Source organism: Trachymyrmex cornetzi, unplaced genomic scaffold (assembly GCF_001594075.2).
Source record: "Trachymyrmex cornetzi isolate Tcor2-1 unplaced genomic scaffold, Tcor1.1 scaffold108, whole genome shotgun sequence".
In the NCBI taxonomy this organism is placed as follows: Eukaryota; Metazoa; Arthropoda; class Insecta; order Hymenoptera; family Formicidae; genus Trachymyrmex; species Trachymyrmex cornetzi.
Genome location: NW_017295631.1, coordinates 48,133 through 113,715, shown reverse-complemented (window position 1 = coordinate 113,715; position 65,583 = coordinate 48,133). Strand labels below are relative to the sequence as shown.

The window sequence follows — 65,583 nt, the reverse complement described above, 5'->3', positions numbered from 1 at the left end:
ATATATACATATATGACTTCTTTTAAAACATTTATTTTTAATTTATGTGATATGTTTTTTGAAAGTTTAGCAGTATTGAAAAGAATTTGAGCAAAATATCTCTACTTTAATGTTTCTTTTTTTAAGAAGCGCAAAAATTAATTTTGATCTATACTAAAATAAAAAGATGAATAAAAATCATATAAATTCTATCAACAATTAAAAATCTGTTACTCTCTAATACTCTCGCGTAATATACATTATACAAATTAAGAAATATTATAGTTAATCTTTTTATAAAAGCAAACTTTGCGAAATAAATATTTGTGAATTTGAGAAATATAAACTTACGATTGTTTTCTGGATCGAAATTTCGAACTTCTTGTTGGTGAAGCTTAGTATCAATCACGATCTTGCGTATTTTCGTAGGCACATATAAACCTTTCGTATTCATTCCAAGAATCATTATCTGTAGCATGTTGTCGAGGAACGTTACCCAATTACTCATCCAAGCAATGTGTCCCTTATTCCCTGATAGGGATGCGCTTTTTAAGGAACGGAAAATGCCTGAATATTGGTAACCTCGTAATCCTAGCTCTTTATAAATGTCCTTAGTAGTCAGTACTTCTTCCTCATCATCATCTTCTGGCAAAAGATTAGCAGGTACCTTTTCTTGCGTTGGGTTCTTCACGACTCGAATCAATCCAGTCACAATCGGAGTGCTACTTTCCGATATTTCGAATCTTCCAGTGCCTGCAAAAATAATTATTGTGATTAATTAAAATATTCGTCAATATTAAAATATTCGAGAGAATATATACATATATATATATATATATATATATATATATATTCTCAGGACTACAGTAACATCAAATAGAAAACAATTCAAATGTAGAAATCATAAAATCAATCAAATTGAAAAATTAATAATAAAAACAGAAAAGTTCAAAAGACAGTTAATTAAAATAATAAAAATTTAGCACAAAATACAAAGAAATCAACATAAATCAGAGTCAGAAATTAAAATAATTAAATTATATTTGAACACAATTTTACACAATTCGAGCAATTAAAAAATTCAATTTTAAAATTTGAAAATTTTAAGCATTATCTAAAAAAATTAATGTGCATCCTAAATAAATAATAATTGCGATTGTTGTCACAATTGATGATTTTGTATTGGAATTATAAATTGTTATAAATACAGTTGAATTATATCCAGGAAAAAATGTTATATATATGGACATATTTCATATATAATTATATATAATTGTATATAAAATATGTCAATTTTTTATATAATTATATATAAACATTTTTTCCTGAATATGTAATAAGTTAAAACATATCAATAGTGACAATAATTGTCAATCACAATAGCATACACATTTTGTATGAATAAAAACACAATGAAATTACCTTTTTGAACCATTACTGTTAACTCAATATTGCCTTCTTTTGGAATATGAGTAGCACGCATGAATATGACATCTTCGAAGACAACTGATAGCTCTGTATACATTTCCTCTTGCAACGTACCCATAGTTTCCCAAACCATAGCAAGGTATCCCATGGCAGGTATTAAATTCTTCCCATCAATAACATGACCGTTCATATACTCGAAGTTTTCGTCTGTTATATTCATGGTAAGAGTTCTCTCTCCGGAAGTGACCTTCTTTTGCAACTTGAATGCTGTTACGTACCAGTCGTCAGTGTGTTCCCATCTTAAAGGAGATTAAATCATTTATTATCCTAATTTCTTTTAATAAAGCACGATGGGAATTCTAAAATAATTTTCATGCAATTTTTCTTTATTTTCTTTATTAATTAGCATTTTATAAGAATAATGATCAAAAAAGAAAATTGATGATAGACAAACGGTTAAATTGATGACAAATGATTAAATTTTGATGCACACTGAGCAAAAAAAAGTTTTGGATTTGTTTTAGACAATTAAATATTTAAATTCCAACAAGCCTACCTGATAGAAGGTGCGATCATTGGGGTACCACGGCTAACTGGATACTCGACGGGCGGAAAGAGTTTTGCAATATCCGGTTGTACTCCTGCGTTGTAGAGCTTGCCGAGTCCTTGCAGAACAACTTCGACATTGTCTCTGTGACCACGTTGGGTAAGCCCGATATTTGTGACTCCCGAACCAAGAGATCGCCTCAAGATAGCTTGTAGAAGAGCATGGGGCGCGATCTCGATGGTCACTGCATCCTTCGGGATCATACGCGCTGTTTCTTCGAATAGTACAGGATTCAGAAGATTATTTGTATGGTATTCGGCAGATGACAACTTGGCGGCCGCGGTAGACCATTTGTTGCGTGGTACAGACGTGCTCAGCCATTTTCTGCTGCGCGGCTTCGATTGAGGAATTATCTCGTTCAAATAAGCCAGAAGTTTCGGTCCGGCGGACGCGATATAACGACTATGATAGGGTATGTTGCTGCATGGTACTTCTTTCGCAAAGATTTGCTTAGCCTGTTTAGATATACGTAGATTTAGTTAAAATAAATATTACAAGAAAAACAATTTAGACAATATTTATAATTTGGTAATATAATAAATAATTAATTTATGATAAGAATTGTAACAGAATAACAGAAATATATAGTATACAGGGTCCCAAAATAATCGCTAAATATTTCGTGGACAGGTAGAGCGGACTAAACTGAGTCAAAAAGTCCTTTACTATTTCGTAATTTTCGCAATAGTTATTAACAATAAGATATTAATTACTAAAAATTGTCGAAAATTAGTCTACAATAATTTTTTACTCAAATGCTATTAACTTTACAGAAAAACTGCAAGACAAAAATTGTTTATTTTTTTCTCGTAGAGCTCTAAGATTTTTTCAGAATTTTTTATCAACTTTTTAGTACTGCATTTTCTTATTTTTACCAACATGAGAAAATACAGTATTAAAAAATTCTGAAAAAATTCTTAATTGTATGAGAAGAAAATAAACAATCTTTGTCTCTTGCAGTTTTTCTGTAAAGTTGATAGTATTTGAGTAAAAAATTGTTGAAGACCAATTTTCAGCAATTTTTAGTAATTAATATCTTGTTAACTATCGCGAAAATTACAAAATGATAGAGGACTTTTCGACTGAGTTTAGTCCGCTTTACCTGCCCATGAAATATTTGGTGATTATTTTGGGACGCCCTGTACAAATGTCGCATATATTGCTATAACGGCTATAACTAACAAGCTGAAAGTTATTTTAACATCATTTTACTTGTTGAAATCTCACTTACACACGATTTAGAAAAATTTTTGACAAAAAATGATTCGTTAAACAAACCTGTAATTGGGCGACAAATTCTTTCATAGATTCAGCAGGTCCACTAATAGTGCTACTGTCAGAAGCGTTATGACAAGCCACTTCGATGTCAGGTGGACACATATCTTTGATGTCCTCGTAGCCAAGACCTACAGCCGCCATCGAACCATAAATTACTTTAGTTTCGATAGACGCCAAACCCCTCGAGTATGATGACAAGATCATTTGTTCGGCGGTGAAGCATCCGTCTGCGTAAGCGCAACCGAGCTCTCCGACAGAATGACCAATAATATTATCCGGCACAATACCTACCGATGTAAGGAGATCGACTAGACCAATCTATAAAATTCATATTATATCAGAATATAATGAAGAATAGTAAGCAATCTTTTAAATTTAATGATTCTACGTTTTTTTCTACTTTAAAACCTTAATTATTCATTTTTAATTTAAATACTGTAATATTTAATTCTAACTTAAATTAAATATATATAATTTTTAATTTAAGAGTATATTGATATATCTTATATAATTTATTAAATTAATTTAATTTTTATTTAATTAAAAAAGGTTTATTTCTACGCCAATCGTTTTTTTTTCATTTTGGAATATACTTACAATTAGTTAATGTTTTTTCGTAGAATATAATTTATATTATTAAAAAAATAATGTGAATGTCGTAATTATATGCAGCTCACCTGTACTGCCGCGATACCCACAAATGAGTGTAAAATATTGTCGAAAATAGTTTTATCTTTATTTGTTAGTATATTAATAATATCTACACCACGTGGTCGTAAGACGGCATCACATTTCTTAACAGCTTCGGCAAAGACAGGGAATCTCATCAGCTCGATACCTATTTGAAATCAACAAATATATCGAATAAATAAAAAAATATAATTATTTTCATTTTTAGAAATTAGAAAGAAATTAACACAATACATACCCATACCAGGCCATTGAGATCCCATACCGGAAAACACGAACCAAAGAGGTCTCGCAGTTCCCAAATAATTTTCTACTTCTCTTATGGAATGTTCCGCCTTGGAGCCAACTATTGTGTACCCTCTATACAGATGTCCTTGGATATCATCATTGTGAATGTCATGTAACAGACGAATATACTCAGTGTCTACTGGATGTCTCTCGATCTACGAAAACGAAAATTAAATTTCTCATGAATCTATAACGAATCCAATCGAAGGTGAATATCTCAAACATTTCGCATTGCGTTAGTTTTTTTCCGAAGAAATCTTATTGCATTGTATAGAAATATGCTTAGAGATAGCATAACTATTCCAATTTCATTATTAATCTCTATGACAAATATATTTTATTCATTTTCTGACATGTGTTTCAGTTAATTTTTATATTTTTTGTCTCATAATATGGTTTTTCATTGATTTTTACTTACATCATCTAAGAATACTTTAACAGAGTCCTCTGTACGTCCAGATACTGTTACGAGTCTCGGTAAATCATCAGATGGTGCTCCATTGTTAATTTTATTTTTCGGATGAGATTTTAATACGATATGGCAATTGGCACCTCCAAAACCAAAGGAACTTATACCCGAATAAGTGCCTTCCCAAGGTATTGATTCAGTGACGACTTTCATCCTGCCATCTTCAAGAGCTTTCAAGCCTTCTCGTGGCCGGTTGAAATGCAAATTGCATGGGATTATTCCGCTTTCCATTGCTACTATTACCTGTGATATATGTTGCAATTTAATAAATTACTAAATATAGCATAAATTTCGCGACTGCCTCATGGTTTTTTTTTTTTTTTTTTTTTCAATAAAACATTTAAATATTTGCAATATTAGCAACGATTTTAATTAACATTAAGTAAGTAAGAGATAAATACAATACAATTCTTATTTGGATAAATTCCACTTTTCATATTGTGTGTGCGCGCGCGCGCGCGCGTGTGTGTGTGTGAATGTGTGTCGGTAAACTATTATCCGAATTTACAAAAAACGATCAATAAGAAAGCAAATTCATAAGTTAAATTAATAATTAATCAATATATATATTTGAGATTCAGCAACATTAAAATTGCATACAAAAAGTATTAAAATACAAATCGTCATTTTTATTGTTAATTAAAGATGTGCATAAACGCCGTAAGTCTTGCCGTAGTTTCTGTGGCAGCATAAAGCAACTCAACACTATCATATATACCACAGAATTATATTAATTAAGTATTAATTTAACATCTTAATTTGTTCGTTTATTGGTCATTTTTTGATAAATTGTTTTGCTGTGTCAAACAATCAAACGGTTATACATATAATTCTTATTATCCGAATACTCGAATACTGGAGTCGAACACTTTGCAGTGAGAAATAAAATATTAATATCTTAAGATATTTATATTTTATTTTTAACTGCAACAGAAAACGCAAAAAAAAACTTGGCCAACGTTACACGGTGTTCCCAAGTGGTCACCCATCCAAGTACTAACCGTGCTCAACGCTACTTGACTTCAGTGATCGGACGAGAACTGGTATTATGTATGTGTATGTATTTTGTTTATTGAAAAGGTAAGTACATTTTTAAGTAATATATGTCTAATAAACAAAAAGGAAAACGACATTTTATATTAATAGTTGAGTCCGGCGGACGGTACTCTGACACTCGCCGCCAATATTATCTAGAGAACTAAAAGTAATCTTATATTCGAAATAAAGTGTCATATGTAAATATATGTATAAACCCAATATTAAGGTAAGTTTGGAATCATTAGTATTCCACCAGTACTTAAGTCTATTATTTTTTTTTTTTTTCAAATTTGATTGGTCAGGGATGGATACATCATATCGCCACGTAATGGACGTGTTATTGCTATCGGTATTTTCAGGGTATATTATTTTTTTTCTGCTATTACGTCTAGGGTAGTGATAAATTATGGGAATTCCATTTTTATCTTGTAGATATTTCTTTTGATCAAGATATATAAAAGCTTCCGGGGGAATATAACCCGTGGAAAGTGTTTTTTGATGGTACATGGGATTCGGATAAAACGCTCCGAAGATTAAACCATTTTGGAATAGTTTACTAGCTTATAAGAAGTGGTCATGCATTAATCCTAACATATAGTTATCAATACGCGGTATTTTAGCCTTATTATACATATAGCGTCAAATTGCTTATGTATTTGGCATAATTAGATTCGGCCGATCTATTTATGTCCAGGCAGGATCGCAAACATTTTCTTTCAAATTTCCTGACCTTCTCCATAAGGGATGCACTAATATTGTACCATATGGGACAACCATAAGTAATAATAGGTCTTATTAAGAGTTGGTAACATATCAGTTTAACATCAGTATGAAGATACTTAGAATAAAAGAGTCTTTTTAAGCCCATAAATGATTGCGTGGCTTTTTTAAGTTGAGTCACTAAATGGTCTTTATAGTGCAATCTCTCATCAAGAAGGATTCCTAAGTATCTAACTTGTTTTTTATGCGGAATTTTTTTCTCACCATTCGTTAGAGAACTTTCTAGTTGAAACAATTTGTAATTTTTTCTTATATTTCGATTTGCATCATTCAAAGGAGGTCTGAATAATATTGCTTCACATTTGCCAATATTAACTCAATGTTTCCATGTTTTAAAATAATATTCTAATTTGTGAAACACTTCCTGTAATTTTTTTTGTATTTCAGATGTCCAGCTATCTGCCAGGTATATAATCAGGTCGTCCGCGAAGGCGATCGCTTGCGGATTTTCGGTTCGGTTTAGATTAAAAATTTTTAACATACCAGAAGTATAAATACTAAAGAGTATGGGAGAATTAACCGTTCCTTGTTGTAATCCATTATGTATTTTATATGTGTTTCTGGCCAGCTCGTGTCCATACGCAGTGACGAGCGAGCGTTCTGAAATCATGCTCCATACTAATTTAATCAGATATACAGGGAATTTATTTTTAATTAGTTTAAATAACAAACCATCCAGCCAAACCGAAAGCCTTTTCAAGGTCAATTAGCAGCGCACTTGTTGTCATTGAGAGTTAATATCCGAGGTCAATCTATTCAGAGCGTGAATCGTAGAAAAGTTACGTCGAAATCCAAATTGACATTCTGGTATGATCTTATTCGCGTCGCAAAACTTACTGAGGTTGGTCGTTAATGATCATTTCAAAAACCTTACTAATATTAGGAAGCAAGCTAATAGGTCTATAACTAGCAGGTGACTCTTTATTTTTATTTTTTTTCAGAATTGCAACAACCTTAGCTGTTTTCCATTTCTCCGGGAACAAAGAATAATTTAGCAAATTGTTGAAAATAATAGTATAACTATGTATTAAATTTATGGGCATATGTTTTAGTACTATATTGGGGATTCCGTCAAGTCCGTAGGATTTTTTATTATTTAGTTTTTTGAATCTTACGTTTAATTCTTGAGTGTTAATGAAATACTGCTTATTTTCTAAGATCGGATTTGGATTATCGGCCGGATTGTCAGTATTGAATTCACATATCGTAATATTAAGCTCTCGGTCACACTTAATTTTATCCTTAAAAGCATTTGTTTCTTTGGAGATTACATTATTAAGTTGCGGTCTCTCTCTCGTTATCAAAATCTTTGTTGTTAATACTAGCGAAATGTGTGCCTATTACATTGAGTTTATCCTGCAGAGCATCAATAATTGCGAGTCCGTTATTATCAGTTATAATGTTATTTTCATTTAATCTTGCCTTCTCTAGAATGGACGAGTTTACGTCTACTTTTAAATTACTTATTTCCGCATTTCTTTTTTTCTAAAGATTTTATTAATTTTAGGAAACATTTTAGCCGAGTCTTTCTTTGAGATATTTATAATTTTCTTTTTCCAATATTCACTGATGGAAGAAGCGAATTGAATTTTAAGTTGTTCTTTTAAATTCATTAATTCTTTTTTCAGAGATTTCATTCTGTATGTATTTATCCTAGGCCACTTTCTATTGAGTCGGTGTATTTGAGTAAGTATTTTATTTTTTTTGTTTCTGTAGTTTAATTATCTTCGAGTTTAGATAGAATTTTAACGAATCTATTTCTTTAATTTTAGGTACAGATTTTTCTACAGCTTCTAATATTGCTTTGTTGCAATCCAGTAAGTAATTATCAATTTCAGGTAAAGATAGGTTTCTATTATTAGGTATTTCTGTAGTATATAATTCTTGTAGTGTTTTTTCAAATTTGTTCCAGGACGAGAACTGGTAGTTTAAGCGTGGTATGAACGTTGGCTGATTGCTTGCATTATTCGGAGCCATTTTACCTGGTTTTAATCCGAAAAGAAGATTTTAGAACATGAATATAAATATAAATGAGTCCAATTGACTGGACTCCAGTATTCGAGTATTGGGTTACAACAATTATATGTATAACCACTTGAGATTGTTTGACACAGCAAAACAATTTATCAAAAAACAATCAATAAACGAGCAAATTAATTTAACATCTTAATTTACTTGTTTATTGATCGTTTTATGATAAATTGTTTTATTGATGTAATCTACTACTGTTTTATTATTCAATACACGTTATTCTAATTTTTAGCACAAATGTTTAATTACAATGTGAAATTTGATAGCTTGCGACTGATTTAGTATTAATGTTTTGTTGTTTTATATAAAAAATTGTTTATTTATACAATTGGTTGCATATTGTGTTCTAGACAAGATTCATGGTTGATCATTGTCGGTTGAGATTGCAATTCTGAATCGCTGTGACTACGTTAAGGTCATTTAATAAGAGAGCAGTGTGCTGTAACGTATATGTAATGTTAAGATTTCATCAGCTATTTATTGTTAATTTTATACATATTAATCAAGGCTCCCGTTTTGCGAAATGATACACACACGACGATATAGTTTATTACTTTCACCGTTCTTAATCTTTATTATGTTTTGACATGTTGCTATCTAAATGAACTCTGTTGATTTTATTTTGTATTCTTTTTAAACATTGAAAATGACCTAATAGGGGTCGAAACGTTTGTGTAATAAACTTATTTTTTTAGCAATTTATAGAATCAAGATCCAGCTTGGCTTGTAGCCCTTGATTCATTGTTAATTTTATAAATTGTTTTGCTGTGTCAAACAATCAAATGGTTTTACATATAATTGTTATTATCCGAATGCTCGAATATTAGAGTCCAGTCAAGTAGAATCATTTATATTTATATTTCTATTCTAAAATCTTTTTTCGAATTGAAACCAGGTAAAATACCTCTGAATTATACAAGTAATCAGCCAACGTTCATACCACGCTTAAACTACCAGTTCTCGTCCGATCACTGAAGTCAAGCAGCGTTGGGCACGGTTAGTACTTGGATGGGTGACCGCTTGGGAACACCGTGTAACGTTGGCCAAGTTTTTTTTGGATTTTCCGTTTGCAGCTAAAAATAAAATATAAATATCTTAAGATATATAAATTAAGATATTTATATTTTATTTCTCACTGCAAAGTGTTCGATTCCAGTATTCGAGTATTCGGTAATAACAATTATATGTATATAACCGCTTGATTGTTTGACACAGCAAAACAATTTATCAAAAAACGACCAGTAAACGAGCAAATTAAGATGTTAAATTAATACTTAATTAATATATTTGAGATTTAGCAACAATAAAATCGCATACAAAAAATATTAAAATATAAATCGTCATTTTTATTGTTAATTGAAGATGTATTTACATAAACGCCCTAAGTCTTGCCGCGATTTCTGTGATACATGATACTGTTGAGCTGCTTGATGCTGCCACAGAAACTACGGCAAGACTTAGAGCGTTTATGCACATTTTTAACAATAAAAATGACGATTTATATTTTAATATTTTTTGTATGCGATTTTTTCATTGTTGCTAAATCTCAAATATATATTAATTTAATATCTTAATTTGCTCGTTTATTGATCGTTTAATGATAAATTGTTTTATTGATGTAATCTACTACTGTTTTATTATTTGATACACGTTATTCTAATTTTTTAGCACAAATGTTTAATTACAATGTGAAATTTGATAGCTTGCGACTGATTTAGTATTAATGTTTTGTTGTTTTATATAAAAAATTGTTTATTTATACAATTGGTTGCATATTGTGTTCTAGACAAGATTCATGGTTGATCATTGTCGGTTGAGATTGCAATTCTGAATCGCTGTGACTGCGTTAAGGTCATTTAATAAGAGAGCAGTGCGCTGTAACGTATATGTAATGTTAAGATTCCATCAGCTATTTATTGTTAATTTTATACATATTAATCAAGGCTCCCGTTTTGCGAAATGATACACACACGACGATATAGTTTATTACTTTCATCGTTCTTAATCTTTATTATGTTTTGACATGTTGCTATCTAAATGAGCTGTTGATTTTATTTTGTATTCTTTTTAAACATTTAAAATGACCCAATAGAGGTCGAAACATTTGTGTAATAAACTTATTTTTTAGCAATTTATAGTATTAAGATCCAGCTTGACTTGTAGCCCTCGATTCATTGTTAATTTTATAAATTGTTTTGCTGTGTCAAACAATCAAGCTATTATACATATAATTGTTATTATCCGAATGCTCGAATATTGGAGTCCATTTAATTAGAATAATTTGTATTTCTATTCTAAAATCTTTTTTCGGATTAAAATCAGGTAAAATGGCTCCGAATAATGCAAGCAATCAGCCAACGTTCACACGCTTAAACTACCAGTTCTCGTCCGATCACTGAAGTCAAGTAGCGTTGGGCACGATTAGTACTTGGATGGGTGACCGCTTGGGAACACCGTGTAACGTTGGCCAAATTTTTTTTTGCATTTTCCGTTGCGGTAAATAATCAAATATAAAAAAATAAAAAGCTTAGTAATAACTCTCAAATTTTAAAAAACATTAACATTATAATGTAAATGAGAGTAAGACGCTGTAAGTCTTGTAGGTGCGTTTTTTTAATTAAATAAAACAATTTGTGACAATTTCTTACATAGATGTACTTAAGAAATTATGTTAAAACTCCGAACGTTTCGGCCAACATTTGGGGCCATCCTCAGCGAAATACAAAAGGTTAGACACATAGAGATTTCTTTGCAAACTCACATAACAGATTGAGGTACTACTTAGATGTAAATTTAAATCCCTTCAATTTGGTTTCATGCCAACGATGAATTGTAAAAATACAAATGCTCAGAGGATTGAACGTTATTAATTAAACTAGTTATTCAAAAATAAAGTAAAACACTGCAGGCAAGAATGCAAGAAAGGTCCGATAAATATTAAAGTAATTGTACATATCCGACCATAAATGTATAATTAGATTAAAAAGATGTTATCGTTATGAAAGTCAGAATCGTTATGAAGTAACACAAACTGATGTACATGTCGCACATGATATAAATAAACCAGGGGGAAAGAGAGAGAGAAAATTAAAATCTGACTAATATGTGAAACTAAGCTACATATTGAAAACATGTCGTAAGGATAAATATATGAATAAGTCGCATTACAATTGATTAATAATTTTAGTATACGCATGATTTAGATTATCAGTATCAGATTGTAAATTTAAACTATTTCTTTGTAATTTTATGAAAATTATTTTCGAAGTCACACGTTTGCCCAAATATCTTTCTGTGTCTAAAATCTTCGCATTCAACCAATCAAATTCATGATTGTGATGCAATCTATGATCCGTCATAACTGATTGTGTGCTAATGTTTCTGTTAATATGATTTTTGTGTTCAGAAATCTTGGTTTGTAATTTTCTACCCGTTTGCCCAACATAGATTGCATCACAATCTTTGCAAGAAATCTGATATACCTCATCTCTTTTCGAGTTGTTCGTAAGCACATCTTTATGGATCTTAATATATTTGTCTAATTTGTTGAGAACTGTAGGAAGACAATCTAACGTTCAAGTCACTCATAATATTCCTAAATTTATCCGATAGTAACGGAATGTGAGGTAAAATATAATTCAAGGTTTATTTTCTTTCATTTTGTGTGTGTGTGTGTGTGTGTGTGTTATTAGAAATAGCATTATTCTGTTTATCAGTTTGGTTATAAAAAAGTGACTTTAAACGTAAATTGATTGTCTTAAAAATAAAATTTAATGGATAGTCATTTGCTTTAATAACGTCTCAATAATAAAAAGAATATTCTTCTGATGGAATCTTGAATGCGACAAGAGAAATGCTCGATCACCGTTCCAAATACTACACTTCTCTTCTGTGACAGTGGATGCGAAGACAAATAGTTGAGATATTTTCCTGAAACTGTTGGTTTATGAAACCAATCAAATTCCAGACAATCATTATTAATATTGATATTATCATCTAAAAAATTTAACGACTTGTTTTTTTAACTCTCCAATTTTAATGGTAACTGGAATCTCGGATGGAAAAAAATGAGTTAAAAATATTCAAAATCTCATCAGTCGCATCCGATGGAACAGCTGTAGCAATGTCATTAACATATCTGACATAAAATGGTAATGAGAATCTCAAAGTCCCCAATTCTCTAATCTCCAAATCCTGCAAAACCAAGTCAGTTAAAATTGGAGAGAGAGGGGGCCCCATGGGTAGACCAAAAGTTTGCTTATAAATCACACCATTAAATATGAAAAAGGTAGACTCAAAAATTAATTGGAGAGATATTATAAATTCATTCTTAGGGATGTTACAGCCTCTGAGATACAAGACTATCTATTGTTAATGCTCTCCAATACCAACTCAATTGGAACATTAGTAAAAAGTGAAATGATATCCAATGAGATAAAGACAGTAATTTGTGTCAGTATGTATGTTAGACATTCGATTAACCAACTCAAAACTATCTTTAACATGATAAGAAGCTTTCGGCGTACTACTGTGAATGATATTATGAAAGAACGCAGCAAGAGAGTACAATGGATTATCAATAGATGAAATTATGATTCTCAAAGGGTTACCCGGTTTATGAACTTTAACTAGTCCATACGCCCTCGACAAATTTCCATCAGAACAATATGTCCTTCTATAATCTTTGTCAGCGATCAACTCCGTATTTTTCCATCTTGTGAGGAGTATCCCTAACTTTGTAAGAAATTTGGTTGGATCATTCTTGATCATTATATAGGTATCAGAATCATTCAATATACAGTTCATTTTTTGTTTGTATTCAATATTATCAATGGCTATAGTTATATTACCCTTATCAGTTGTGGTAAAGATAATATCAGGATTTTTACTCATAAATTTTTTTGTCATTTGTAGGAGATGAGAAAGTTGAATATGAATGGATTGGAATTCTTGGAAAATGAGTTCAAACTGTTAATAATCGGAATCGAACGATTCGTGATCGTCAAACGTTTGTCAATATGTATTTTGCTAGTCATATATTCTGTGTTCTTTAAAAATTCAGTTGGCGTCAATTTGGAATTGGAAATGGGTAAATAGAAATTTTCTCCCAACTGTAACAAGCATTGGATATCTGGTAAAATGGATATAGATGATAAATTTATGAACCACTTATCTTTGATTGTTGTAATGGAGGAATGAGGAAGGATTTATAGAAACTTCAGGACAACTTCCTGAAAGGAAGAATGAGGAGGAAATGTGAAGGAGAAATTATTGTTTTGTGAAGATTTTGAATGTGTAATTGTGGATGAATTCGAAGTGCAAAAATAATGTATGGGAAAGATATTACTCTCGGTATCAATTTTTTGTTTAGATAGTAACCATTGAATTTTTTGTCAGGTGTTTCTTATTTGTTCTTGTTTAGATAAATGTCAAAAATAACCTCTTTGTCTATGGAAAAAAGAATTACAAATATATCCCTCTTAGGATTTGTATTTTTACAATTCATCATTGGCATGGAATCAAATTGAAGGGATTTAAATTTACATCATTCGATCTGTTATGTGAGTTTGCAAGGAAATCTCCATGTGTTTAACCTTTTGTATTTCGCTGAGGATGGCCCCAAATGTTGGCCAAAACGTTCAGATTTTTAACATAATTTCTTAAATACATCTATGTAAGAAATTGTCACAAATTGTTTTATAATTGAATCTGCGCACCACCGCGCCTTACTCTCATTTTCCTTGTATTGTTAATGTTTTTTATAAAATATAAATATCTTAACATAATATAAATATAGATATAAATTAAGATATTTATATTTTATTTTTCACTGCAAAAACGGAAAATGCAAAAAAAATTTGGCCAACGTTACACGGTGTTCCCAAGCGGTCACCCATCCAAGTACTAACCGTGCCCAACGCTGCTTGACTTCAGTGATCGGACGAGAACTGGTAGTTTAAGCGTAGTATGAACGTTGGCTGATTGCTTGTATTATTCGGAGACATTTTATCTGGTTTTAATCCGAAAAGAAGATTTTAGAACATGAATATAAATATAAATGAGTCCAATTGACTGGACTCCATTATTCGAGTATTCTGTTGTAACAATTATATGTATAACCGCTTGATTGTTTGACACAGCAAAACAATTTATCAAAAAACGACCAATAAACGAGCAAATTAAGATGTTAAATTAATACTCAATTAATATATATTTGAGATTCAGCAACAATAAAATCGCATACAAAAAATATTAAAATATAAATCGTTATTTTTAATTGAAGATGTGCATAAACGCTCTAAGTCTTGCCGCAGTTTCTGTGGCAGCATAAAGCAGTTTAACACTATCATACCACAGAAACTGCGGCAAGACTTAGAGCGTTTATGCACATCTTCAATTAACAATAAAAATAACGATTTATATTTTAATATTTTTTGTATGCAATTTTATTGTTGCTGAATCTCAAGTATATATTAATTAAGTTAATTTAATATCTTAATTTGCTCGTTTATTGGTCGTTTTTTAACAAATTGTTTTGCTGTGTCAATCAAGTGGGGATATATGTATATAATTGTTATTACCGAATACTCGAATACTGGAGCACAGTCAATTGGAATCATTTATATTTATATTTCTAAAATCCTTTTTTCGGATTAAAACCGGGGAAAATGTCTTTGAATAATGCAAATAATCAGCCAACGTTCATACCACGCTTAGGTCCGTTTCCACCAACGCAGATCATCTTTAATCTCGGTTCAACTTACTCTTTGTCTTTTTCTAGTTCTAAAGATTAGAAAAAGACGAAGAGTAAGTTGAACCGAGATTAAAGTTAATCTATATTGGTGGAAATGGGCATTAAACTACCAGTTCTCGTCCGATCACTGAAGTCAAGCAGCGTTGGGCACGGTTAGTACTTGGATGGGTGACCGCTTGGGAACACCGTGTAACGTTGGCCAGGTTTTTTTTTGCATTTTCCGTTTTTACAGTGAAAAATAAAATATAAATATCTTAATTTATACCTTAAGATATTTCTATTTTGTTTTTCACTGCATTCAAGTACTAACCGTGCCCAACGCTGCTTGACTTCAGTGATCGGACGAGAACTGATAGTTTAAGCGTGGTAGGAACGTTGGCTGATTGCTTGCATTATTCAGAGACACTTTATCTGGTTTTAATCTGAAAAAAGGATTTTAGACATATAAATGTAAATGATTCTAATTGACTGGACTCCAGTATTCGAGTATTCGGATAATAGTCTACCGAATTATCCTATTATTCGAGTATTGATATCCGAACTGATATTTGAATAATTAGAATCTTAATATTCAAAAAGTCAAATTTATCCAAATAAAATAAAAAAAACATCTCCATTATAAGAAATTAGAGATCACAGAACTAAATGCTTATTATTTAAATATGTAGACTGGAATAGTTTGTTACTTCAACTATAATCTAAATGTATAAATCTCTCTCATTAACATTTCTTTATCAAAATTGAAAATTTTTTTAAATTAACTTTATCTTTCTTGTTTCAAAAGGTTGTCAATAGGTCTTAATGATAAATACAATATTTCTTTAAAAAAAAAAGTCACCTTGGCAATTTGAGATAGGCCGCTAGCTGGCTCGGCATGACCCATATTTGATTTAACAGAACCGATTAGCAAAGGAGTAGGTCTATCTTTCTCAAAGAAGACTTTTTCGATTGCGTGAAGTTCTTCAGGATCGCCGACTTTGGTGCCAGTACCATGACATTCAATATAGTATACATCGTTCAGTGGTATATTGCAATCCTTGTAACAGTCTTCCAGCAACCTGGCTTGCATAGTGCTCGACGGAAACGTGATGCCTTGTTCCTTGTAACCATCACAATTTGTCTTACCGTAGACCACTGTAGCGTAGATTCGTTTTGCATTCTTCGCCTTCTGTAGATATATAACGGAAATTGCTTCGCTGCGAGCGTAGCCATTCGCGTCGGCGTCAAATGATTTACTGCGGCCGTCAGGCGACAAAACTCCTGTAATTGTAATTATTATAATAAAATATACAAAAATAATCGCCTATATCTTTAGATATTTGGTATTTTGTGTGTGCGTGTGCGCGCGCGCGTGTGTGTGTGTGTTACTTTATGTTTCTAACTTATTGTGTTTCATATATAATTGTAAATTATTAATTTCTTACAGAATCATATCCTACATGTATGATTAATAATATAAATACTAAAAATATATATGTAGTATATGCTGTAGTATGTATTTTTTATATCGACATATCATCTCTAATAGAAAACTATCAGGAATAAATCTTCTGAAAAGTTACATAACAATGTACAGTTACAATACAAATCCGTTGATATTGTTAATATATGTAACTAATTATGAAAACACATTGTAAAGTTTTAATGAAAATTTTAATCTTTCTCTTTTCTTAAACTTTCTTCATATATGAATATATTATCATATATTATCATATAATATCATATATTATCTTTGATATAGCATAGATAAAATGTTTCTTTGCAATAAATTTAACTTGATTATTGATCGGTATAATTACTTGATTAATAATAAGTATAACTTTGTTTTTATTAGGATTCTAATGAAGGAAACGTGACTTTTAATTTTTTTGTATCATGTTCAGAAATTCATGCAGAAAAAATATGATCGAAGACGAGAGATTATATACCAAGACGAGAAAATTGCAGCGATACATAGGGATGAAGACACAGGTTTGATCCGCCCACAAGAGCGGCGTCGCATTGATTGTCTTGCAAACATCGATAAGCATGTTCCAACGCAATTAAGCTCGAGCTACAAGCGGAATCTAAAGTGTAAGATGGTCCAGTCGCTCCTAGCCAGTAGGAAATTCTATTCGCTAACATGGCTCTGCTGCATCCGGTAATTCCAAAACCATTTACCTAATCGTAATCAAGAAAATTAAAAATAGAAAATCATTTTTTATCAACACACACACACACACACACACCACCACACGCGCGCGCGCCCATACACACACGATCGTTTACATTTACGTCAAATTCGTGTTAATATATTGCCTTCAATATTTAAGTTTACGTGTGATATTTCCTACACTTTATTATTTCATTTTTAGTAATAAACAAACGAGTAATAAAAAATTTCAAAAATATAGAAAATATCAATTCAGGAATTGTTTGTGCATCTACATTTAGGTTAACAAAATGAATCTTGAGTCTTTTGACCCGTTTAGCTGTCCTTTTTACTGTTACATATTAATAGTGAGAATCTACCTGTAATTTTTCGTAAAACCAAGTCTTTTCAGATTCAGAGAAACATGCACCCACGAAAACGCCAGTTCGTGATCCACGTAGCTGCTTTGGATTAACTCCCGCATCAATGATAGCTTCGTAAGCGTGTTCTAATAAGATTCTGCACATCGGATCCATTGTGTGGGCCTGTTTAAAATGGACGCCAAAGAACAACGCGTCGAATTTGTTAACATCGTTAATCTTTCCTGTACGCTGAGGGATGTCTGGATGATCTGTTTACATTAATAAAAACATAATAAATCATTATATTCAACTTGATGTTTTTAATTACGCAATTAGGGTAAAAATAAACATATAATTAGGGTAAAAATAAACATATATAGTACACATATAGGGTCCCATTTTTAATGACGACCTTAAATACTACCATATTTCTTGAACAACGCATTTTAAAGAAAAAATTTTCAATATAAAAAATATAGTGGTTGCATATTGTAAAATATATAATTATATATAATTGCTTAAAAAAAATTACATATTTTGCAATATGCAACTACTATATTTTTTATATAAAACTTTTTTCTTTAAAATCGTTTAAGAGATATTTGAGGTCATCATTTAAAATAGAATAATCTATACACGTACGTTTATATTATATATATATAAATAGCCGATAATAGAGTGAGGACCTGCAAAATTGACAGGTAAAGCTTCCCGTTTCCGGAGTTGTATAGAGTAAAACAATTGACACAATTTAATGGGATAAAAAGGGCGCGAAATTTCAAAATTTCCTTCAAAATACGTTTTTGCAGAACTCGATACGGTAATTTTTCGCCAAGTTATGATAATTAATATGAAAAAAAAAACAATTATTTAGTACGAAATAATGATAAATTGTGAATTGTATTGTAATGATGTCATTATCAGTTCGAACTACATATCAATTATATCGATTATAAAATGTTGATTATTTGAAATCACGCGCGCGCGCGCGTGTGTGTGTGTGTAAGCGTACGCATACATAATTTACACGTACATGCGTGCGCATGACTTGCATAAATCAAAATTTTCCGCACACACACACGCACGCACACGCACACACACATAGCAGCATTACATTTTATAATTCATCACTATTTCATATAAAAAATTTTTTTTTTAAATTGTCATAACTTGACGAAAAATTATCGTACGAGTTCCGCAAAAGTGCATTTTGAAGAGAAGATTTGGAAATTTCACGCCCTTTTTATCACATTATTAAGCTGCGTCAACTGCTTTATTTCGTGCAACTCCGGAAACAGAAGGCTGTACTTTTGCAGGTTGTCACTCTAACATCGGTCATTGGAAAATTATTGATACCACTCTATCGGCATTAGGAATTTCTCAAAGTACAAACTTCAAGCTTCATTTTTGTTTTTTGAACACCTCTGTATCATAGTTATTCACAAGCATTTGAAGTTAATTCGTAAATTTTTCAAACTTTTCTGCTGTATGTACATCGTATTATTTTTTTTTATGCACAAACTATATTTATTAATTACCTAATTTCCATCGGCGATCATCATCCGTAACCATATCTACTTTATTTAGTAAATTGTTTTTGAACTCCTCCACATTTTTTGATTCTGGAAATCTACCGGCAATACCAGAAATAACAATTTCTTCACCAGGTTCAGGTGTCTTGTAACCTTTCGTGAATAATTTCCTTGTAGTCATCGTATGTTCCCAAGGTCTTCAGATTTCGTCAATTTAAAGAAAAAAAAAACAATATTTCTAAAATAAATTATTAAAATATTATTTTGATTGAGAGATGTCTTAATTAATCCATCAATTATAAAACATATTTACAATTAATTTTCTTATCTTATATTTTTGCACCGTACAGTAATTTATGATTTTTTTTTATTATAGGCAACTTAATGAGCTTATCAACTGATTCTGTGAACGATGACTCGCAACTGAAAGACAAGACAGAGGAAAACAGCGAGTTTTATAACGAAGTACATCCCTACCTTCTATGAATTTCATTATTGTTACTTTGAACTTCCTTTAAATATTTACATTACTAGTGAGAAATAAGTCAAATTATGAAAACCTAACTTTCAAGTATTATATATTTATCATAAGAGACTTAAATTTCACAAATAATTATAGAATAACAATGGACTTTTGAGCATTATTTATGTACGTGCATAATGCAATGAAAATTATATACTATTTACGTTTTAATTAATACATGCATTCTTGTTAATTTTTTTTATCAAAAGAGAGTTCTTTATTATTATAAAAACACAGATTGAATTATGACAAATTTTATTGATACAATGAATCTAATAACATTACACAGAGAAGCTACAAATCCATAGTTAGTTTACTCATAATTGAAATTTTCGATTTAGGTAATAAATATTATTAAACTGTACCAAGTTTTACAAATATGTTTGTAAATTTAACGTTTATATATTTTTTAAATATAATTTTTAAGACAGAATAAAAACATTTTTATTTATAAAATAATAATTATTAAAATGTTCTGTTTCAGTTCTTTTCCCTTATGTAACTGATAATAATTAGTTACATACAAAATTGATTAAGCTGTTATGAAACGAAATGTATAACTAATCTCAATCTTCATTATTTGTGTGTGTATATATATATATATATATATATATATATATATATATATGCGTATATGTAACAGACTTGGCCAAATAAAAAAACATACCATTTGACATCATATTCGACTATATGTGTTACGAACAAAATTTCTTTTATAATGCTCTTTTCCTGCCGCTCGTATAATGAATATTCGGCATGGCAGGAACACAGGAGTCAAGGGTGGCCGGATATCACATCAGAATACATTATATATGCTATCATCCTCTATTAGTTACATTGACGTATACTGTAATGCACGAATGTGTTGCAATATCACGTGAGCTACAGGTCATTTACAATTTGTTTTTACAAAAAAATTGTGGCACTTTGTTCCAATAAAATCATTACAAAAAGGAAAGTATATAGAATTACTTTTAAGAGCTGATATTATGTACAACTATTTTTTAGAAAGTGACATAAGTAGCACAACACTATAATTAAGATATATTTTTATTGTCTTCACATTCGTTTTAAACTAAACTATAAAAATACAAAAGTTTTACTTTGATGTAAAAAAGAATATATTATATTATATATATATATATGCTACTAACACATATTAACATTAATTTACATAATATAATCATATAAGTACATTTATCTTCTTATTTATAAATAAAAATTAGCCTTATATATTTATTGTAATTGTATTTTTTTAAAATAAAGCTTATGTTACCTATGAACATTTTTTAAATTTAGAATTCTTATACGAATAAAAGTCATCACGTATCATTTAATCTTTAACCCTCTGGTCGTTTCCAATACATTAAATTTATTCAACACAAATTTCATTAGAACGTTATTTGATACGTTCTCTCTGTTACATGAAATTATTAATGAATTTATAAATAAATGAATTTAACGATATATTATATAATAAAATTTATTTATGTATTACAAATTTATTAATAAAACAGGATTAAATGTACAGAAAAAAACTTGCCGATCAGAGAGTTAATAACATGGCAAGTATTTGAGATCTTTATTAAATGTATGTATAGCATATGTGTTTTAATGAAGTTTTAATAAGTTTTGTTAAAAAAAAGTACAATAACTTATTATAAATAGATACTGTTCTGCTTTTAACTAATTTGTTTCAGACGTCATTTATGCCTTAACTGCTGTTATACATCAACATACAAAAACAGCTTCTAAGCCAAATAGCAATATCGAGATTAAATTAAATGTCATATGTATATAAAATCTATTTTAGTGTTTATGCACTCCAGCGAAGTGTACTTTTTTCCCTTGTCCATCTAAAGCCTCCATTAAGCTTGATGTAAAACTAAATTCTGAGCTACTTTCGTCTTCCTGACCTCTGAAAAAATAATATAATTAATAATCTGTTATATTAAAATGTTTCGGTTTTTTTATGTTGATAATTTTCTCTTGAAAAAAGAGAAGACATACAGTGTATCGAGACTTGTTAGACTGCCGTTCAATGTTGGCATACTAACAAAACCATCTATCTTCAATAATTCGAGGTAAGAATTAATAGTGGCCACATAAATTCCTTTTGAACCAGCTGTGCCTAAATAACGTGGACTAGATAATTCGATTAAGGTACGTTCAGGATTCCTTTCCGAAGAACTATATGCTTCTGCATCGAGTTTCACAATCTCGACAGACGAAAAATGAATAATAAATAAGTACGGTTTGCAGAATGCTAAAATAAAGTAATAAGTTATGTGATTAATATATAACATTAATATGTAAGTAAAATGATATCTACCAAAGGAAAATATTTACCAAAAGCAAATGGTAAATGATTCCACACTGGATCAATAGCGCGAGTCCTTCTACCATTTTCGTCTACAAATACACCAAACTCATTGTAGCACAGTAAAAGCTCCGCCGTGCCACATATATTTGAAATATTTAGAACACACACAGGAAATGTGCCAAGTTTTGCTGCACCCGATATTGTCGCTTTAATTGAGCTATTGTCTTCTTCTGGGAATTCTGTGAATAAATGTTTTTTTTTTCCAGAATTATATTTCTTATTCTCAGATAAAAATTATTATAAATTTCCTACTCGTATCATGAGAAATTACTTACTAGTTTAAGAATTGTGTGTAACATATAATTTTCTTTGTGTACTTACCATCTACAACGTAAGTTTGCAGATCAATCTGTAAAAATTTGTCACAACCTACAATAAGACGATTTGTAGTAAATATAGCACAACTGCAAGGTGTATCAAATTGTGTATCAAATTTATAAAGCCTGACGAATTCTCCGAAATCTTCTTCGATTTTCCATTTCAATAATCTGCATTAATATATAAAATATTACATCTAGAATTATATTTCAATATTGTATTATATTTATAAATGAATTGAAAGTTACATACATCACACGAGATGTGGTTGCGGCGCATAGTACATTGCCTTGTAATTGGTAAAGATGGCAACTATCAGAGATAGATAGTACAGTCTTTGTACCGATTGCTGGTCTAGAACAGTCGGCGGCCAATGCATTATTCTTCAATAGCCTCAAGTTGCAGTATACTAATTCCCTGTATTCACCGGCTATCATTAAAGCCAGATCCAAGTGAGAATGTAAAGAAAGCTGGTGTATTTGCTTGACACCGCGAATTGTAGTGAGCGTTTGAGATTTTGAAGCACAATATGAAAAGAGACCTTCTTTCGCACCTAGCAAAAGTACATTTTCCGCACCCAGATCCACAACACAGTTCAAATCCAACTAGAAATAAATGGATAATTTTAATATAAAATCGGAAAACGAGAAACTAATGCAAAATTTTATACAAAAAAGATATTATAAAAGAAACAACTATTACAATTAAATTTAATTTGTTAAATGAAAAACTGTTAATCTTGTCTTTTTGTTTAGATTTTATAAAACTGATATATGAGGATTTAGTTAAATCTTAACACGTCACTCACCTGATGTTTTTCTAATCTGAGTAGAGTTTGATACTTTTTACATTTTGATATAGGATACGAATTTTGAACAGTAACAATCTTTAAAGTTTCAAGCCATTTCCTCTTATCAGCTTGACTCAGTGCCATGACGTCCAATCTAGATGAAGGCCAACAAGTTGTCACAGAATTCGACTCTATTCTAAATATAAATGGGATGTCAGATTTTGCTGTATCCAATACATCAGGATGTTGCACTACTTCAGAAACATTAAAGCCATTATTCTCTATTAAATTTAAACGACTGATTGGTGCCACTCCCGTACATGGCTGACGTTCGTAGAGATACAGACACGGTTCTTCCAATTTCAAATATTTTCTTTCCCAGCAAGATTTTGATTTACTAGGAACTTTTACCCATCCTTCCATAAAAATTTCATTCTCTTTGCAAGGAGCTTTTTGTAGATCCTGCAAAAGATATATATGGATATATAAATTGTTATTAGTCACGAGATTACAAATAAATAATAGTAAATTTAATTTTTTACCGTATCTGGTTTATCCGGCTGATCTATCGCCAAAGTCTGAACGCTATCTCCGATCGATGATAAACTCTCATCGCTATCTCTATGAGATTTAGGATAGTATTTAGACAAACCACTCGGTAAACCACAATTGGCAGGTACAGACACCGCACATTTTAAATGCGTCATAATTTGACACTCGCTGCAAATCCGAGCATGTCTTCCAAACTGTATAGCCTCTGGACATGCTGCACATTTTCCGGCACGCATAGGCAATTCAACATTAAATCTATGTGGAATGTTGTGTCCTATCCTTTGCGGAGATAACTGCCTAAGTAACGAGGTACTAGTTTCTGTAATATTCTTCACCATTTTGCCTTCGCGTTCTGGCATCATCGGAGACGTAGGTGCAGATGCAGGCGCGGAAGCAGCCCTAGCTTTCTGGATTAACAGCTGATCTGTCAACGTCTTCACCTTTGCTTGTTCTTTAGCGAGCTGATTCTCCAATTCGCGATATCCCACAGGCATGCTGGTACCCATAGGTGGCACGTTCTCTTTCTGTTTCATACCAAGCATTTCGCATATCTTCGTCTTCTTTTTTTTACCACCTCCTTCCAATTGAAATTGCAAATAATCAATCAGTTTAGTTTGTTGCTGTATAACACTTTCATACTTTATCTCTCTTTTCTGATAAAACTGTCTCATCTCTTCTATGACGGTTTCCAACTCTGCTATTCTTGATCTCAATTCCTGACACTGATCTATGCTATTCTGCAAATTATCCCTAAGCACGAAATTTTCCTCTTTCAATTCATGCACTGTCGTCAAGTATTCGCTACTTTCTTCTTTCACGACTCTCGACTCTTCTTTAGCAGCTTCTAAAGCATGACCCATTTCCGAGAAATCGCATTCCAATTCACCACATTTCGTATTTAATTCTTCTACTTGCATAGTGAGTTCCTGAACAAGTTTCTTATACTGGTCCCTTTGAACGATAAGACCGTTTCTCTCGCTTTCTATATCACTTGTTTCAGATTCCAACTGTTCAATGTTACGTTCGGCAACTATTCTTCGTGTTTTCTCCTCGTTCTGCACAATATGTGCTTCACGAACTTTTGTTTCGGCAGCTTCTAAGTCTCTTTGTAGCTTCATTTTATCCTGAATCAGCATATTCTCGCGCGTTTCATGATCGCTTGTTAATCTTTCATAGTCCGTTAACTGCTCTTCTAACACTGTACAAGTTTCCTTTAACAACTCATTATTTATTTCGTACCCTTTGATATCCTGTTCTAGTTTTGCGATTTTAGACTCGAGATCTGTGACTATCTGTGTCAAACGCCTGTTCTCGGCATTCTGAGTATCGACACGCTCTTGATTCGATCGTATTTGCCTACGAGTCGCATCCAATTCTCTACGTAACGATGCACTAGAAGTTTGTGATTCTTCGATTTGATGATTAGCTTGAATTAAAGCCTAAAAAATATTTTTAGAGAAATGAATTAAAAATAACAAAAAATAAATTTGCTTATATTTTAATTTATATATCCATAAAAACTTAAAAAAATTTTAAATATTTATAAAAAATATATACTCTTTGTGCTGAATCTGCTTGCATTTTATGCCTAGATGCCTCTTTTGTAATATCATTCAATGATGTCTTCGCGATATTTAATTCTTCCAATAGTTTCTTTGAATTTTGCTCTTCCTCTTTTACTTTATCATTTAATTTTTTTAGTAACTTTTGATTTTCTTCCTGTAGAGTTTTTATTTTATCCTGTAGAGTTTTTATTTTATCCTCAGCTCGTTTAGCTTCTCTCACAGCTATACGTTTATCTAAGTTAGCATCTGATAATTCTTTTTCTTTCTTCCATAAATTCAACTGGGCTTGTTTTGCCGTTTGTTTTTCAACTGTTAGTTCTTCTCTTAACGTTTGAAGTTGTTGCTTCAGTTTTTCTGTTTCTTCTTGTCTGTGAAATACCTTTGTATCAGTGGCTTCAACAATTGTTGCGCGAGTTGCAAGTGGTACTTCATCTAGTTGTTTAAGAACAGCATTTTCTGCCTCTAACTTTGTAACACTAGTTTCTAAACGTTTTAATAATTCTTCTAAATTGCACACTTTGCGCAATTGTTCCTCTGCAATGAAATAACAATTAAATGACAGAATAGTATACAAGAATAATTCATAATATTTTATGTATAATTTTGTTTACTTTCTTTTTCCAAAGAGTCCTGTAATCTCTTTTGCAATGCAACCTTATCTTGTGCTGCTTGTTCTAAATTTACAGCAAGCGCTTCACTTTGCTCTAAATTCATCATGGTTTCATTTAGATCAGATTTAGTAACCTATAAAACAAAATTATTGGATTAAAATTTAAATATAAGAAACAAAACGGATTAAGAACCAAATATCATTAGCCAATTATTATTCACATATAAATAAATTACGCATATTTATACATGAAATTCAATATTATATATATTTAAAGTTTTTAGCGAATTTATTAAAGCTACCAATGATGGCACGAATGGTTCGATTCCACCTGCATCCCATATATACGATTTTTCGTATTCTGGAGAATACTGCTCCATCTTATATTTTTAAGGAACAATATTGCTCCAATGTGACTTTGACTAATGATATCTAGCTTGGCTCTAATAGTCCGCTTTCTGTCTTATATTTGAATTGTACATTCATTTGAATCTATTATATTATATTATATTATTACAATTATTAGATTTAACAATTCTTTATCACATTAATATTATGTTGTCATTGTTGATGTCATTGTTTATTAGACATAAAACAAAGATAGAATGACACAAATAGCTCTAACAGCGTCTCCCCAAACACATTTTAATTCTCAGTTTGCTTAGCTTCCCTCATACTAGTACATTTATCTAAGTTAGTATCTAATAACTCTTTTTCTTTCTTCCATAAATTCAACTAAGTTTATTTCACCGTTTGCTTTTACATTTGAAGTTGCTGCTTCAGGTTTTCTACTTAAAATATTTAGATTACTTACTTGCAATTGTTGCTTTAATTGTTCATTTTCAAGATTCATCCTTTCCAACTGTTCTTGCATAGTTGTAAGCAACTGCTCTGATGACTTTAGATCATCTATCTGTCTCGCTCTCTCTTGCAGCTGTTTACGCAAAGCTTCAATCTCGGTGTCTCTTGCCGGTAACGTGGCTTGTATAGTACGTAACTGTTCCTGGCAATCTCTTAATTCATTTTGAGCAAGTTCTAAAGCAACATTTAATCTTGACTCGCGGCAATGATTTGAATCCTGCTCGTTTCGCAACCTAGTCTCGAGATCTGTGTTCTTTGCCGCTTCAAAGTCCAATTTTGCTCGTAAATCGGCTAATTGATTATGAGAGCGCACAGCAATCTCCTCTAACTTAATTTCTACGCCTTGAACACTTTGTCTACTTAATTCACGCGTTTTCGCCAAGGATTCCTTATATTGTGCCTAAACATTTATTAATAAAGAATTAACAGTATTGATACCCTCAATTTATATTTACATTTTACCTTCATATAGTTTCTTTATGGAGTTAATAACATTACTTAATAGATAATTATATTATGTTGCATTCATTACATTATCAAATGTAAGTTACCCACTTGAAATACACGCAATTTATCCAATTCTGCATTTGCAGTTTGCAGTTCACCTTCTGTCCTTTGTAAACGCGAACTCATTTCATTATTACTTGTGCATAATTCTGTTAATTTTACAGTTTGTGCTTCAATATGCTTATTTAATTGTGTAATTTTGTCTTTCTCTGCATTCTCCCATTTTCGCTTAGCGTCTCTTATTAATCCAAGCGCTCGAGTTTCTAAATCTCTTCTCTCTTGTCGCTCCAATTCTATCCCAAGTGATACATTAAGTTTTTGTGCAGCAATAAAAACATATCTTATATTAAGTAGAACAATCGTGGGCTATAAAGTATATTTTTCTCCACGAATGCTTGTATCAATTTGACAATATGTGAATTTAACTATTATAATTGTTATTAAATTACGTACCTAACGTCCTTTTAATGCCTGCCAGTTCTGACCTTGTAGTTATCAATTCTTTTTCCAGTATATCCCTCTCCTTATTGGAAGCTTCTAATTTTCGTGTTTTCTCCTCTACCTGAGATTCCATCTGAGAAAACCTCCTGATCTGGTCCTGTAATTCAAATATTCTCTTTTGCTTCTCTTGAATTTCTTTATTTTTCACATCTAACTTCGTCTCTAACTCCATTTTTTCTTTAGAAAATTTATCCGGTTGTAGATGCTTAGGCAATTTATATTCTAAGTATGGAGAATATCCTGATCCCGACTGAGCTTCAGTTTCTGCAGCTTCAGCTACAAAGAATAAAATTGTATGACATAAAAAAGAGGAAAAACCATTAAAAAATATATATATAGTAGCTCTACATTAACCAAATAGATACAATTAAACAAGTACAAACCCAAACTTCTCCTAATGCCAGCTAATTCTGATCTTACAGCCACTAATTCCTGTGCTGACTTGTCTTTTTGTTTGACGCTTGCATCCAGTTTCTGTGACTTTTCGTCCGGGTCACAGAAATACTTAGGTTTATTGTAAGGCTTCTCATAGGCCTCCAATGCCTTGTATCGTTCGTATCGTGATCTCTCATTGTTTCCTAACTCCATGACTGATTATTTCCGAAAATCGCGTGGTTATACTCAAATACGTTTAATCATAGGTCTGTTTTCTGTGGATGAACTAGTATACACTTTTGGAACTTAAAGTAAAACAAGTATATGTATGATATTTGACAAAAATTCTAATACAATCTAGAACAGGAATAAAAAACAGACCTCATGACGGCGACCAACGACGACGCTCCGACTCGTCTACAATTCTTCTTCCTCTTAATTAGTTAATAGCTCTTTACTCGTCTGCCTCTACTCGTCTACAATGTCTACATCCAAGTCGATCAAAGTTTACGTTGCCACTAATGCCACTGAACCGCACTGAACTTCTAACGGTCACGATCAACTTCGTGCGTACAATTTAAATATAATACGCTGCTTGCGACGTCAGAGTGCGCGCGTGATTTTAGTGACAGCGGTGATCTCTGGTGATTTCTAGCGATAATTTAATGGGAAAACGTCGATAAAGTAGATGTATCGGTAGATACAAGGATTGTATTGTGCCGCAAATTACGTTTACATGAAATGGTAAATGTTTATAAACGTTTTTCCTTCGAGTTTTCTGTAATTTTGTAAATTTTTATATTTTTATGTGTAGAATATATTCTGAAAAGAAAAATTATATCGCTCAAGTACTGTTTCTTTTTCTATAATTTTACAGTTTTTTGGTGTCAGTAAGTGAGAAAATGATAATTTAATGATAATTCTCTGCTTTAATTAAAAATATATTTTGTATAATTTAAATGAGAATGGACTGTATTTCGAAATTCCTTTTTTATCCTTTTTTGCAGGGATATAAAAACACATTGAAATAAAATGCGACTTGAACGACTTTTTCTCTATAGCACAAAGTTGTACAAAAGCAACACTGCTGCAACATTGCAGCGACATTTATGTTGCAGCAGTATCGCAGAGATTTTGTAGTGATATTGCTGCAAATTTTGTGTTGTATGGGAATTCCATTTTGATCAAGATTTTCGCATAAGTACACATATTTATAAAATTACAGGAAAATCAGAAAGAGGCGATAAACATTTTTTTACTAAACATTTACTCATAAAATATTTACATATTAGTATATTTACATTAAGCTCATACGAATCTTTTTTATTTAAATAATACTAGCAATGTAAAAAAGGAAAGACTTAAATTGATTGTTAACATGCTGACTTTAATATTGATAAATAAAAATATTTAAACGAGAAAAAAATTATAGTGTTGTTTAGTATAACAATGAATATAAGCTTAAATAATCCATAAATTGTTAACAGATGATACGTAAAACAGTTTACACGAAGATGTGGATTATTAAACGCATTTTAAACGCATAACCTTGCTCTATATTGAAAAAAATCTTAAGAAACTACAAGATAAATTATAAATTTAAAACAAAATTAAATTGATCTTTTAATAAAAATGCATCACTAAAATTAAAGAATCAACTATTGAAATAATTTTCACATCTTCTTACACCAGTATATATCATAATTAAATATTCTTTTAAGTATTTTATGAAATATCTGTGATTATTTGAATATGTTTAGGATATAGGGAAAATAAGATTATACGCGGAAAATATAGAAAAGAAAGGTATTCAACACAAACGAACGTGGCAAGAGTATACTGTATTTTGTCCTTTTAATCATTACCATACGAACCGTTACTTACAAACTGTGATTGTGGTTCTTCCTAGTCTGTCAGTGTCTCATGTAACTTTGTATGTGTGTGTGTGTGTGTGTGTGTGTGCAAATTGTGTGTGGATATGTATGTTCTCTTTCATGAAATTACATTTATCGTCTATTTAGCATTCCTTAGCAATACCATTAACGCCATCGTTTTATTGATATTATCATTAATTAATAATTACTTTGATACAATAAGGCGCTATATACGGTAGTAAATAATATATATAATAATGTATAACTTTATTATAATTTTAAATACATGAGCATAATAAATTTAGCATTTGAGGCGATAATTAAATTATTTCGTTGTTTAATTTCGTAATTGCTCTATGGATTTTGTAGGTTTACGAGACGCTCTATAAAATCGAACGTACGTTCCATCAATAAAAACGTTTTTAAATAACGCGGAGTGAATTTGCCACTATATGTTTTGCAAACTCTTGTACATATTTATAAATATATATACGTATATATGTATAAAACATACATAGACTCTACATGTAAATATATATATATATAAAACATACATATATATATTTATATTTATAGACGCGTAAATATAATCGTTAGGATGCGTATATACAAAAATATGTACAAATATAGGTATTTTCGTTTTATTCTTTCGTTATCACCCTCCTTTCATTTCTAACGGCCAACATCTACATCGTGGTTTTCTTGATATACATATAATATGGCATCCGTTATCTTAGAGATATCTCTCGTCAAGCTACCAACGATCTGAATTAACAATCAAGATCTTTCTATTTCCCGTTAATTATCAAAATTTTTATCATTTAGAATTCAGAACAATCGCAAAGACGGTGTGTTCTAGTATTAAAAGCGACGTCCAAAAATTTCTCTTTTCCGCAATATTTTTATTATATTTAATTTAAATTTAATATGTATGTTTTTATTATATATTATATGTAATTTTTTCATCGCAATCGATGAACATTTTGTTTAAAATAATACAATTTTCACATTCTGAAATTTATCATCTATTACAATACTTTTCTTTTATTTTCAAACAAAAAAATTGACAAATGTAAAATCATCTAGACAAATGCAACATAAAATATCTGTGACCGATCCTCAAAAATATTATTTCTTATATAATCTTATTAATATTGAAAATAAGTATTCACCTTTGAATCAGATATGTAGATATTTACTTTGAACCTTAAAAAGCAGTTATTAATTTAAATCATCAAATTATCATTTATTTGCGAAAATGAGTATTTTTTGTTGTCACGCTTGTGTCTGAATGTTCATATGTATCCACGGTGTGATAATATGAGCAACATAACGACGTGAGAGTTTATATTGTCTGGTAAATCGTGATACAACTACCGAGGTTTATTACAAATAACTGTAGTTTAACCATCTTACGCCAGTATCAATATGGCAAATATATATATTACATTAAAAAAACTATGCAATCTAAGCAAAAATTATCTTTCACTTGTTTATTGCAAAAGAGAGAAGAACCATCTCCTCGTCAATTGTATCACGATACCCTTGTATCGGATACCCTGTATATACTAGCGGCACTTTCTCGCGCGACTAATTCAACAATAAGGCACATTGTTGCACAATCTGCTGGTAGAGGAGTGTTTGCACAGTTCGAGACAAAGATCATGATGTCGTTTTATACATACAAATGTATAAAACCACCGAAAATGACATCACGATCTCTTGCTGATCACTCCGTCCTTCCAATTTCCTGGTACCTATGGCCTCAAAAGTACCACAATCCGAAATCCCGGATGATGAAGGCCTACGTTCGTCCGAAAACGATTGGGAAAAGGCAGTCTGTTTTTACAACTTTGCCAAAAAGAGCGATCATTGATGATAATTTGGAAAATTCCAGCTAGGACTAAAAAAAATAAAAATAAAGTTGCAGCTGATTAATTTGCTATGGAAAATTAATGAGTAAAACTTATGCGAGTATTTTGTTTAATGAAATTCTAATTTTAAAAAAAGATGCAAAATCTGAGTATAACGAAGAATTTGGCTTTATTAGATTTGATAGTTTCGTCAGAATTGATACGCACGAAGGACACTTGGATTATTTTCGCTGGATTTATTCGTAACCCGAAAACTCAGAACTAGGAAACCAAACGCGTTGTAAAACGACGATACCGGAGTCGGAGCAAAATTCGCTAGCCAACCTGGGCGCAGCCTTTTTTCGTTAGACTTTCAAATCGCAGACCAGCTGCTCGGTGGGTCATGTGCTCCGATGCACGGAGGGAACGAACGACGCGACATGCGAGGTTGTCGCAGTCGCGATTCCGCGACGTAGACTCGGACGAGTCGGATTAAACAATTAAATAGCCTATCGTAAGGAGTATCGTTTAAATAATTTACGTTTCTGTATATATACACAATCATGCTCGCGTTCGCGTATAATTCTCGCTGCTGCGTTCATTGAAGGATTGCTTCTGACATCCAGCATTGGCACATGCACCGTTATCACTGGTCATTGGTTACACCGTCAGCTACAGCAGTTTTGCAATTTCGACGACAATACTTTATGCATCTTATCTTTTCGAGCTTTTTGATGCGCGTGTTTTACAATTTGCGCATGGCACCTGGGATTCAGAGTTAGGAGACCGCGGCTTTGCGATCACTATTTCTCTTTCGTTTTTTCCTGTCCTGCTACTACTTCAAATTCAAAGAGAAATATATCTATGAACGCGGAATTACAGCTTCATCGCGCGACAGCTGGTGATAGAACTGGAACATGCGCGACTTTTTTCCGGTCTTCATACTTCCACACCGAGGACCCTATCAACAACATATTCGTACCTCTTCGGCTCTCCATTGCCATTCTTCTCAGTAGATTTCGGTAAAACTTCTCTTTCGCCGTTTTCTGAATTTCTCACATCGGTCTCCGCCGCCGGTCGACTTTTAGCGTTCACAGATTTACTGTCGGCATTGGACAATGCGACTTCGTCTGCGTTGACAATCACGGTAACAACATTTGTGGCACTTCGATCCGTGACACTGCCGCTCTTCGTGACGGGCAAAGCACTTCCACCGGAAATGTTGTTCGATCGCGTTGTCGTAGAATTTATAAAAGCACTGGTGACAGGCTCCGACGCGTACTTTCTATGCGTGTGCGATGTCGAAGAACATATACCTTCAGTCCCGAGCTCCTCAGGTGGCAGAACAGGAACATTCAAATTCACTCGCGTAAAGAAAGCCATCTTTTCTCTGGAAAATGATATAATACTAATTTATCAAATGATCTTTATAAAAGATAATATTTTTTCTTACTAATCTTTATATAATCTTCAAAATTATCAAAAAGTTACAGATTTTCATTGAGATTCAATTTATTCGAAGACATAATTTTTGATTAACACCCAAAAATTAACATCTTGAATTAATAATTATTTCGGACATCACTCAATTACTTAAGTATTATGAGATATTATAGATATCTAAATCCAAATCACAAAAAAATTGAAATAAAAGATGAAGAAAATAATTTTGCAATAAAGAGAAACTTGTCACTTACTTGAAGGAAATCATATCGGGTTTTCCCTTTCCAGCTTTCGTTTTCCTCAACTTGTAAATCTCTTTTGAAGTTTTCTTTAACATCTTCTCCACTTTCTTATCCTCAAGGCTCTTGCCGTTCCTGCCACTTTCGGCCTGTGCTATGAGGTTTTGAAATTTCTGATCTTCTAGCAGCCATGTTGCTAGGTCGGTATCGCCTCTTTCACGCGCTTGTTCTAGCCGTTGTTTCAATTCTCGTAACCTACTAAGCTCATCTTGGAGATTATTCAGTTTAGCATGCTGCGCCTGGAGATCTAATTCGAGGTCCAAAGACGTCCTAGCTGTCGGCAGCAAATGAGATGACTTCTTCGTGGTTTTGTAACTGAGGGCGGAGGACGGTCGACGCCATCGCAGGGAACGTCTTTCTACTGAGTTCCGTTGGAAAGGTCCGCCTCTGCGATAAAGCGGCATACTACTGTCGCTGTCGCTGCGATTAAGCTATGTAAAACAAGATAAAAACATTAAATTCAAGAAAAGACATATTCTTTGAGATGCCAAAACTTGCATTTAAAGGTATATAAAGAACAAATTCATGAAAAGCAAGTAATAAAAATTCTGCAATCTTTATTGAGGAATTATCGAAATTTTAAATTCTTGTTAAAAACTTGTTTTATTCTGTACAAAATTTTGTATGGAAAAAACAAATGTATCAAATATGTAATAGTCAAGAAAATTTGATTAAAACTTACCCGACAGATGTAATGATTTCTGCTAACGGCTGCGCTCGGTGAGAATGTTTGACTTCTTTTAATCACAATAGAATTTTTGTCGTCATGAATAGCGCCGGGTGCAACACCAGCCGCAGAAAGTTTTCTTTGCTTGCCTTGTTCCGGAATAAACACGCATTCAGTGTTTGTTTCCTTGTCCTGCGTTTGCCTCGTTTCCTCGTTCAATTCTTCATCTTCCTGTTATGTTATAAATGGAGAATCGTTATAAATTTAGAACTGATATTTTTTCTTAATAAAAATTTTTATAGTCTCGACAATAAACAATTTAAGATTCAGTGAAAGTTTAATTCTCATCAAAAAATAACGCTAATCATAACGGTCGCGGTGATAGAAAAATATTAAGTCCTAAATTAAATCAATAACTTTTAATCGCTTGATGTTCACGATTCATTTGATAGTAAATTCAAAGCAATTGAAACATTAAATAAATATCATTTATACTATATAGTAACATTACTTACCTCGTGCTCCAAAACATCCTCTAGAATATTATCCTCCACCGTAAATTCCACGATAATACCTTCCTCGTCGCTGTCCTCGCTCCCACTTTCACTACCATCATCCTCATCTTCTTCTTCTGGACTACGTAGACAATTCAGCTCTTCCAACCTTAACGTTACGGCTGACTGCAACTCGTCTTGATTCCTCGTCAAGGTGGACGTTTGGGAACTAATTATCGTACTCTCGTCACTACTCTCTTCTTTCGTATTTTGTACGCTCCTATATACCGAAATATCCGATTCCTGCTTGTCGTGTTTCGTCAATCTGACGCTCATAGAGGTGCCGTTGGTACTAGTACCGGGACTATCAGATGGATGCATGAAGCGGAAGGAGAGTATATTGTACCATTTTACGCTAGGAGATTCTGGACTAAAGTCTGCCAACGAGACTTGTGCAGAACCCTGTAATCAGTAGAAACCGTCCAGAATGACAAATGGCACTATGTTCTCTCTCAATTTAGCAACAATTATAACTATTTCTTTTCGAGAATATGTAAACTTTTCATCATTTTCGTCAATAAAGAATTGAATATTACTTCTCCAAATGTCTCTCAGATTTTCGATCATAATACACTATTAAGTGAACATCGTAATAAAATTATCTCGGAGTGAGAAGTGAAAACTTGTTACATAAATAAAATAAATTTCAAAAAAAGTATACATACCAAACATTTCTCGGCTTCGGTGCACCAAAGTGTCACTTGCAGCGTTTTCGTGTACAATTTGTTAAGCGGCACAGCGATCGGAAACGTTTCGCCGAAAGTCGGTTTTCGCAAGTCCACGACGGATTTCGTGCAACACGTATGATTGATGGGTAATTGCATTGGCAACAGTGCGGCTTTGATGTATCTGAAATGCGAGATAAAAATGTTATTTCTATGGATAAAAGGGCATTTCAACGCGTAGTTGTACTTTCAGGTCGTGGACTCGCTTGCGAGCTATCAATTATTCTCTAAAAGAATATTCAGACGAAAACAAATAGAATTCGAAAGAAGGCTCGGTCTCTCTCTCTCTCTTTCTCTCTCTCTGTCTCCTTCCTTCTCTTTTCATTCATCGACGGGATTGGAAAACGTGAGTTCACCGCGTGAAAGATGGATCATTAATCAAACGCTCCCGTGTAACTATATACATTAATCTGTCTCTCTTCCTCAACCGTCGAAGCGTCGTGCCGTTTCGTGAATTTATGGCTGGTGGCCGGACACAATGGCCGCGAGAATAAATTCTTGAGTGGCTGTAAAGCTAATTGCGAGACATGGTATCGCTGATAATAGCCGACTCTTACGTAACGAAGGTGAGCGCGATACGCGGCTGGTCAATGATCCAGACACGAGTGCGCGACAAGGATTTCATAATTACATTCCAATTTCAAAGACGTCGGTAGGGGCCCGAGTGATCGATTGACTGGCCAACTTGGGTCATTAAGATCGCCGATTGCAAACGGGGAATAGACAAAAGTCGAGTGCATTTGCGTAACTCGTCAGCAGGTTGATCTAACATTATGCAATGAAGTTATTTAATCGGTAAAGTTATTTTTAAAAATAAAATCCCGTTCGTGGATAGTCTGAGATATTTAACGGCGGTTATATTACGATATTAACTAATATAAGACATAAATATTTATCTTATGTTTTCTAAGAAATAAAAATTGAAGTGTAAATGACGCAATGGTTGGAGTACTAAGACGTGGTAAAATATTGCTTAAAATATATCATCGGTTGAAAGTAATTAGAAAAAATCATCATGTAGGTACTCACACTTGCGCGTTGTCGGGTATGAAAAGCGCGGCTAAATTTCTCGCTCGTTCAATGCCAACATGAAGTAATCCGTCACTCACTGAATACCTGATAAATGTAAAATTATAGATTTCAATTCAGTGTTTGTTTGTTTCATCTAAATTATCACTAGAATGAAAGCAAACTTCCGTAAAAATAAAATAAAATAAACTTGTATTATAATAATTTTTCGTAGTTAAATAAATAAATAAAAATAATGTTTACACGTTATTTAAAAAATTATAATTTTACGTTATTATAAGAATAATAGATATATGATTTATCATATAATAATCTTTCTGCAGCATAATGTTTTCATATATTATTTTTTGTAATGTTCACATAATCGTTTTATAGTAATATATATATCTGATAATATAACAAATTTTAAATAAGTATATAAGAAAAATATTGTCTGCAAAAGAAATATACTTTTATAATATGTTATGACACTTTTATGCACATTTTTATTATATTTTGTTCGATGTTTTTATAATATATGTCCATAAACAAAATATACCTTAGTTTAATCTGCACTTGTGCGGTTTCTAGGCTCATTTCGCCAGAAGCTAATGGGTCTACATCGGAGATGGGCCCAGACATTCTTTTTCGGTTGCACGCCTCGAAAACACCCGAGTCACCTGCGACGCTTTCATCAGAAACGGCGGCGGAGACGGATCTAGTGTTGGTACCGGAACTACTGGCTCTCGACCTGATCCCAGTAGGCGGTGGTGTTTCACTGATCGGCGATAAGGGGAGTGATTCCTGAGGCAGGGACGATGGCGGTACCTGTTGCTGTTGCATCTGCGTGCCACTCGCGCCAGGCCTGCCCAAGCCACTGCCCTGGGACATATTACTCGATTGCAGCTCGACGGGTGGATGGGGACCGACCACGAGTTTCAAACGATCCTGCATATTGATGGAACACGGCTGTTCTTGCTGTGACGCTACTCCTTGTTGCTGACTAAATCTGAACTCCGACAAACGATCCTCAAGTTGATTCCCGTCCAGGTGAGATGCGGCGGTACCGCTAATCGCTGCCATTGTTGTTGTCGTCGCTGCAGGTGCCACTCTCTGATATTGCCTCCTCTGTTGTTCTACCTGTTCATAGGCAGGCGGCGGACCCATTGGCGCATTTTCGTACAACGGCGATACCGGCGGGCTTACACTGGACAAACTCGATCTTGGGGAAAGGCTGGGCTGAGATCTACCGGGTGAGGGTGTTCCGACGAGATTACTCTGTTCGGAACCGCGCAACAGTCTTTCAACACGTCTGTGGAGGTCAACCATATCGACCGGTCGTTCTTGCTGTAAACTGGCCGATCCCAGACACTGCGGACCACCGTAAATATCCGTGAAGCTAAGTCCAGAACTGAGAGAACCTTTACTACTCGTCGTACTGAGACTACCGAGACTAGAACTACTGCTCACCGACAATGTACTAGCGCTCAAAGTTTTCAATTGACCCTCCAACATTGCCATTGAGCGCAGTGCGTTTCTAAGTTGCTGCAGCAGCAGTTGCTTCTCTTCGTGGAGCCGTACGCGATCGGTAATAGTTTTATTTGAAAGTTCAAACGCGGTATTAAGGTCTTGCTCGAGCCTGCGAATTTCCAACTGGATCTTCTTCATGTCCTGTTGCGTTCTCGTGCGTGGAGTAATACTACGTAACTCCCTCAATAACTGTTCCTTTTCTTGGAATAATAATAGCTTGTCCTTGTCGCTCTCAGTTTGTCCCGGCGTCACTTTTTCTTCGAGATCCGCCAACTGTTGTTGTATATGCTGAATCTGTTTTCTTGCCTCATCATATTGCAACCTCATACGTGCCATCTCAGCTAGTCGAGTACCGATCGGTACCAACTCGCCCGAGAGATCAGTCTGGGAGGCCGTGCTGAGCTTCTCCTGTGGCAAGCTGAGCGTGCTAGCTTCCGGACTGCCCTCGCATAGTTGCAACCTTGTCAGTTCATCCTTTAATTGTGCCAGCGATTGCATCAGCTCAGCCTTCTCCTTCTCGCCCGAGCTTAAAGACTTTTGGATGTTGCGAAGTTCCGTCATGATCGCCTGCGCTTCCATAATATTGTAGCATCCACCATGATGGGTGCTCAATTTTTGTTCCACACTGCAGAAAGAAGTAGACCGCAGGAGTTAGAAGTATTCTCAAGTGTTGTAAGTACTACAAATAACTGGCGATATAATATGATAGTTATTAATTAAAAAAACGTCTTAAAATTCAATGATATCTATAAAATTTCGATTTCTTAAATAAAAATTATCATTAGAATAAGAGAGTATTATTAAAATAAATGTAAGAGGAGCAAAATTTTTCATAAAATCTAGTAAAATGCATATAAATCATTTTCGTTACAGACTGAGGTTAAATTACTTAAATAAGTTTAATACAAAAATGGGCCATCGCCGACTTAATGTTCGTCTATGTAATACCTCGCGAGAGTATCTACTCCTCGTTGCGTGCAATTCATCTCCGCTCGAATTTGCTCGAGTTCTCGTTTTAATCGAGAAACTCGACTCCTTGCAAGTGCCACGTCTGATTTAAGCAGGTCAGGGTCGTATTTGGTACTCAAGGAACTCGAGCTGGAACACACTGCGAACCACAAATGCCCGTCAATATTTTCCGATGGTGAGAACTTTTTTACTTACACTCGCGTTACAATCAATTTAAAATCGGATATTTTACCACATGTAAAATTCAAAATATGAAAACTACTAATCGTGACAAATTCCATAATTCGCAGCAATGTTCTGTAATTTCATTTTAACGACACAACACTTTTCAAATGACAGGATTGACGAAGCATTCATAAATATCTGTATATAACGCGCACAGTATATCCAAGTAACTAATTAATTCAGGAACCGATAAAAATCCTCTGTATGTTAAATTACACTCACAACTTGTACGCGATGCGCCAAGGGTGGTCAAGGCGTTATTGAGGTGATTGTACTCATCCTGAGCCAGGCAGAGCCTCTGATGTTTTACGTCATAAATCTCCTTCTTCGCCTATAACACAAGAATTTGAACCTTTTTAAAACAACCTTTTTAAAACAATTGATTTTCATATCAATATCATATAACACTTATTTTCATATCTGTCATCACTGCAATCGGCAAATTCTTTTTTTGTAACATATAAGACAAGTTAATTAAATGTGTTAAGAAAATGATAAAGAATGAAGGAATAATTTGTCGTAGTTATGTAAGTTTTAAACGGTAGTTATTTAAGTTCTAAGCATTTAGGTGATATTGTGCTTCCATAAATAGCAACACTGCCGAGCTGCATAGTTTGCAATTATTTATTTAGCGATTACGTGCAAATTGCGCGCGCTAGAATGTCAGATGTGTTTACTTATATACGTAAAGGAAAATGATATGTAAAGAAATGTAAGTGAGAAAGATAAAACACAATTTTCCAAGAAAATAAATCTAAGAAGTTAAATATCTTCTTTAAAACATAAAAGGGACTCTTCCCAGCGTTCTTTTAAATAATTATTGAAAAAAGAATTATAATATTTTCACAAATTAATTAATCAGAATCAAAAAGATTTATCTTAATCATGCAAGTATAATCCTTAATATCATGTGCTGATATATGCTGCGTTTAATATGTTTCACATAAAAAATATAATTAAATATTCCTATTATGTAGTTTCACGATTATTATCCCATATGTAGTGTGTGTCACTGTATTCCGAATATTTGGAAGAACCACACGAGGTTTCCTATGCAAAGAATACATCACGATACATCGATCTCACTAAAAAAAAATCTCGACCGCTCACATTCGCTGGCACACACGTTTCATCATCGTAAGAGAAAATATTTACAGTTTTAACGCTTCGATAATAAAATTTTGCGAAGTATCTTCTAAAAGACGAAAACGTAACTTTGCGAAGAGAGGCACTAAAGTACACAATTTCCGTTCTCAGAAAAAGGAAGCAACACGCGATGTCAACTGACGAAATCGAGTACTTCCAAATATTTGTTACGAGTAATCCCAAGTAAATCCTTACATATTCGCAGTAGTAATACGCTGTAGTGTCGGTATCGTTGCGCTTATAACACTGTTCCCAGTAGAACCTCTGTATCTGCTCGTCGTTCTCGTAATCATTGTGATAGCACATTTTCATGCGATATTGAGACACGATGTTCTCGTAGATTTGTTCTTGTTGTTGCTGTTGCTGCGGCTGCTGAATTAAACGTTGCTGTTGATACTGAAGATATGATGGAGGTTGCAAACTTCTCTGCTGCTGTTCCAGCGCTTGTTGCTGCTGCTGATGATGATAATTATTCACGTAGTTACGGTACTGATGTGCCGGTACGAGTACGCAGAGGGTGTACTGACGGTCCATGCCGAGTACACGGTGGACTGTGCGCACTCTCTGTGGCTACGCGATACCTTTCTTCCTCCTATTTCTCCTCCTCCACCTCCGCTTTTTCCTCTTCTTCCTCTCTTCTTTCTATTTCTCTCTCTCTCTCTCTCTCTCTCTCTCTCTCTCTCTCTCTCTCTCTCTCTCTCTCTCTCTCTCTCTCTCTCTTCCCGTCTCCTTTCGTTTTTCCACTTCTTCACTTCCTCCTCTCGATCCCGTCTCGTGCCCTCCTGCGCTCTCGTGCACTCTTCTATCTCCTCTTTTCTCCTCGCCTCATCTTCGCGAAGGCCTCCTCGAGACTGGCCGGTGTACGGGGCCCGAAATTCCAATCCCCACCTCCGTGGGTCTCAATTTTTAAGGGATCCCACCTTTTTTCCTCTTTTTACCTTCTCTTCCTTCGCTTCTTGCTTCGTCCAGCCAATCCTGCCTGCCCCTCTTCGGTATCTATCCTATCCCTCCTCCAATACCCCTTTTTACCCCTACCACTGCAACCTCGCGCACACAGATTCTTTTCTCTCCAACGGGATGGAGCACAAACTGGCTCCACGTACTCCCTCTTCATCCTCTTCCTTCTTCTCGTCTTCTTCTGCTTCTTCTTCTTCTTCTTCTTCTTCTTCTCCGTCATTCTCTCTCATTCCAGGCGCTTCCTCCATCGTATATTTTTCATGCCATCTCTCTCTTTCTCTCTCACTTCTCGATGGCCTCAAGCGCCTCTTTCTTACCCGGCGTAAAAAGGCGGGCCTCGGCAGCCCCGACAAGATTGTCACAACCAGGACCTCGGTTCAAACTCCAAGTTCTAGTTTAAAAGGTTTAAATGAGTTTAAAAGTTAAATAGCGTAGTACAATGCCTAGCTTTCACGTTGAAAATAAATTAGTTAACCTGTCCTATAACTGGGCTAAAACTACCAAATATCCCTTATCCTTAATATTCAATTGTTATACGTGAAGCTCATTTCTCTTCAAGAATTTTACTTTAATTGAAGAATTTAAACATTGTTATCAAAATTTTCAATTACTGAATTATAAAAAATTTTGTTGAACTACTAAAATGTAGTAAAATCACTCACACATTTCATATATTGCAATGCATGTAAAATTGCATGCAAAGATAGTAAAAAGAGACTATTACATAGTTGATAATAACAAAAATTATAATGTCTTACAAATATTTGTTTATTTTTTATGTCACGGTAAAATAAAAATTTTCATTAGAGTTGACAAAAATTGTTGTTAGAGTAACCTTTCTATTATGCAAAATGTCGAAATCCAAGTTTATCCTCGTCATTCTGGCCCTCGAGGGTGTCTATTTTTTCAGACTCGCGGAATGTCGTCGTATGCAACGCAATCCAGAAGCGCAGGGCGCCTGAGGGCCAATGCACGATTCTGTCATTGGTGGGGACAGCGTGCGCGCTAGCTATGAGGACAGGAGCCAGCAGAGAAAGGTGAACGAGAGGGTAGTCAGGATTGCTGAGGAATCAGCGGAGGACGAGGACGAATGAACGAGGGAGAGGTAGGATGAGGCATAAAGAAGGGACGCGATAGAAGGGCAAGGAAAGAGAAGGGAAAAGGGAAGGAGGAGCGGGGAGGAGATGCGGCGAGGTCACGGTACGACCCTGCTTGAACGTGGTCGCATCCGTCGGGGCCTTGCCGTCGGTAGTAGAACCGACCTTGAGTCGCGCATTATGCCCCGTCCTTGTTGGAATTTCTGGGGCCCCTACTGGCCCCATCAGCCGTGTCTCCGGATGATCATCTAAGAGCGGGCCCAGCCGGCAGGGCAGCGGGGCCTCGCTCGTTGCCGTCCCACCACACTCTTCGCCAATCGTGGGGACTCGCCTCATCCGTGAGGCTCCAGTATGTGCATCGGAGGAGAGCACACGGGTTCTTTCCGCTCCCTCTCTCCCTCTCTTCCTCCCCGCCGCGCCTTCTCGCATCTTCTCCACGAAGCCATCACGATCTCTCTCTCCCTCTCCCTTCATCGCCACTCTTCCTCTTCGCCCTCAAAACGTTGGAGAGAATCCACGTTGCGGCGCCTCGCGCGCACATTTCTCGGTCCATACTATTATTATTGAGAGAGCACACAGATGGTATCGAGTACGGGCCTGTTTCGTCAGTCCTCCGGAAAGGAGCCTTATTTTTCCACCCGCCTGTCTTCTCCATTCTCTTCCTCCTCTATCTCTTCCTACTCCTCCATCGCCATCACTGCGACGGCCTCGCGACCTCCGAGTAGCGTATTCTTTTTTCGTTCGATGGACTTTCTTCTTCTCTTCACCGGAACGGCAAAATGACTTCGATTTCCGATAGGAAATCTCTGGCCCACTCTTGGATCTCAATCGACAATCTCTGATTTCGACCTCTTCCGAATATATATTTGTCATGCACATTAGATCAACGCTATTCTTTTTTCGATTAGCTTTTGGAAACTCCATGGTAAGACAATGTAGATGCGCATTTTACAAGTTAATAAAATTAGATAAGTTTTCTTTCCACTATCTCTTATACATGTAAAATTACTTACTATTAGCAAATTGTCAAGCTTGTATATGCAAAGCAAAAAAGAATGTTTTGATAAGATTAAGAAACAAACATAATTTTAAACTATTATGCTCATTTCTTGATCTATTAAGATTCGTTATTTTTTTAAGAATTTCATAATTCTAAAGTTTCACAACTTTATATCATAGATGACATAGATTTAACTATTTTCTGTCATTAATATCCAAGTCTCTTAAATATATATAACATCATTTATTTCAGTGTATACTCTGTACATATATATAAAATTTGTTTTCAAAATATTTTCTTGCAAAACATCTCTGAATGTACCATAAAACATATTTAGAATTTAAGTATTTAAAAGATTTTGCGTCTGATTCACTATAATTGTTTTGTTTGCATTTCTAGCTGAAATGCTAGAGATCCCTGCAGTATCCCTGTTTCACGGTATCATTTGGTGTCTAGGACGCATCTCCCGTCTGAAAGGAGTCGAAGGAACGAGGGCTCTTCAGCGACAGCCGCATTCCAAGTGAGACGCCTAATACCGTTCCTAGCACGGCAAAAAACAAAAGGTCATCACGAAGGATACGAGGGAAAGAAGGTACGACAGGATCATACGAGAAGGAAGACGATCCGCGCATCGTTGGACCCGTAGAGGAGAGAGGACGCGGCAGGACGAAGAGGAGGCGGAAGGCGTCTCTCGGATATATTCCTGCGCAAACGGCCGCGATTTATACCGCCTGAAGCTCGCTATCCTAGAAGCCGAATGCCTAACTGATTGCTGAATTCCATTCCATCGGCCTGCCTTTTCTCCCTCCTCTTTCATTCTCTCTCTCTCTCTCTCTCTCTCGCTCTCTCTTTTTCTCTTCCTGCTCTTCGCTCTCGCGAGCGACTCGCGTCCTCCGTCTTGGGAATGCTACGAGAAACCACGAACATCGTCGTTTGCTCTGGTTCAAAATTCCAGCTGTCTCGATAGAACCGGCTGAAGAATATTACTGATTTCGAATAGTTTTGACAATTTCATAATTCTAAAGTTTCACAACTTTCTGATAAGGATTTTCGATATAAACTAACTGTCAAGTACTTATATGTATTCTTGTCCATAACATGCATTTCTCTTCGATAAATAGCAGTTTTTCATTTGAAGTTCAAAAATATTATTTAAAAAATTCACATTTAAAATCACCATTCCCGCCTTTTTTAAACGAATCTTAAGAATTAAGAATTATATGCATGAGCTGTGTTCAGCAGATAAAACAGCTTTGCAACTGTCGTAAAGTTTTTTGATACGATTGCTCTTGCACTTAATTCTTCACTAGATCTAAATGTATAAACCAATCATATCAAAGAATTTTACAATAGTTGCAAAACTACTTTCTCTATTGAGCTATTTCTATGCCTGTCCTTTTTTTCTTTTATTTTACATTGAGGTGACTTGCCTCACCGGCTCACTAAGAACTCTTAGATGAAAAGGATGATTAGAGGAGTCGAAGGATTACAAAGAGGAACAAATTACCGATCCTGAATACCAATTAATCGGTCATTTTCCGATTGCATTCTATGCGCACACGTAGTAAAAGTAATTACGCTGGCTTAATACTTTCTTATTCTGTATTGCAAAATCGTGCTCGCGTATTGATCGTATCGTTCTCGTTTGTCATCGGAGAAATTTCTCATTAAGAAACCTTATTAATTTACGTACAAACGTGATCTCTTATCTGTTTTCCGTTTAATTCACCATTAGTACACAGATAAATCTAGATTAAGCAAATCAAGCGAAAAAACTTTAATTATATTCGAACTAAGAGACATAACACGCTGCAGAAAAACTTAAGCAGTAAAACTTACGGAAATCAACATGTCGTCTAGGTCCACAACCATGTTTTAAGAGGCCGTAAGCCGTAAAGCTTTAAGAAATTGACCAATCACAGTTGAATATGAGAAAAATAATCGACTGTGATTGTTCAATTTCTTACGGCTTAGGGCGTCTTAAAATAAGGTTGTGAACCAAGAATTTGCTATTACTCACATTATAGCCTCGTAGTCTCTAAAGTGATCGGCCAATTCGCTTACTGCTTACGTTTCATTAAATGTAAGTCTTTTTGTGTGATGCAAGTGCGACTTTTGCAAAGGTCAAAATGTTGAAGTATTCTGGCGCGATTGGTTCTTCGATCGACGGAATGAAGCGGTGTATCAGGGTCACGTATACCTACATTTCGAAGGTGGATTCGCCACCTACAATAATAATTCTCGCGGTCGCTGCGGCGCAGCGTGTAACGTATGCGTGCACGCACGTGTGCTATCTCGGTGGCTTCATCTCGGCGCTTGCGTGCGGGATCTTTCCGCGCGATGAAAGGACGATGTCCGTAGCGAAGCGGAAGACAAGAGCTACACTAGGAAGAAAATATATGGGGAAGCCGACGGGAATGCGTTTCCGAGGAGAGACGACGAGAAAGGAAGGGGGTGAGTAAACAGGAGAGTTACGAATAAAGGAATGGACCAGAAGAGATGAAGAAACCTGGAATGCCGGAGGAAGATAATGAAATAAAAAGATATGGGGAAAAGGTGGGACGAGAAGTCTGAGAAATAGATGAGAACGCGAAGAGATATAGTAGAGCGATAAAAAAAAATAGAGTACATAGTTAAGGAAAAAATAAAGGGGCAAAGAAGGCGAAGAAATTGTATTTGTATGTTGCGATTGAAATACGAATAAAGACGAACCAACGAGAAAGCTGAAAAGAAGCAAACAGAAGTGAAAACATAGAGAAGGATGAGAGGAGTAAAAAGCTATAGTGAAGCGAATAAGTGTCTTTAGAAAGCCTACTATGGAAGAAAATAAAGCGAGAAGACAAAAGAAATAGAAGAATTACCTATTAAACACTTTGCGTGAAATAATAAGAGACATTACATTTGGGCTATGCAAAACAGAAGCGATATGGAAGAAGTTGTACGGCTTAAAAAAAATGTTTTATGACCTATATCATTCTGTACCAATTGCACATTACAAATGTAGAATGCCGTGAGAGTTTGACACTGTAGCAGAGAAATGATTTCCGCGCGAGCTAGAAAAACTGAAAATAAAAAGACTGAGAGAGAGGGGCAGGAAAGAACGAGGAAAGCGAGAAAGAGAGGCCGCGGCCGAGAAGTTCACATTGCAAGGAGTAATGGCAAGGAAGGAGGCCCGTTCGCGAGCGAGTGAGTGCGGATGGTGATGGTGGCGGCAGTGGAGACGGCGGAGGAGGAGGGATCGGAATGCAGCCGAGTGAGGAATTCCGACCCCTCCCGCATATTTATCTGAACGCGCGGCGCGGCGCGGAGGCAGTGGGACCTGGGTCGGGCCCGGTCCGCGGGGCCCCCTTTTATAGTGCGCCAACCACGCGGGCTCGACCGCGAAGAGGGAGTACAAATAAAGGAGAGAGGAAGCAAGGTAACAGAGAGAGAGAGAGAGAGAGAGAGAGAGAGAAATGGAGACGGACCGAGGATACGTACGAGGCCAGTGCCAGGCCACTATTACGACCTTAGTGTATAGGCTTATTCAGGAATGCCCGCGGTGTTTTGTAATTGGACGCATTCGTAAGATTTTCTTGTAAATGCGCGAGCGAGCAAGCGAGCGAGTGAGAAGGAAAGAGGGGAAGAGCTAGACACAAGTTCGATGGGAGCTACAGTTATTGAAGGATTTTTTGAAAACCGCTCATTACTAGCAATGGAAAAAATTAATTCGAATTAAATTCGATTAAATTTTTGTTCATTTATGTTTGATGCTATTCTTTATGTCTGTATGAAATATTGATCCCAAACAACAACTGCGCAAGCGATAGATTTAAAAGGATAAATTTATAAGTACATGTTTATCGTAAGATTTGAATGTAATTCAGAAATTACAAGTAATGCGAGCAATTGCTATGTTATTATTCGATTATAATCAGAGAGCTTTATGTCTAGATATTCATCAAGGAACATATGTTTGTGTTTAAATACGTAAAAGACACGTAAATAAAATATTTTACAAGTATTAAGAAATTATTAAAAAGCCTCCATTCTTGGCGAGAACGCAAGATTTATGTATTTTGATGTGCAACTGTAGACCTCTTCATCGCACAGAAAAAACAATTTTGCTAAAATATTTAGAAATGTAGGTAGACACTGAGAGAAATGTTTGGTATGAGTAATCATAATTTGGTCGATATAAATTACTAAAATTTTGTTATATTTTAATTTAAAAAACTATGTTGTTCTAATCAAAATGTTAATTAGAACAACGCAATGTTTTAATAAAAACATAAGAAAATTTTGATAATTTACATATCAACGAAATTATGATTTATTTCAAATATTTCTCTCGATATGTAGATCCGAAAATAGTTTTGTTTGAATAATCAAAATTATTTTTATTTCTTTAATTATGTATGACGGTCAAACTGATTGCTGTAGAATGTGAAAACTTTTTGCAGTATTATACTCATTATGCTTGAGCGTCTTGCATAATAATTTTGATAGTCCAACAAAATTATGTTCAGATCTGTATCTAGTTAAATCTTCAGATACTTTACCAAAATTGTTTATTTCGTGAGTTCAAATTTCCACCGGACATGACTTTCGTAGAATTTGGCATGGGCCCGCTACTACCTCCCAAGGTTGATGAGGACCCGACGATGGCCGCCACGACAAAAAGAAAGAAAGGGGAACGTGCTCTCGAGATTAAAATGATTAGGTTTAGGTAGAAGAGTGGCGAGAGAGAGAGAGAGAGGAAGGAACAGAGGGGGAGGAGAACGCGTTGGGGGCCCGAGTGCTACCGGGCGCTCACGTGATCGCCCTGTGGCTACCGAATTCCGTATGAAGTGGGTCTCGTGCTTCGCTCCAAGGGCCCCTCTAAACAACCTGATCCACTTTGGGATCGCGGAGATAGGAAAATCGGACGTGCATATAAGCGGATGCAACTTCGCATTCTCCATCTCCAATATGATGGCTCATTACTTTTTCGTGTAAAATGCCAAATTTTCCATCAAGATCTACGCATAATCTTAAAGCGTTCCATAAGAAATCAAAATAACTTGTTAATTACTTTGGAAATATAATTCATGGTAATTTTAGTTTTAAGATTGTTAAATTTTCACATGTTCATCATCTATATTATAACATTTTAAGCGCAATATATAAATAGTTTTATTGGATTTTTTGTAGGAATATATTAAGAATTTTATCATCAAATGCTTACACATTCTAATATAATTTACTCGAAACTTGATATGTGTTGCACTTTGTATTCGTAACAATGATTTTGGAACTTCAAATCTAAAATGATACTAAAACTATTAAATAAAGTACCTTTCAGTTTATACATAAATTGATTTTACTTCTTGTGGAACAAAGATTATTAATGAGCTCAATGTAGAATCTTTAGCGTCATAATATCTTTCTAAAATACTGTTCAGACGTATGATTTATGATACTTAATTCTTGAGCGAGTAAAACGGATAAATAGAAAAGATAAAAAATGGTAATTGGAAACACTTAAATATTAGTAAACATTCGTTAATTATACATATCTCAACGACATGATGAGATATGCGTGCTATATGTATACTCCTCGATTATTGATGCAAAATATTTCGAACTCTTCGAGAAAATTTCAAGTCCTCTTGAAAAACTTTATTAAGAGAAAAGATATAACTTCATTTTAAATACATCTTGTAGTAAAACTTATTATCGACACTTAAATGCAAAATTTCTCGATGATGAATTCACCGTTCAGATATTTTTTGTTCACGCAGAATATACCGTATGAAAGCATCTCGCACATGTACGTTTATCGGCATGCGCGTGAATTTTTGCAAGCGTCGGATGGAACGCGCGAGATCAGTGATATCTGATTCAGATTTACGTTCGATGGCAGGAAGAAGGGGGGAAGGGTATGAGAGAGGGGAATGGAGGGATCGAGAGTAATCGGGCTGACGGTCGAGAAAGGAATTTCTTTGGCCGGACAGCTGCTGCCGAACAAAGGATGCGGGATATAAAAGAAGAGTTCCTCAAGGCGCACGTGGCTCTTGCGAGAGGAAAAGAGTGGGAGAAAGGAAGAATGGAGAGAGAAAGAGAGAGAAGAGGAGAGGATCCACGGCTAATACAAGGACTGAATATACACGCGACCTGCCGTTCCTCCTCCCCCCTCCCGCAGCACCTATCCCAAAATTCTTCCCCTTTCCCCACCAATTTCACTTTTTTTTTTCCATAATCGAAGCGTATGAATCACATTTCTGAAAAATTAAGAAGAAATTTGTTTTATTAAAAAATGGAATTTTATCTATCTTTGTCTCTCTCATTTTTTATTCTATTCTTTCAATCACTTAATTATTGTAAAACAAAAAATATATATATATATATATTTTTTTTTTGTTTAATCTCATCAAAGATTATAATAAAAATAAAATAGAAAGAAGACATTATTAATTTCCACAGAATAAAGTTCTTCTCAAAATATTCGGTTCTGTATAAGGAAGAATTCATTGTACATTTTTTTATCAGGGTTGGGAGAAAGCTATTTTACAAGTTACTTATAAGTTACTTTTTATAGAAATTGAGTATAATAAGTTCGGGTATTTCATTTTTTATATTATTTGTCATCATTTGTTCCAATTTTGTATTACTTTTTGTAATTTCTATAACAAACATATATAAGGTAACTTAAAAAGTAACTTATAAAATAACTTTCTCCATTTTTTATTATAACGATGAATCATTACCCCTTCATTGCGAATTACGCCACGAAATGAACGATATTTTACTGAAATATCTACTAAAAATTTAACTATATACGGATTGGGGAAAATAATTTTGTGTTGGACCATCAAAATAATTATGTAAAAAAACTCAAGTATGATGAGCAATGCAACAAAAAAATGTTACAGCAGTCAGTTTAGACTTCCTACATAATTATTTTGATAATCAAAATTTTTAGATACTTGAGTAATATCGTTCTTTCCGTGTCCCGCGCAATTCTAATCCGTTTTATCGTGGGTTTTGCCGCAAAGATATCAGCTTGATTCATTCGCGCCCGACTGACGAGCCCGCTTCTGTGATGCAGTCCGCATTCTTGCTCACAGAAGTCGCCACGATGCTCGGACTCCACGCATCGCCGGGAGTCAACGTGGGATTACACGATTCGCCGCGGTAAATCCGCGCCGCACCGAAAGCACCTTACTTTTGTATTAATGCTTATACCGAGTGAAAGTGTATCGCGCATTCCGCAAATGTTATACGAGCATGCGCGTCCACCGTCGTTGCGTTGCAAAGAGCGCGCAAAATTACTTGCCTAATATCCATTTCATTTATCTCGAAGAAAAAATGAGGTACAAAAATGCACACACCTCTTGAATTGTCCACAGGATTAACCGTAAAGATCTATTCTTACAAAATTCTTCGACGTTAATTTGTTTCTTCATAATTGTTCGATTACGAAAGGAAACGATCAGGGGAAAGGAGTTCAATTTTAAAAGTATATATTTTACGAAGATATACCGTAAAATCTTATTCATTTATTCATTCATTCGCGATAAACGGTAATGGTACAAATAAATATAGCAATAAATGATAATGAATCGTAAATCACCCTGTTGACGTAAATTGTAAAATATAAAATGCAAAAAACTAGTCTATAAAGATCTGAATCGTGATAGCCTGCATGCGAGAAAGGAGTGAACGGGTACTAGCCGAATTAATGCGTCGCAAAACTTATTCTCGCACCTGTCTCCAATGAAGATAACGGCTGATACGACGACGAAGCGCGATAGCGTCTGCGTCGTGCCGCATTCCAGCGCGTTGCCTGCGTCTCACAGCGCAAAACAACCCGATCGCACCTTTCGTGTTCGCCGGATAGGCAATTAATTCGATGACAACTCGGCGGCGCTATTTAATCCCCAAGCGCGTTTACCGGTTTACATATACAGATTATTGTATCGTAAATAGCTACGTAATTCCGATCGACTGCTTCTCGGGGGCTAAACCCAAAAAAAAAAAAAAAAAAAATCCATCATCAGTTACGGTTATTTTTCAAATCGAGCGCGATTAAATTCTTATTAAATTAAGGCATCGAGAGAAAAATACAGTTAAATTTATACAATAATGACACAGATAAATCTCTAGATAGACGCTCTATTGTGATTATTTACGTCTGCCAACTGTCGTCCGAAATATTATAATTTTCGATCAATTATAATTAAGAAAATTTAATATAAATTAATTATTATATATTGATACGATGTAGCCGGGACACCCGGTATATATATTCGCGGTAGCACCGTTACCTTATCGGCCAGATACTGCAAGATTTAACGAATTCCTGCTGGGGAAAGTTCTCGGTGCATTTTGCGTTTATTGGCACACACGTACGCGCGCGCGCACGTATACACGTTTCTGTGACTTGTATCTGTTTTAACACAACCGTGCGCGAAGACACACTCGCAACTCTTGCACGCGCGAAATGTTTGCACCTTGCATGAATCATGCTCGTTTCGGCACAGGATTATGCGGCAATTAGAATTATAAAATATCGGTCTCTGCAAACAAATTGCTTTCTCTTTTCTTCTTATGCACGGAGAAAAATAATTTAGAGATGGATACTTTACAAGACCAGTAAAAATATTCTGGCTATTTTTACCGAATTTGTGATAAATTTTATTTGCCTAAAAAAGTAAAAATATCGGAGATTTAAGATAAAAAGTACATTATGATTATAGTACATTATTTCAAGTGATTATTATCTTATAGTAAGATAAATTATAATATATACTTTCAGTAAAAAGTAAATTATACTTACAGTAAAGTAAATCGTAATATCTTCAAGATTGACGAGCACAAACAACTCTCAGAATTTTTATATTTTACTATGCAGTAAAGTAAATTTTGTCAATGCTAAAGAAAAAATTGTTGTCAATAAAGTAAGAATGATTATCATACGACAATCTCATTTATCAGAAATGTAAAGAAAATTTTACATAAGTAGGCATGTATCCCTATATGAACTTGATAATTCCATAAAGTTTACTAGAATTCTAGTGTATAATACTGTACATTTTTCTCCGTGTGGATTTCGATATTTTTATATTTTCCAGCCGATTGATATATTTATCAATCATATACAGATTCGCTACACTGAAAAAAAATATAGTCAATTTTAATAAATATTTAGTTGAATACTGTCAACTAAATATTTATTAAATATAAAGATATATTTATTTGATACAAGAAATGTTAATTTGAGATTTAACAATTATTTTTTTTACTAAACAAATATTTATTTACTGTAAGTAAATGTTTAGTTGGCAGTATTGAACTAAATATTTATTAAAATTAACTATATTTTTTGTCAGTGTATGAATACGATATGCAATATGTATATAAGAATAAGTTAATTCTGTATACGTAATATCATAAATCAAAATATCGATAAACTTTTCTTCTTGATGGCTTTCGTTCGAAATTAGTTCAAGAATTCCTGCGTAAAAGGTGGTTCAATAGGCTTGCGACATTCTGAAATGTTTAACACTAAAACCGTCGATGGCAAGAATTAAATGCCAAAGGTGCCAATTTAATAAATTCCTATCTTTATTTTCAATGAAAAATTATTTTGATATTATTCGTTATCACCAGAATTATTTCACATATTTTATATCATATTCTCATATTTTAAATATACCGTACATCTAATACAAAAAAAAAGAAAAAAATCAAAATGATAGCGGAGCGAAAGTACGGCTGAATATCACGAGACTGTCTCGTTTAAAGTTCTCGTTCTCGATCTATTTATGTCTCCTCGGTCATTCTATTTCTTAATTACGAGATTAATCGGCAAACATTCGATCGAACATATAAATAGTCTGTCATTCAATTAATTACATTTACGAAAGTGCCCCGCAATGCAAGTGTGGCGATAAGAGAAAAGTGCCGTGCGAAAGGAAAGTGCCGTTGCTATCGCTATCGTTGCTTGCGAAAAGTCTCGAGCATGGATTTTTATTCAACGTCTCGCGCGAACGTCCAACTCTGACTCGACGAGATACGCGAGGATACGTAAGCACGCCTGTCCGTGCGTACGTGCGTGAGAGGCGGTTCGCGGTGGCAGACCGGCCGCCGAGAGATGCTGATATGAATGGAATGCGATGCTATTATCGGACCTACCGATAACTCGTTACGTCGCGGCGTTCGCCGAGCGGCGAGAGATGGGAAAGGAAGGGGAGTGTTCGTCGCGTCGACGCAAGAGGCAAAAGGTCGTAACTCCCGAAGAATCGCGTTCGCGGAAAATCGTATGAATGTGCATGGCGATACGCACTGCAAGAACGCGGATCTTCTTCGCGTTTCCTTCGATTCGCGCATTTTTCCTTCGCTTTAAATAATCTTCGATTTACGCGGTTTTTTTTTTCGAAAATCTCAACATATATATTTTGTTTACATAAATTAATAGGACTCTTCTCTTCCCCTCTTTCACTTTTCTAGAAAAAATTTTTATTTTAAGATGAATAAAAGAATATTTTTTTCGTGAAACAAGTATTATATTTATAAAATTACCAAATGTTAAATTATAATTATTTAATAACTTTATTATTCTTTAAATAAAATAGGTAACATAATTTAAATAAATTCTTTGTGCATATTAAGTGTAATATTTAATGAGTTAATTTTGTAAATTCCTTCGCACTTGAAATGTTTTGTTCGTTTAATAATATCACTCAAGGATACAAATTCCTAGAACAATTGATACTTCACTTATAGAAGAATGTTTCATCGATTTGTCTCTCTCAATGATTCTTCTTCATCAATCTATTGCATTGTTAGATATGGTTACACATCAACCATTATCTGTCATATAAACACTTCAATGTAACTCGTATAATACATTGATCGAAACAATGAAATACGACAATCTATGTATAATAATTTCCAACCGGATTGTTATTCCTCCAACGTTCAAGTTATCTATCGTCATAGTAAGTTGTAACATTTGCTCAACAAGCGCCATGATTTATCGCTCGCGATACGAAGCGAGAATGAGAATGTTGAGAAAATTCACTGAGAATATTCTTTGGGAATGAGAATTGTCTGAAAATATTCCCTCGTAAAGGAACATATAGAATATCGCATATTATTAAAAATATTGTAGAAATTGTTTTCTTCGAAAAAACAATGTAATATATATTTTATACATAGCACGTTTCACTTTTAAATCACTTTTCAGTCAATGATCAATCTTCCAAAATTCTGATTTTACGTTGAAATTATAGAGAATAATACGTCAATAATAATAAAAAAGCAAAATCAATAATTTATAAAGTATTTTATATTAACGTTATAAAATAAAAGGATACTGCATCTTGTTCTAATTTTCTTGTTCTAATTTAAAAGTTCTAATTTTTCGACGAAAAAAAATTTGTACTAATATTTTTAAATTCATTTTTGTACAAAAAATAATTTTTGTAAATATATAATGAAACGTTTTGCCATTTTTTACGACTTTCGCAAGTACACGACGCATTCTCGACAAGGTCGCGATTCACAATTTATCAAGATTTTCTGATTATTTCCTCATTCACAAAGATTATCTTATCATATGGTGCGACACATTGCAAAAAAATTGGCTGATTGTCCTCGACGATAAGAATGCGATCTTCAATCCGTCAACCAATTTTAGCTGTGGTCGTTTATTGTGTCTTTCGGCAGTTACGTTAAAAATACTATTCAATAAGTCCATCTGACTGTTTGTGCTTACCGAATACAACAATCATTAAATTTACGTAAAACGAATTAAAAAAAAAATTCCTAACAATTTACGTAACGAGCTAATAATACAACAAAATCGTGATTACAAATTACGTAGTTAATGACATCCAGAAAAAGCAATCTAAAATTACTATTTATCGCAGACATTTATAATTCATTTTTCTGCATATAGGAAATAATAATCTCTAATTCAAAGTGCAATCTTATTAACCTATAATCGAACCTCGCAAGAGGAAATTTTCTCTTTTAATTATATTAATTAACACACAATTTATATAATTTTATAACAATAACAATTTTTATTATTTTTCTGCATCGATTCTAAAAATAGCGTATTAATTGTAATTGTTCATTGCTTTTAGATGTTTCATACTTTATGAATATGATAACTTTAGACACATTCTAAGAAGTTCCATTTTCAGATTTATATATAAATAAAGCAATATTATTTTGTTATCTATTTTTTTATCTATTTATTACAAATTTTGTTTTCATAAAACATAATTATAAAGTATTAATTATACGTTATATTATATCTAACTATAACAAAACGATGTGCTAACGCTATCTATTATTATAAATTATTTTTCATTTATTAAAATCTAATGATAATTTTTGAATCAGTATCTATAAAAATGTAGAATATATACGAGAATAATTTTATTTCTGTGTTATACCTATGTATTTAAACGATCTCGGGGAAAGTATCTGGCTTCGATACTCATAACGTTCAGTACTGCGCGCGATTTGAGCGTCCGTGATCGCGCGAGGGAGATCGGAATCCCTTTCACGTCAGGAATGTGTATAACCCTTGCCGAGGGCCGCGGCTTTCGGAGAAATCGGGATCAGATATCCCGAGCATTCCACCGGGATGATTGTCGGGTGCTATATTGAGTCCTCCCGCGAACCGCCTTATCATGGGACCGCGACAGAACGTCAAAACATCGTCGAAAGCTATCTTTGACCGAGAGCACGTTTAGCACAAAGATCGTTGCACAGTAGTCTCCTTATTACCAGGAATTTAACGTGACAGTCCCGTCATGGTCGCACAGGAATAGAGTCATGATAAATGATACTATCTATACCGTTGCGAATCAACATATGTTAGGTAAACTCAGTTATCGCGATATAAATTTTTCGAATACGAAAATATCAACCTTTCTAATAGCTTTACTTTTTACGAAAAGTGTTTAATTTCCCACATGTAAATTTTAAAAAGCAAGATATCCTTTAAGCACGAATTTTTTGGCCTTTAGTAACAATTTCAAGTAGCTCTTAGTAAAAATGTTAAAGACAATTATAATTTATTTCAACTTTTCAATATTTTATATCATATCTTTGTAACTATGCCTCGAATTAAAATTTTGTTAAGGTAAATTCCATGTGAAATTGAAATGTCGTTTTCTTCAAAATGTTCATTTGTGAAAAATTCCTTGTTTTCCTAATCGCATGTAAATCAAAAGTTACAGACACCTCAATGTTTCCGCGAAGGAAATAGACTTCAATGAATTTGTTATTAAAAAGACATCAGATGGACGAATGAATGATTGAAGATCAAATAATGATACACTGCATCATATTTGTAGAAATCACATTCCCTGATTATTTCCGTTACTCTAAGCCGGTCTAAGCATATCATACCGATAGATACGATCGCTGATAAATAATGTATAACGGACAATGAATCGTATTACAAACATTTCAAGCTTTGAATAATAGAACAATAGTTTTGAATGAAAGGACAATGTGTAATCTTATTGGGATAATCACTCAAAGACGCGATTGTCCTGTATCCCGATTCTGTAACTCTTAACGACGGTGTCGGTATCGTTTTATTATTGTTGGACAGATATTATACATGATAGAAAAGCCAACAATAATATAACGATCTGTCGTTAAAAATTACAGAATCATGATACTGGAATCAATTCGATCGTCACTCTCTAAAACTTTCAGAGTAAGGGTCATTCCACACAAACTTGCATAGTCGCATAAACATATGCATAAAGAAAATCATCCAATCGTAGTTTACGCTTGGCTTTATGACAAAAATGTGATTGGATAATTTTCTTTATGCATATGGTTATGTGGCTCTGCAAGTTTGTGTGGAATGGCCCTAAATCTCATTCTGAAGATTGAAATCTCGTTCTTAAATATTGAAAATTGAGTCTTTTTTTTTAAGAGACCATGGCTCAATATTTACTCTTTAAAGTGAATTCCACGCAAAAGAATTTAGAGAGCAAAAGAAGGAGTAGCAAAACGTTTCTCCGTATTTTCAGATACAATCAGACAGTAATGGAATACGAATTTGGAACACAGCAACGTTGGCTGCTTATTATCGCGACTATAGCGTCTCGATAATCGCAGTTCATGCATTCCTGTCTTGATAAGATAGCAGGAGCTAATCGTGACTCAATTTTCGTTCGCTCACCAAGTCTGCCCACATGTATATTACGAGCGAAAATACATTCGCCTGATAGTCAGGAAATGTGCACATACATATGTATATGGTGCACAGCCGGCAGAAATGCTGATTCCTTCGGTATACGAGCTCCGCACTCGCATAAGGCGCAGCAAACAAACACACGTACCTACACATACACATTTCCAAGAGTGCGTTTGATCCGATGAAGTCAGTTGGCAACAAATTATGCCGAGGCATAAACCGACCCAATGAATGTCATCGCCAGGATAACCATCCTACTTGTGTGTTGCCAATGATATAATTTCTCTAGCCGGACGTCGAACTCTAGTTCACGCTCACCACGCGCGGGGCCGGCCCGTGGCCCACGCGACAGGCATACAACGCATCTAAGGTCAATCCCCGGAGGTTAAACCGCTAATAAAGTTTGATACTCAACGCATTAGAGATGATATCACATTATTTTGATGCAAATTAGCATAGATTTTAAGCGAAAATTTTATACGGGCATTGATCTGTATTATTCGTGTATTTCGAATGATTAATAAATAAGCATTATATTACCAATTAATATATAAATGATTAATATAATTATTAAATATAATAATTATTATAGTAATAAATACTGCATCAATTCAAGTTATTCGAGGGAATAGTAAGCGTTTAATTTAGCACGTGATGTTTGAATCCTACGTCTGCAATCATGTTTTTAGTGTCTTCATCTGAATCTGGATCCTTTTTGTCCAACCAAAGATTTGCCTAAAGTTTTTCTTACTGTTCTAGGCTTTCAAAAAATGTGGAAAAATTCGGAGTTGTGTACTTTTTAACATCGTCTCTATGTAACATTACAAAATAAATATTATTAGATATTTTAGGAAGAAAAACCGGATTCCATTCTTTCCTCTTTATTTCAGAAAAATTTGAGAATGAAATTCTGCTTGTGCCAAAAAGGCTTAAATTACAGAGGAAGGGTTAATTACATATTGCCATCGCGGAATGTTTCTGCGAGTCGTCATGTAATAACATATAAGCATATGAAATGATCTTTATTGTTCTATACAGAAGAATCCGTCAATATTTGCAGATTCAAAAATATTACAAAAATAAATGTAAATTGTAAGATTCAGAATCCTTGTAATTCTGTAGAGATACTTGAATCTATACGGAAGAGGAGTAAATGAACTCTGAACTGGCAAAAGCTCACTGCTACCACGAACTTCCCGATGACTTGACTCGATAAAAGCAAAAAGTACTTGAGGAATCTTCATCTTCCTTTTGCATATCTAACGAGACGACGTTCCAAAAATTCAAACTGCAGAGAGAAAGAGAGAGAAAGCATGACGCGCAGTTAAAGAGACGCATCAAAGAGAGTTTGAGAAAGCAAGAGAAGATAGAGGGACGGAAAAAGAAAGAGAGAAGCGTGAAATTCCGTTGGATCTCTAAAAATAATCGCTTACAAAAAGGAAGGGTAACACAAGTACGCATATATCTGGTCTTCGAGTAAAAGCGTAGGCCTATTTATGTATCGCCCATTGCAGTAGAGATGGAATCCCGATCCCTTCGTATGGTCGTTAACATTGTTTGTCCCTGGAGGAAGGAGAGTCGTAGGAATGTGAAAAGCTACGCCAGCACAAACGGCCGATTTCTTGGCGGTTAATTCCAAGTCCGAATCTCTTGTACACGTCGAAATGGCAAAACAATCTGGGAATTTCATGTGGTATCCTTGGAAAAAAGGAGAAAATAAACTCAGAAATAATCGCAGCAAAGCGCGAGAAGGTAGCCTTCGTTCGAACAATCTTCTGTTTAGTAAATAAAATGTGAAAAAGGACGTTTACATTAAATAATTAAAGATGTAACTTCCTCGCCGTGAAAATTGTTAAAATTACATTTTTAAACAACAAGCAGAACTTATGTAACAAATATTGCAAGTCTTGGATTTTTATATAAATTAGCGTAAAATAATGATACGTTTAATAGTACAAATCTCTGTTGTAAAACGAGAGAAGAGAGAAATATAGAAATTTTTCAATTGAACTTATTTCCAAAGTTTATACAATTTTTATTTGTTCGAATAAAAAATAGTAAAGACAAACTCGGATTTTTACAAGAAATATACAGTTTAGTAAAAGAGCTTAAATAAAAAAGTAAAAGTCTTTTCCGAATGAGTCGCGCAGTGCAGGGAACGAGGAAAGCGTGATAAGAACAGCACTTTGCGGATGGTAGATACCGATGAACAAGTCGAATTCTTTCCGCCCCGGCAGCACGTGGGAATTTCGCGGCATGCCCTCAGTTCACCTCCTGGGAAAGACAAAAATAATTGTGGAAGCCGAGCGAACGTGCAGAAAAAGATATACATAGGCACGAGCGAGCTTGAGGGGAAATAAGCCGAATAAGCGAATGCATCCGATTTCGAAAAAGCCAGAGCCATTTAAAATCTGAAAAATCGAATATCAGAATTGTTACAAATTCCTCATTCTAAGATTCCATAATTTCCCCTGATGTTTTCAATAATACTTTGAAATTTTTTGTATTTTTGTCCTGGTTTGGAAATCATCAAATATACATACTCGTATTTTGTTGAGAGAGCAATATAACGTAGCAATGTAAATTACTATTAATGTTGCAGATACCAGTTGGATTTAATTGTTAAGTTGGTAGTATTCCAAAACTGCATAGACGTAATGTATTCATATTAAATTTTTTTAAAGTCACGAATTTTCCAGAAAATTTTGCAAAATTCTCTGATTTTTCTTTCCTTTTTCTGACCGTTTTTTATTTGCCTGATATTTTCCTGATTTCCAGTTTTGTGGCAATCCTGAATACTAACAGCTTTAAAGAACGTAAAAAAAATTCACGCCAACATAATCACGTTTGACTGATTGATATACTTATAGTTGGTGACGACCGAGAACACACACGTCTTTGGGTTTTTATTTCAAGAATATCGATATAATTTCGCTGACAAATTTCGGCTAAAAATACATGAAAAAGGATTTCTCGAACGTCGTTTAATTTGTCTGTGAATTTATCGGCTCATTATCGGACGCTTTCGGTATCTATAATAGATATCAACACTCAGCAGAAATTATATCAGCATTAATCTTTACTTGATTCGTTCAAAATTAGCCAAACAACAAAACAAGATAAGGAATGACATTCTCAGCGTTTGTCATGTTTATAACGGTGCGATAGTTTCTTTTTTCAACAAAGTTCGTGCTTTCGATATACAAGAAAATACAAGAAAACATTTTTTAATGATACGCCTTTAAAGAAGAGGAAAAAGCAAAAAAATGGTTAAAATGTATATGTTGAAATATTCGACAACGGAAATAAAGGATCGCTAGCATCCCCGGCGGCGCGAAAGGAGCATCATCTCGGCGAGTTTGAAGAAGCGATGGACGGTAGCGTATCCGCTCATTCCGGCATGATCGTACGCCTTCGGCGATCCTCGTGGCTCTCCGTGGCGTCACTTCGTGGACCGCCTGGGGGCCCTACGCGAGCGTAACACCGGTAGCTACCATGCCAAAAGGGTCCTATGGTGCGAGTTACGCGAGACCGGGAGAAAGAGAGACAAGCGGAAAAATAAAAGAAACAGCGGGATAAAGAGAGAGGGAAGAAGAGGAAGGAACCTGCGGAGGACGTTGCGAAGGAGGGACGAGAGGGAGAGGGGGAGGAGGGGAGGGGGGGAGCGGAGAGAGAGAGAGAGAAAGAAAGGGCGAAATATCCGAAGGGGGAGGGCCGAAACGACAGGGATCCAGGGGGAACCGGCATCTTTTCTTCACGATGTATTGACGCTCGAAAGAACGGCGTTAAGGCCCCTCTCACCCTTCTATCCGCCACGACGCCACGTACTACGTCGATTCCTCTGCCCCCTTGGCCAACCTCGACGCGGAGAGCCGATGCTGATGGGCCCAAAGCGGAGAGAAGGTCGAGAGGGGAGCCAGCGGCGGAGAGCAGAAGAGGGCGGATTCGAGAGGACGGGAGACATTCCAATCTCTCGTGGCAAGTCTGCTCGCCTGCCTGGCTTGCCTGCTTGTTCCCTCGCTCGCTTGTCTGCTCGCCGCGCTTGCCAAGTCACCGTCCCAAACCCGGCCCACGCTACACCAAATGGCACACGGATGATCGTAACCGTATGGAATCTCCCGGGATATCAATCCGATCGATTTTTATTTCGAAATAACGATGAATTATACAGTCGAAGAATCTGTTAGAAAACGGTACGAAAATTCAAAGCGTGACGCGAAAATAATCTCGAGAAACTCTAGCAAAACTCCATTTACCTAATTCAGGAATACTCTCCTGAATTTTCTTCTAGACTTGCGAGTGAAACGGGGGCGTATTTACATGTTTCAGAGAGAAAGAGAAAGAGAAAAATAACTAAAGAAAAGATTTGTAATAAAAAATTGAATTAAGTTTTTTCAAGGCTTAAAAATTAAATACATTTTTCATTCTGTTGATAACGTAGACAATAGTACTGATAGAAAGAAATCTTGCCTCAAGATGATTGGTTGAATAACAGAAGCTCTGCAAGTATGTACCTAGTTTGTATAGGAGTATAAATAATATGTTTCGCGATTATTATGCGCGTGTTGCCAAAGCATTTTTTCGTAATAGCATTGATAATTGCACTTGACAAGTTGCAATGCAGAAATTGAACTAGAACGCAGCATGTATAAACGTACATCTCCAAGTACGCTTTCAATACGTGAGAAAAAGTGAGACGGGGCGCACAATGCAGCGTAGCATACGCCGTGCTGCAGAGATCCAGTTACAAAGAACGAATCTGCTTTCACATTTATCGAATTCCAACGCCATTCATTCCTTCGTTCGTTCTGCATACCGCACTACCGAGAATTCGTCCCGAGTGCTTTTGCGAAGCCGAGGCCACATTATTGCGATATTATTGCCCGCATGGTGACGACGAAAAGATGATATATACAGAGGCCCGTATTCAGAACGTGCTTTTATCGATAAAAGCGCACTTTTATCTCTGAAATTCTATAATATGCGTGACGTGAAGTATAGTATATTAGCGTGCTAACATCGTTATAAGCGCGTTCTGAATACGGGCCAGAATGTCTAAAAAAAAAAACCTTATAATATGCGTGACGTGAAGTATAGTATGTTAGCGTGCTAACATCGTTATAAGCGCGTTCTGAGTACGGGCCAGAATGTCTAAAAAAAAAAAACTGAATGTCATTTTAATGACAAATTTATTACCTGATTCGAGTCGGTCTTAGCAAAATAATAAGTTTCGAATTATAAGATTACATTAAAAACAGAGTTTGATAACAGCTACCAAATATTTAGTGAAATAATGCCAATCAAATGTTTGATAAATATAATAAAAAATAATTTTACTTTGGCATTATTTCATTAAATTTGGTAGCTCTTATCTAAACTTTTTTTTTCAGTATAATTATAAAAGAAAAAAATATTTTTTAAATATCAACTTTTGTCTTTTAACTAAATAAATAATTCTCTTGCATATCCTAAATTTTGTGTGATTCTATTCTCAAAATAATTTTATATCGTGTGGAATCTTTTCAATCTTTATTTAATGTTAGTAGATAACGATCGTATATCAAATAATATTAATTTACAATAATACATATTCATTCTTCAAGATGCTATATAAAGCAGAAATTTCATCGTGTTTGGCCATTAAAAGAATATCTGCATAATCAGGTATGTAATTAATTATGGCGATCCAATGACGATTAGGCGGCGCCAACAGAAATCAGCAACGACCGGTTGAAGATAACGATGTCAACGACTTCGAAATATCGAATTCAAACCGTTACAAGAGAAAATATAAATATAAATGTGTGTATGTATATATACATATATAGCATATATGCTATATATGTATATACACAAATAAACATTATTGAATACATTTGCGATGAGTCCTATTAAATAGAATTTCATTTAATATAATTTGTGATTTCTTGAAAAATATGTACATTTAGGTTGGTATTTATAATTGATTCTATTTAGACAATCTTCTTAAGTAATATTTTAGGATGCTCTCTCTCTAATACAACTTTGTGACATCTTAAGACAGTTTTAAACATAAGAACCGACTATAAAGTATGAATACCAGCCTTAATGTTTTTTCAATAAGAAAAAAAAACGAATCAATAACGCATAGCGGTACTGCACGTCAAAACGAATAAATCTTCTTTGACGTTTTCTTTCGTATCATCGAAAGAGACAGATGCTCAAGTTAGAGGAAACACTCTGTACACATATAGCTCCCCTTAAATCCTAAACGCGCAACGGCCGCCCATTTCGAGGTTAATCTTCGGATAATCTCGAAAATGCAATTATTTGTACTCGATACACTCGTACGACACGCAGCCAGGGTCCGAAGGACCAGAAAACGTCACACCTGTCGGTTGCGTTTGGAAAGCAACAGGTCAACTGGCGAGCCGGTTCCTATTTGCAGAGGAATCGCCGCGATATTTCCCGTTTCGTTGGTCCCAGAAACGCTCGTGGAGTGGATCATTGGGTCTGGTCAGTGACGAGGGAACGCGTGACGTGGCTGTCAACCCGAAACCCGCGATCAACCCTCTTGCGCTCGCGCGCATCGAGAACGATTTCGAGAACCGATAGAATGCCGAGGGAGACGACAAGGCTGGCCGTCGACTTCTTCTACCTGCTGCACTTTAAACTCACACCCGAGGTCCCTACGTACGAAAGAAAGATCGAGTTTGACAAAACGTGCACAACGTGCACGTCGCGTCGGTCGAAGTTTCAGCATAACAACCAGGACTACGTCGAGGCTGAACAACAAACTCTTGGCAATCGGTCTTCTCTTTTTTTTTTTCACAATTTCTTATGGGGTCTCTGCAATAAGCTATTACCTAAGTCTTAAGTCTTCAGCTGTAAGAAATTGATCAATTACAGTCGAATGTAAGAAGAATAATGGACTATGACTGGTCGATTTCTTACGGCTTAAGACTTAGCCTAATATTTCATGTGTCATAAGACAAACTTTTTAAACGTGTTGATTGACTGCAGGACAGAGAGATCCGAGAACCTCTCTGTTCTGCAGCCAATCAACAGGCTTGAAAAGCATTGTCGTACGACACGTGAAATATCAGCCTTAAAGCTTAGATAATGGGTTCCCGCAGAAAGCCCATTAAAGTTTTTAAATTCAGATAATAGAAAAGATGATAAAAGGTATAACTATTTTTCGCGAATCGCGCGTAGATACGTGCATCACGGTTGGCAATCGTCAGCTGTATTTGAGCGTTCTTGGAATTTTTTGCCAGAAATAAAAGGTTTAAATTGGGAAACATTGGCACACGGGCTGGCAGTCGCATCGGCAACGACGACGGCGGCGCAGACACAAGTTGAAACATCAAGCGGGAAACGAGTCCCGGCGCGGTGGCGAGAAAAAACGTACGCGACGCGCGTACACGCCGGACGAAAGAATGAAATTCTCTGATCGATCCATCGATCGATCGAGCAGACGGACGGAAAGGAACGTAACGAACGAGCGGAGCAGGGAACGAATGAGAAGAGGGAACGAAGAAAGTCCGGGCACCTGCGCTTTCGAACGAGATCCGCGATATGATTTACGGCATCGAGGCATTCGCAGTTTCCTCCGGCGGTGTCATAATCGGTTTTGTATCTGTCCGCGCGAGAGAGCCGACGAGCGGTACGGGCCGAGCGGGCAAAAATAAATGGCAATTAACAT

The 65,583-nt window shown here is 34.7% G+C and overlaps 2 protein-coding genes across 2 annotated transcripts in view; both read right to left on the bottom strand.

Annotated features, from left to right (window-relative positions):
- LOC108760562 (Fatty acid synthase 3) overlaps window positions 1-19,548 on the bottom strand; it is a 26,492-nt gene extending 6,944 nt beyond the window's left edge. Inside the window, exons 1-11 of the mRNA XM_018506601.1 lie at window positions 19,374-19,548; window positions 17,854-18,104; window positions 17,271-17,502; window positions 16,181-16,602; window positions 4,689-4,982; window positions 4,221-4,425; window positions 3,970-4,130; window positions 3,293-3,610; window positions 1,964-2,469; window positions 1,402-1,706; window positions 331-732 (exon numbers count right to left, since the gene is read on the bottom strand). Of these exons, the coding sequence (XP_018362103.1) occupies window positions 331-732; window positions 1,402-1,706; window positions 1,964-2,469; window positions 3,293-3,610; window positions 3,970-4,130; window positions 4,221-4,425; window positions 4,689-4,982; window positions 16,181-16,602; window positions 17,271-17,502; window positions 17,854-18,104; window positions 19,374-19,548 (3,271 nt within the window). The remainder of the gene's footprint in view (window positions 1-330; window positions 733-1,401; window positions 1,707-1,963; window positions 2,470-3,292; window positions 3,611-3,969; window positions 4,131-4,220; window positions 4,426-4,688; window positions 4,983-16,180; window positions 16,603-17,270; window positions 17,503-17,853; window positions 18,105-19,373) is intronic.
- Window positions 19,549-21,572: 2,024 nt separating this feature from the next.
- Window positions 21,573-41,290, bottom strand: LOC108760390 (uncharacterized). Its single transcript, XM_018506325.1, has 23 exons — window positions 40,841-41,290; window positions 39,722-39,830; window positions 39,254-39,413; window positions 37,335-38,930; window positions 36,797-36,883; window positions 35,708-35,891; window positions 35,004-35,444; window positions 34,504-34,719; window positions 33,777-34,252; window positions 33,025-33,469; window positions 28,361-28,571; window positions 27,930-28,253; window positions 27,525-27,769; window positions 26,923-27,369; window positions 26,110-26,242; window positions 25,491-26,032; window positions 23,924-25,372; window positions 23,400-23,843; window positions 22,844-23,196; window positions 22,595-22,761; window positions 22,240-22,452; window positions 21,901-22,156; window positions 21,573-21,808 (listed from the first exon to the last, which is right to left on the bottom strand). The coding sequence occupies exons 1-23, from the start codon at window positions 41,177-41,179 to the stop codon at window positions 21,700-21,702; spliced, it is 8,946 nt and encodes a 2,981-aa protein (XP_018361827.1). The 5' UTR covers window positions 41,180-41,290; the 3' UTR covers window positions 21,573-21,699.
- Window positions 41,291-65,583: the final 24,293 nt, after the last annotated feature.

Bases quoted from the DNA above. Each gene is read 5' to 3' on its own strand.
- LOC108760390 (XM_018506325.1), bottom strand. From the start codon at position 41,179: ATGGACCGTCAGTACACCCTCTGCGTACTCGTACCGGCACATCAGTAC. The intron at 34,253-34,503 runs GTAAGTTTTAAT...TGTTTTACATAG, and splicing joins GAAATCATTACATCTGTCGG to CTTAATCGCAGCGACAGCGA. The intron at 22,453-22,594 runs GTAAGTACACAA...ATTTATTCACAG, and splicing joins GCAAACTTACGTTGTAGATG to AATTCCCAGAAGAAGACAAT.